Genomic DNA, 72,089 nt, shown 5'->3' on the forward strand with positions numbered 1-72,089 from the left:
TTCTTGCTATATAACCTCCACAGGATACTTCCTCTCCCTAGATTTCAGGTTTCTCCTTTGTAAAATGAAGGTGGGTGGGGCTGGGCAAGATTTGGGTTCTTAACCTTTTTCCTGTCTTGGACTCCTTTGGCAGGCTGGTAAATGCATAAAATAAAATGCACAGAATTACAAAGGAGACTAATTATATTGAAATAATTTATCAAAACATTAAAAAAAGTACATGGGTTCTGGGTTAAGAACTCTTGAACTAGATAGTTTTTAACATTCATTCCAAGTCTGAAATTCTGAGATTTTACCTAGGTTTCACAAAGAGAATGATTGTGGGAGGGGAGTGAAGAGATACAGCAAAACCTCCAACAGTGACTTCTATTTGCCCAGGCCAATGGACCCTTACTCAAAGCCATGAGGTCAACAAAGGTGGGAGGATTCCGGTGCTGGTGAAGCCAGGAGAGCCGAAAAATATCAGTCCTGGGGCTGTAAGAGATAATTATAGAATGTTTTAACTGGAAGGGATCCAAGAAGTTATTTAGCCAAATTTCCTTATTTTGCAGGTGAGTAAACTGAGGACCAGGAAGACAGAGCTGCTAAATATCTGTTAAGTGTCCTTAGGTAAAGATACCTCCAAGGAGGAGGTGGGATGAGTGAGTGAGATTATGTGTGTGTGTGCGTGTGTGTGTTTGTGTGTTAGAGGGTAGAGGGGAAACCAAGCCTTCGGCAGTATCCAGCTGGAGAGTCTTCAAAAGGGAGGAGTGGCCAAGGACACAGCACATGTATCCCAGGTAAGCCAGCAGGAATGCACTAGCAGACGAGCCTGGCGCTGCTGGGCCTCCCAGGTGACTCAGACACTGCCAGGAAGACCAAGATCCGCCCCCCGTTCCCCAGTCTCCAGTCAGGGCAGCCTTCTCTTGCCCGCCAGCTGGGTCCTAGGGCGCCGGGGTCAGGGGCCACGTTTGCCCCGGGCCGCCCATAGCCCCTGCACTGCCTGTTCTCCAGGCGGCATTCCCTTCTTTCCTGCGCCCCGGACTCCTTCCCCCTTTGCGCTCAAGACGCTGGAACCACCCAGGCCACTCCGCTGGGGCGGCATCCCTCCGGGCTGATTAGGAAAGAGCTGCAGGCGGTGACCCAGCTGCCAGAGAAACGGCTGCTGAAGATCTCCAAGCGCCGTAAGTACCTAGGCCCCCTTGGTGATCCTGGGAGGGAGAAACTCAGCGGGGGATGAGCATGAGTCAGGGGCAGTCCCAGGGAGAAATTCCGTGATTCTTGAGCCCAGTCTCGGCTGCCGAGCCTAACTAGAACTCTCAAAGTTAGATTAATGGTGAGTGATCTAGGAGTTTACTCTGGAGTAATTAAGTACGCTCTGAAATCTGGGAGTCTGGGGGAGTAGGCACATGAGGAGCTGAGCTGAAGGAAGCCCAGATTCCACCCCTCCCCCAATCCCCAGTGGGTTAGAGCCTCCAGACGGTCACCCTGTAGTGACAGGACGCCTCCGTCTGCCAACCGACCCAGCAGGAATAGCCTCTTCAGTCCCAGAATGGGGTGTGCCGCCACACACACACACACCCCTCCCAGGAGGTGCAGACTGTCACACTGACCTAGAGTCAGTTCTCAGACTAACCCAGACCTACAGGGCACCGATGCTGCTCTTTGCCACCTCACCAAACACCCTTCTCCCCTCCTCTCCCTCCCCACCCAAGGCTCCCCAGGAGGGGATTGGTCCAGCTCACAATTCCAGATGTTCTTCACCACTGGCTCCTTCTTGAGCTAGATCCCTTCGGTCCTTCTTACCCGGCTGCTATCCTAACCTAGTCTTCTTCTGGCCCCCATCCCCCCACCCCATCCAAGGCCCCTCTTCCACGCCACACCAACCTCGTTTTCAGAAAAGCTCTGCTACGTTTAATCAGACTAAGCTACTGGGTCTCCCTCTGCCTCTCCCCCATCTCCCTCCCTTTTAAAGAAGCCTTCCTTGTTGATTGCTTTGGTGACCGACCAAACTATCAGTGTAGTAGACCTGTCCATCCTTCCCCCCTCCATCTACCCTAGCTCGTACGAGTAAGCAGGAGTTAAGGATCCCAATTTAGAGCTCTTGCAGGGTAAGGGTGGGGGGTGTGTGGTAGGGTATACGTGGGTGGTAAGGTAGTAAGGTAAGGTAAGGTGGTAAGGGAGTAGGGGGTGGGGGGCACACTGAAGAATTCCCTTGTCTCTTGATGAATTTTTGCAGTCCAACTCCATTATTGCCATCGCCCCCCACCGCACTCCAGCCTCTGAGCATCCTTTCTAGGGCTGGAGGGGGATTACAGTGGGGTGTTTCAGGAGACAGTTTTCAAACACTTAAACCTGCAATGTACTAAGTCCTTCAGTCCCACGGTCAAGATCGTCTAGTAGCCTGAATTACCTGGACAAATGTCCCTTAGACAGAAGTCCAAAGTCACTCTTTCTCTTTAGGTGATTTTCCCCACTTCCATTGATTCCCCTCTCCCTTTCCCTTTCTCTCTCCCAACTTTTTCTTTTGCAAACTTTCGTTGAGTGGGGGAAGGGGAAAACGACCCGCCCCCTCCCCCACCCGGGCTCTGCTCCCAGACGCGGTGGTGGACTGGTGTGTGTTGGAGTGGAGGGGGAGAAGGAAGGGGGGCGGAGGCCCCTCTCTCCGCAGCGCGGAGGAAACGGACCTAGTGGAGCTTCCTGTGGGAGCCCGGGGCACCGCCGGGCCGGGGCCGGCCCAGCGCACAGACGTGTCCGGTCCTAGACCCGTGGAGAGGGCGGAGGGAGGGGGTGCGAACCGGGGCCCCGCAGGGAAATCGTCCCAGGAAAGCCAGAAAGGCAAGTAGTGGAAGGGACCATAGACTTAGGAGATGTAAAGGGGGCGGGGGGAGAAGAAAGGAGGGGAGAAAAGAGGGAGAGGGAGGGGTAGGGAGGGAGGGAAGGAGAGAGGAGGGGGGAAGGAGGGGGGGGAAGGCACAAAAAGGAAAGAAGAGAAAGCAAGGAGAAAAGGAGGTGAGAGTAGAAGGGAAAGAAGGAAGAAAAGGGGAAAGAGGGAAGGGAGTGAAAGTGGACCAAAAGAAAGAAGGCTGCCCGAAACCCTGGTTGGAGAGTACAGTTGCTCGCCAATGGCCAAGACGCCCCAAGTCTGACATTGACCCTTTGGGGTGGCCATACGGAGCTTCATGAAGTCTAGTAAATTTGCCATTGACTCCAGGGGAAAGGGAAAGGAGGGAGGAAAGGAGGGCTTATTGCAAGCCGCGTCCCGCCTCCCCCCACCCCCGGGCATGTTGTGACACCCCTCGCTACCCGCCTCCTCCCCCCTCTCCCACCCCAAGTGGCTGGTTGGCTCTGTGGGAGAGGCAGGGGAGAGCGAGAGAAGAGCAGGGGTCGGACGGGACGCCCGCTTTCCCCCGCCCTCTGGTCCATCTCCGTCTTCTGCAGGTCCCGGGCAGATGTCCCAGGTGAACGGCTCGCTCTCCCGACACCACGACGCGCCCCATGGAGACCCCAGACTGGGTCAACCCCCCAGTCCGGTCCTGGATTCAGCCTCAGGTAGGCATAGGAGGGGGATAGCACCAGAGGAGGATGAAGCCGTGGGTGGGGTGGAGGGGAACGGCTCAGGAGACTTGGGGTAGGGGCGAGGTTCCTTGGGGATCAGGGACCAGGGTGTGGAGGACCACAACGGGGCTGAAGGTCTAGGAACCCAGATTTCGGGGCGAGGGGGCGATGTGGAAAAGGACGATTAGAAGCCTGGCTGGACGGCGAGGGCTCCCTCCTGACGGCTTTGCTGGGAAACTGTGAGCTCCTCAAGAGATGGCGGGAATCCGGGGAGGATCCCAGGGAGGGCTGAGGTCCGGCAGCACCAGGTTCTCTCCATCGCTCCCGCGCTCTCCCGCCCCTCCTCCCCCCAAACGCACACACACATCCAAAAGAAAGAAAGGAAGAGATAAAAAAAAAAAAAACCCCAACAAAACTCTCTTTACTGTTTCTGTCTGCCTTCCTGCGTCTCTCTCCCGGTTTGTCCCCCCACGGTGCCTGTCCAGTGTAAACACCTTGGGGTGTGTGTATGTCTGAGTCTTTGGCTCTCTCTTCCCTTCCCCCGCCCCGCTAGAGCCCAGCTATTCCCGAAAACTTTTGTCTGCTCTCGCTGCCTCGCCTCCCCAAGGCGGCCGCCGCCGCAGTTAGCGGCCCCAGGACCCCGCCCCCTCGCCCTCACCCTCACTCTTCGCTTCCCTGAACGCCTGCTGTCTCTCCCCTCTCCCCCCAACCCCGGCCACAACCCACCATTCGCGCACCTCACTTGCACCTCTCCACCTCGGCAAACAACCCCTCCCCACACATTCTCCCTCCTGGAGCCCCTCCTCGAACAGATTCTTTGCAAAGCAGCAATGTTCCTGGTCCCACAGCCCTTGTGACCTGCTGCCCCAGTTCTAAGTGACCTGAGGGAGAGGAGGGCAGGATGCAACTGATTCTCCAGTGGGACTTCTGCAACCTGTGCAACAAAGCAGTTTTTTTTTGGGGGGGGGGGAAGAGATGTCCACCTAATTTTTCCTTTCAAAACTTTTATTCCCACTCCATCACTTCTGTGAAGAAGTCCTCCTCATGCCCTTGCTTCCCCAGCACCAATAGCAAACTCTCTCCTGTCCTTTTTTTTTCAATAAGCTCTAGCTTGTGGCCTGGGTTCTAGGCTTCGCAGTGACAGTTACTCGAGGTGTGACCTTGGGCAAGTCACTTTCTTATATCTGTACCCAGGTTTTATTTGAAATGAGAGGGTTCAGGAGGAAGCTTAGTATAGTGGAAAGAGACCTGGATTTGGCATCATGAGCTCTGAGTTCCAATCCTGCTCAAAATCTGAGCTCAAAACCTGTGTGACTTTGGTTGGCTTCAGTTTCTCCATCTCTAAAAATGAAGGGGATTGAACTATCTACTCTAGAAGGTTCCTTCCAGCTCAAAGTCCTGTGATCTTGTGACTTGATCATTTCTAAGGTCCCTATTTTGTGATTTTCTACCTCTCCCTGAGCCCTCAGACCCTGGAATCAAGTAATCTGGGAGAAAAATATTTGAAGAATTGGACCTCTTCAGTCTGGAGAAGAAAAAGATGAAGAGTATTTTAGTTCTAGGTTCCCAGACTGGGACGAACCCAGAGGACTGGCACTAATTATCCTCCACTCATCTCTTTCTCTCTTCTCTTCATTTTCCTCTTTCTTCCTTTTGGTCCCCTTCTTGCCCTGCATTTTCCTTTCCCCATCACCCCATAGCTTTCCCATTCTCCCTCCTTTCTGCCTTCTCTTCACCTTTCATTCTAATTCCCTCTTCCTCTTCCCCCATGCCTCCTTGTTCTATGATCACCCCCCTCTTCCACCCCCACCCCTGGCCTGAGATGTATTCTCCACTTACTTGGTGGCAGGAAGAAGAGGGAGCTGGCTGGCTAGGAGCCAGGGGACCAGAGTTAACCATCCGAAGAGTTAGGTCTCCAGTTGCAACCTGAAGCACTCAGACCACAGTCCTCCCCTTCACCCCCACCTTCCTCTTCCCCCATAACAAAATATGCCCCCTCCCCAAGCCCCAGATGGACTCAGACAATGCTGCTTTCATAGCACAAGGGCTGGCTTTGCTGATGCCTGCCCAAGCCTTGGGAGAACGAACAAGCTGCCCAGGAAGCCCAAACCGCAGGAGGCCCAGCCAAAACCCCACAGACGCCTGAATCCCGGACCAGAATCCCCCACGCCCAAGAGGGCTGACAAAACATTGGTCCCAACACTTTGGTTCCCCAGGGTTCACTTCAAACCCAACCCTGAACCAGCCAGAGAATCAAAATCCCAGGTCCGCCTTCTCCCTATCCCCACTTGTTTTTTTCCTTACTCTGAAATTAGTTAAGTGCTATAATGATAAATGAGAAGGACCCAGCAATGAAAAATCTCAGTTCTCCATGATTTTTTGGAGGTGTGTGGCAAGTTGCCATTTCTGGGGTGGGTAATCTCCCCCAATTCCCTACCCTCTAGATACCCAGAATCCACCTTCCCGAGATTATAGGCCTGGCTCTCTTCAGTCAGGGTTTGAGTTTCAGGCCCATGGACCATGATTCCAAACAATGTCTTGACTTTCCTTAATTTGAGAAGCAGAATGGTAGTGTGGGGAAAGTATTCGTCTAAGACATGAGTTCAAGTTCAGGTCCCAAAAAGTCACATAGTTCTCCAGACACACTCCATAGTTGAGTGGGACTTAGGAAGGAGAAAGTAAAGAGGATAGATTCACTAGTATCATGAGGAAGTAACAGCCAAGCCACCAGCTTGTGATCCAGAGCACCAGATTTGGTAGGTTGGATGAAAGGTAGACTAATCAGAACTGCATGACACAATGAGGCATCATAGGATAGTAGAAAAAGCAATGAACAAAGACCTGAGCTCTGCCCCTGACTATCTATGACCTTGGGCAAATCATTTGACTTCTCTGAGGTTCTTTTTCTTCATCTATAAAACAAGAACAATAAATAATATCACCTACCTCACAAGATTTTTGTGAAGAAATTTGGGTGAAAATATGATATTATTATTTGTGGTATAGTGGAAAGAGTACTGATTTTGGAGTCAGAGGTCCTGGGTTCAAATCTTGGCCTTGCCATTTACTAGCTATGTAAAGACACTTAATTTGGGGGGGGGAGGCTCAAAATAAAGGTCAAAAGTAAAATTAAGATATTGGACTAGAAGACCCCAAAAGTCCCTTTTATCTCCAGATCTGTGATCCTATTTTTGGCTTCTCAAGGGAGAGATTCACAATCCTGACCTTGGTCCCAAATGAGCTTCTTGGGGTATAGCAAGTTTCAGACCAGACTGGAAGGCCAAGAGCATTCAGAGCTCCTTCTACATGGGATATTCTCCAGTCCCACTGGACTTGAGCTGTAAGTCTAATTGGGCCATAAAACAGAGATCATCTTAAGAATTTTCCTTAAGAATTAGGATGTTCACATGTGATCATTGGGCACCATTGGTACTCCCTATAAGCTCATGTCCAGGGGCACCTGGTTAGAGCTCATCCCAGAGCTCTAATTCTGCCCAGTAGGCACTTGTGGTCCTTATCTTTGATTTGTCCCTTCACTCCTGGGGCTTCCTTAGGGAAATAGAAGATACAATCTCTGCCCAATCTCTGTAGTTGAGGATGTAAGATATGTAGATATATAGTCTACATAAATATGTAACTGACAAGCCAAGGTGGGCTGTACCAAAAAAGTGAAAGATAAGAACTGTGGGTGTTGTAAGGAATCATGTATTTAGAAGTAAAAGGAACCTTAAAGGCCACTGAGTTCTACATGTTACAGATGAGGCCACTGGGACCCAGAGAGGGGAAATAACTTATCCAAGGTCATAAACATAGTAAGTACCAGAGTTGGGATTCAACCCACCCACCCACCCACCCCAGGTCTCTGATTCCTAATGCAATTCTCTAGCTACCATGCCCAGGGGGAAAGACTGAGAAGATGAGTGTTAGTAAGAAATGGATAGATAGGAGGTGCACAGAGGACTCCAGGACAAGGACACAGCTGGATGTGCAAAGGGGGCCGTCCCAGGAGTCTGGGGAGCCTTGCCAAGTTGATCAGAGTGAAAGGAGAGCCAGAAAAATAAGGTTGGAAACATATCTTGGGGATGGATTGTAGAAGGCCATGAATGCCATGTCTAAAGAATTAATCAAAGTCTGGGATCCTCTAGTCATCATAAACCTGTTAATATTATAAAGGGAAGTCAGAGCATTTGGGGTCTTAAAGTCCTTGGCACTTTTTATCAATAATAGTTCTGGCCCCTTTGTGTCAAAGAGGACCTGGTTTTCTCTTCTATGAAATACTTCCCTTGATGATGATCAGCTAAGAGCAGGAAGGGACTTCAGAGGTCACCTCATCTAACTTCTTCATTGTACAAATGAAGAAATTGAGGCACAGAGAAGTCCATGACTTATCAAAGGTTACCAGTGTACAAGTACCAAAGGTAGGATTTGAACCCAAATCCTCTGACTTCAAATCCAGTTCTTTTTCCACTCTAACACAATGTCAATAACATCCTAACCTATGCCAGTAGACCACCTCAGCCCAATTAAACTGTTTAACCTGACCACAACAATGTTATTGCCATTAACAACAACATTATATATAGCACTCAAGCAGCCAAGTAGCACAGTAGATAGAGTGCGGGACCTGCAATCAAGAAAACTCATCTTTTTGAATTCAAATCTGGCCTCAGACACTTACCAGCTATGTGATCCTGGTTGAATCACTTAACTTTTTGCCTCAGTTTTCTCATCTGCAAAATGAGTTGGAGTAGGACATGGCAAATCACTTCAGTATCTCTGCCAAGAAAATCCCAAATGGGGTCACAAAGAGTCAGGCATGACTGAAAACGATTGAACACAATATATAGATATAGATATAGATATAGATATAGATATAGATATAGATATAGATATATACACACATATATGTATATATATGTATGTATAGATAGATATAGTTCTTAGTGCCTTTAATAGCTGTTATCTCATATGGGGTTATCTAATAACCCCAAAAAGCAGGCCTGTACAATCCGTGGTCTGTAAGCTGATTACGAACCCAAAGGATTTCCAGCATCCTTCAGGAAAAATGTAAAGGTTTCTCTACATTCCTCTAAATGTTTTGCTGGAGACTGGAAATCCTTTGGCAGGCCACAGGTTGTATATGTGATGTCAAGTAATCATAGCTGATAGTCATTATAGTGCTTGCAGAGCACTTCATATAAAACATCTCATTTGACAGGTATGGACAGGCATTATTATCCCCATTTTACAGATGAGGAAAGTGAGGTTAAACTGTGGCCCACAGTGAGTAATCACCTGATGCAAGATTTAAACTCCACTCTTCTGACTACAAGCGATTCATTCTTTCCTTCCCAAGATGCTGCATTTTATCATTAGAATACTTCCCCTCACCCATTTCCCCCACCCCTCACTCCATTCATCCCAAATCTTTCCTTTGGAATCAGTTCCTTTCTCAGAACTTCGGGTCCAATGCTACATAAAGAGCTCTTGCCAGCAAATTCTTATCAACCATCAAACACTTTTCTAACTTCTTAGGTGGTTGTTTAGAGTTATTTGAAAGGAGTAATTCTGTCCTCTGTCCTAAAAAATTACTTTTCCTTCCTCTTCTCTTCTGTCCTCCCCTCACCCAGCATTGAAAGATACATTCCTCTGCAATTTTCTTTTTGCCCACTTAACATTTTATTGATATTTTTTCTTTTTACAGCACACTTTTATTTCTTTTTAAAAATTTTAATTCATTTTGAACCTAAATACAAAAAGACAGAACATTTCCATGTATACAACGCAACATAAAAAGAAGATTCGATATAAAACCATGAATTTCCATTTCATATTGTTTCTTTTTTTAAAAAAAACTATGTAACAAATACTAGACATCATTTTCAAAGCTACTCTGCTTTTCTGTTCTTCTAGGTTTTCTTTTGCTCTCTACTGTGTATTGTTTTTCTCCCTCCTTTTCCAGAGAAGGCTACCTATCATTAGACACAAATATGTATATACATGTAAAGCCATATTATACATACTTCTATTGATCAGTTCTTTCTCTGGATGTGGATAGCCTCTTCCTTCATAGGTCTTTTGTAGATGATTTGAGTATTGACAATACTCAAAATGACTTAGTCATTCAAATTTGTTCTTGGAACAACATTGCTGTTACTATGTACAATGTTGCCTTGGTTGTGCTCACCTTAGTTTCCAGATGTAGCTCTTGTCCTTCCCTCTGCTCAGAGAGCTATCCCTTGGGACAAAGAATAGGAAAGGAGGGGGAAAGCAGTTCAGCGAAACTAACCAATAACTCAACTTGGTCTGTTGCGTATGCAGCATTCTATCCCTATAGCTCTCCACCTCCACAAAGAAAGGAGGAGGGTGTCATGCATGACTGTCTGCTGTGACTTTTTTTCTCTACTCACTGTGCTAGTTTAACCTTTTCGAAATAACTTAGAAATAAAACTCTGCCTTTCTCCCTTCCTCCTGACCCTGCGACTTGGTGAGCTCACAAAACCATTGAATCTCTGGTTAGAAGGGATTACAATGGTCACGTAAGCCAACTAAAGTAGAATTCCTCTGTAGCTTATCTCCGAAGTCATTCCATTTCTTAGTTGTTAGCTGAGTCTTGCAGGACTGGCAGTGGAAAACTGACCCTCTGTCAAAACAAAGGTTTTAACAAGGGATGTAATAACCAGAGATAGCATTTTGAGGTCTGCAAAGCACTTTGCAAACATCTCATTTGATCTTCACAGTAATTGTATTATTATCCTCATTTTACAGATGAGGTAACTGAAGCGGAGAGAGATTAAGTGACTTATACAGAACCTCACAACTAGTAAGAATCTGAAGCAGGATTTGAACTCAGGTCTTCTGACTCCAAAGTCCTGGGCTCTATATATTGTACCAACTAGCTACCCCTAGCAGTGTGGATAGAATACCAGGTCTGAAGTCATGAAGACTCATCTTTCTGAGTTCAAATCTGACCTCAAGTACCTACTAGCTGTGTGACCCTGGGTGAGTCACTTAACCCTGTTTCCCTCAGTTTCTTCATCTGTCAAATGACCTGGAAAAGGAAATGGCAAACCATTCCAGTATCTTTACCAAGAAAACCCCAACTGGGGCCACAAAGAATTAGACACAACCAAACAGCAACTCCTGAATGCAAACAAAGTAATTGCAAACAGTAATTGCAGGGAATAGGTCACCCCTCAGCTTGGTCCTGAAACTGGTCCAGGCTTCTTTGGGAACTTCTCAGGTTCAGAGTGGAACCCTCTCAGTTTAGTCAATCAATACGTATTTAATAAAGGTCACCTAAGTGCCAGATGCTGTGCTGGGTGTTCAGAGTTCAGCTACAAAAGTGAAACCAGTCCCTGCTCACAGGGGACCTTTGTTCTAACCAGGGAGGCAACAAGTACACGTACAGGTATAAATGGAATATATGAGAAACAGTATGGTGTAGTGCCTAGAGACCTGGCCCTGGAGCTGAGAAAACCTGAGTTCATATTCTGCCACTGAAACATCTACTGGCTGAGTGACCATTGGCAAGTCACTGAATTTCTGTACTTCTCAGTTTCCTTGTCTGTAAAATGAGGGTGATAATGGCACCTACCTCTTCCAATGGGTTCATCTTGAAGATGGCCATTCTTAATAACTCACATCTACATCTATATCCTACAAACCTCAGGGCCCAGGGAACCTTATTCCCAAGGCTTTCCCCCATCTTCCTGCTTCCATCTTAAAGAAAATAACTTTGGAGAATTGAAAAGTCTCTTTCTCTTCTGCTTTTGGCCCTGTGTACTCTTTTCTGCCCTAGACCAGCTTTGCTTTTCTCTCTCTCTTCTTATAAACTCATAGACTCCAGAATGTCAACACCAGAAGGCACCTTGCAGCTCATACAATCCCTCATTTCATAATGGAGGGCTTACCCGGAGAGTCAGTGACAAAGCCAAGACTCAACCTCAAATTTCTCGATTCCTGTTCCAAGGCTCTTTCTACTTAAATGCTACCATCCTGTATTTAAATATTTACTATACAAAAACCTCCCCTCTAAGACAGGAAAGTCTTTCCAAGTACCTTATCTGGATATAGAGGTGAACTTAGATTCTCCAAGGCCATGCCAAGAGAATACAAGCTCTGGAATATCCTGTCCTTCAAGTCTGGAAAGGCTTTGGGTGTAGGCCCCATGGTGGACTATGTGTCTATTGTCTGAAGTCCAGTCTAGCCAAGTACGGAAAGACATCACCAGGGTTTGACCTGCTGGGTGACTAATTGTTTTGGCCACAGCAACTCATAAAACTGTCCAGCAAGTCACAGAAGGCTTTAGATCTTTGGTAGGAAAGAGAATATCCATGGGAATGAAATCTTGGATCTAGACAGAATCGCCAAATCTCAGAATTGGAAGGGACCCAAGAGGCCATTGAGTTCCAACTGTCCTTGACCTCTCTATGATGTCTCCCAACAAGTGACTATTTAGTCTCTGATTGAAGGTGAGACGCTGCCAAGGCATCCCATTCTACTCTGGGATATTTCTAAATCTTAAGCAGCTCTTCCCGATATCAAGCCTAAATAGACCTGCTTACAGGTCTAGCCATTGCTCCTAGCTCCATCCTCTGGGGCCAAGCAAAACAAGTCTAATCACTTTTCTTTCTTTTTTTTCTTTTTTTTTTCTTTTTAATAATTAAATTTATTTATTTAACTTTTAACATTCATTTTCACAAAATTTTGGGTTACAAATTTTCTCCCCTTTTATCCCCTCCCCCCCCAAACACCAAGCATTCTAATTGCCCCTGTGACCAATCTGCTCTCTCTTCTATCATCCCTCTCTGCCCTTGTCTCTGTCTTTTCTTTTGTCCTGTAGGGCCAGATAGCTTTCTATACCCCTTTACCTGTATTTCTTATTTCCTAGTGGTAAGAACATTACAGTTGATCCTAACACTTTGAGTTCCAACTTCTTTACCTCCCTCCCTCTCCACCCCTTCCCTTTGGAAGACAAGCAATTCAATATAGGCCAAATCTGTGTAGTTTTGCAAATGACTTCCATAATAGTTGTGTTGTATAGGACTAACTATATTTCCCTCCATCCTATCCTGTCCCCCATTACTTCTATTCTCTTTTGCTCCTATCCCTTCCCATGAGTGTCAACCTCGAATTGCACTCTCCTCCCCATGCCCTCCCTTCTATCATCCCCCCCACCCTGCTTGTCCCCTTATCCCCCACTTTCCTGTATTGTGAGATAGGTTTTCCTACCAAAATGAGTGTGCATTTTATTCTTTCCTTTAGCGGAATGTGATGAGAGTAGACTTCATGTTTTTCTCTCACCTCCCCTCTTTATCCCTCCACTAATGAGTCTTTTGCTTGCCTCTTTTATGAGAGATAACTTGCCCTTTCTCCTCCCAATATATTTCTCTCTCACTGCTTGATTTCATTTTTTTTTTAAGATATGATCCCATCCTCTTCAATTCACTCTGTGCACTCTGTCTCTATGTATGTGTGCGTGTGTGCATGTGTGTGTGTGTAATCCCACCCAGTACCCAGATACTGAAATGTTTCAAGAGTTACAAATATTGTCTTTCCATGTAGGAATGTAAACAGTTCAACTTTACTAAGTCCCTTATGACTTCTCTTTGCTGTTCACCTTTTCATGCTTCTCTTCATTCTTGTGTTTGAAAGTCAAATTTTCTTTTCAGCTCTGGTCTTTTCATCAAGAATGCTTGAAAATCTTCTATTTCATTGAAAGACCATTTTTTCCCCTGAAGTATTGTACTCAGTTTTGCTGGGTAGGTGATTCTTGGTTTTAGTCCTAGTTCCTTTAACTTCTGGAGTATCCTATTCCATGCCCTTCGATCCCTTAATGTAGAGGGTGCTAGATCTTGTGTTATCCTGATTGTATTTCCACAATACTTGAATTGTTTCTTTCTAGCTGCTTGCAATATTTTCTCCTTGACCTGGGAACTCTGGAATTTGGCCACAATGTTCCTAGGAGTTTCTCTTTTTGGATCTCTTTCAGGCGGTGTTCTGTGGATTCCTTGAATATTTATTTTTCCCTCTGGTTCTAGAATCTCAGGGCAGTTTTCCTTGATAATTTCATGAAAGATGATGTCTAAGCTCTTCTTTTGATCATGGCTTTCAGGTAGTCCCAAAATTTTTAAATTGTCTCTCCTGAATCTATTTTTCAGGTCAGTTGTTTTTCCAATGAGATATTTCACATTATCTTCCATTTTTCCATTCTTTTGGTTTTGTATTGTGATATCATGCTTTCTCACAAAGTCTTTAGCCTCCATCTGTGGCATTCTAGTTTTGAAAGAACTATTTTCTTCAGTGAGCTTTTGAATCTCCTTTTCCATTTGGCTAATTCTGCTTTTGAAAGCATTCTTCTCCTCATTGGCTTTTTGAACCTCTTTTGCCAATTGAGTTAAGCTAGTTTTCAAGGTCTTAATTTCTTCAACATTTTTTTGGGTCTCCTTTAGCAGGGAGCCGATCTGCTTTTCATGCTTTTCTTTCATCTCTCTCATTTCTCTTCCCAGTTTTTCCTCCACCTCTCTAACTTGATTTTCAAAATTCTTTTTGAGCTCTTCCATGGCCTGAGCCCATTGGGTGGGCTGGGGCACAGAAGCCTTGATTTCTGTGTCTTTGCCTGATGGTAAGCATTGTTCTTCCTCATCAGAAAGGAAGGGAGGAAATGCCTGTTCACCAAGAAAGTAACCTTCTATGGTCTTATTTCTTTTCCCTTTTCTGGGCATTTTCCCAGCCAGTGACTTGACCTCTGAATATTCTCCTCACACCCACCTCGCCTCCTGATCCTCCCAGCCAGCGTTTGGGGTCTGAGATTCAAATGCTGCTTCCAGCCTTAGGGCTTTTGGCGGGGGCAGGGCTGCTATTCAGTATGAGATTGTGTTCAGGTGGTCAGGTCGGGGCAGGGCCGCCTCTCAGGCTCAGTTCCCTCAGGGCGTTTATGCACAGACCTTCCACAATGGATTCAGGCTCCCGCCCGCTTGGGGAGCCCCGGTCTGCAGCTGCCTCTCAGCTTCTACCTCCCGGGGGGGGGGGGGGCCTGAATTATGGGGGCACCGCACTTCCCTCTCAACCCGCCAAAGAGACTCTCTCACCGACCCCCGTCACCTGTGGGTGGAGGGACTTGTGCGGCTGCTGGAGATCCCGTCCCTGAAGCCTGCTCAGATCTGTTTCTATCGGTGAGGTGGCTGCAGCCGCAGCAGGTCTGGGCTGAGCTCCGCGTCTGCAGCGCAATGGACCTTTTGCGAGAGGTTTGCAGGTCCCTCTGTGGCTGGAGGGGCCCGCGTGGCTGCTAGAGATCCCGTCCCTGAAGCCCGCTCAGATCTTTTCCTCTCGCTGCCCCGGCCGCGGCAGGGCTGCACTCAGCTCCCAGTCCCGGCTCCCAGTCCGCAGCGTGAAGGACCCCCCGCGAGAGGTTTGCAGGTCTCTCCGGAACAGAAATCTCCCTCGCTCCAATGTTCCATGGCCTCTGGGTGCAGAATTCGCCATGAGTTACTTCCCTGTAGCCGTTCTATGGTTTGTGGATTCGGAGCTATGTGTATGTGCATCTTTCTACTCCACCATCTTGGCTCCACCCCCCAAGTCTAATCACTTTTTGACATGATATTGCTACCTTGAGGCACCTGTGTACAGTCAAGACTCTTTCAGGAGTCAAGGGTCCTGAGTTCAAATCATTTCTCTAAAGACTACTAACTGTGTGACCTTAGGCATCCTCTCATGTGAGTTGGACTAGCTGATCTCAGAGGTCCCTCTCAGCTTTGAATCTTATAAATATGCTTCTAAGTCTTTTCTGGACTAGGTAAAATTTGTCCCAGTATCTTCAGCTCATGCTTGCTTCTGTGATGGGTTTTGCTCTTTACTCATCATTCTGTTTTCCCTTCTCTGAACATTCTCTAGCTGTATCCTTCTTAAAATGAGGTGCTCAAAACGGAGGACAGTCCTTCAGATGGAATCTAACTAGACTTGCTCTCTTGGCCCCAGAGGCCAAGCTAGGAGCTAGAAACTATGACAAGAAGCTACAAGGGGCTGCTTTAGGCTTGATGTTCGGAATAACTGCCTAACATTTAGAGCCATCCCAAAGTAGAATGGGCCACCTTGGGAAGTAATGAGTCTTCTCTTATTGGTTGTCTTCCAGGTAGAAACTAAATGGTCACTTATTGGGAGATGTATTAAAGAAGATCCTTGATCAGGGATAGATTGAATTCAATGGCCTCTTGGGTCTCTTCCAATTCTGAAATTTGATGATTGTGTCAAAATCCAAGATTCCATTCCCATGGATATTCTCGCACTGAAGATTTAAGTCCTCTATGGCTTAGTCAAGAGGGTTAGTTTTTTTTTTGAATATTTTCCTTTTTCCCAATTGCATGTAAAAACAAATTTTAACATTAGTTTTTTAAAATTTTTGAGTTCCAAGTTCTCTCCCTCCCTCTCTTCCTGAGATGGTAAGCAATTTGATATAGGTTATACATGTGTAGTCATGCAAAACATATTTCCATATTAGTCATGTTGTGAAAGAAACCCAGACCAAGAAAAAACCCATTAAAAATAAGGAAAGTGAAAAACAGAATGCTTCAATCTGTGTTCTGACTTCATCAGTTCTTTCTCTGGATGTGAATAGCATGTTTAGTCATGAGTCCTTTGGAATTGTCTTGGACCACTGTATTGTTGAGAAAAACTAAGTCATTCACAGGTGATCATTGCATAATATCGCTGTTACTGTGTACAGTGTTCTCCTAGTTCTGCTCACATCACTTTGCATCAGTTCATGTAATTCTTTCCATGGTTTTCTGAACGCATCCTGCTCATTTTTTTTTCTTATAGTACAATAATATTCCATTACAATCATAGCTAGAAATTGTTTAGCTGTTCCCCAACTGATGGACATTTCCTCAATTTCCAATTCTTTCTCAACTAAGGGGATTTTAAAAATTAAATTTTATTTTATTTCCAGATCTACATTCTCTTTTTCTACCACCCCTTCCCCTATTTTCCCACTGAGAAAACAAGAAAATCAAAATTCCTGTTACATACATAGCCAATTTAGAAGTATCACCTGTACTCCACATATTTAAAGATGGAATTTCTAATTCAATTTTAGGCTGAACATTTTAACTATATAAGGAGAGCTGACTGGACTCCTAGTCAGTCCAGGTTATGTGGTGATTAATAGAAGAAGGGTCTTCTCAATGCTTGAAACTTATTTTAGGATCACACAGTCATAGATTAAGCCTGCAAGGATCCTGAAAGGTTTATTTCAGATCCCTCATTTTACAAATGAGGATTTACAAATCACATAGAGATTAAATGACTTGTCTAGTGTCACAGAGCTAGGACATGTCAGAGATGAAATTTGAACCCAGGCCTCTGACTTCAAATCCAGAGCTTTAGATACCAAATCCAGAACTTCAGTCTGATCCTACCAGATCCAGAACTTTACCTGCCAAGTCCAGAACCTTAGTTGGTGAATCCAGAACTTTGCCTGCCAAATCCAGAGCTTTCCTGCCCAATCCAGAACTTTAGCTACTGCTTCTCAACAAGATTATATTAGATAAACCATTTATTAAATGCTTACTACGTCAGGCATTGTGTTAAGCATTGGTAATAGAAATATGTCAGAAAAAAAGAAAAAGACAGTCCCTTCCCTGAAGGAGCTTACATTCTTAAAAAAATTTTTTTAAATTAAGTTCTATTTTATTTTTAGATCTACATTCTCTCCCACTTGTTTCCCATCCTCCCTGTTGAGAAAATGAGGAAACCCAAACTCCTGTTAACAAATATGCATAATCAAGCGAAACATATTCCCATACTGGCTATGTCCCAAAAATATACATCTCAATCTGCACTCTGAGTCCTTGATCTGTCAGTCAGAAGATGGGCAACATGTTTCATCACGAGTCCTCAAGAATTGTGGTTGATCTTGTGTTGATCAAAGTTCTTCAGTCTTTCAAAGTTGCTTGTCTTTGTAATATTGAAGGGGCATACCTTCTAATGCAGAAAGACAACACATAAAAGGGAGTAGGAATGGGGTGGAGAATGAGGTGGGAGGGTCAGGTGGAAAAATAATCAGGTTAAAAGTGGATGTGGTCCTCAACTAGAGGGTCTAAGAAGAACTCACCAATCAGAGCAGGAGGTCACAGGAATGAAGGTGGAAAAGTAATAGAAAGCTGAGCCAGGTTAGAAGTGGGCAAAACACTGAGGTATAGAGTATTGCATTTGGAGTCAAGGGACTTGGGTTCAGATCCCGGCTTTGCTATTTTATTACTTGCCAAACCTTGGGCAAGCTGGACCTCAGTTTCCCCATTTAAGATAGAACTAGATAATCTCCAAGGGTCCTTCAGCTCTAGTCCTTTCCTGGAACATAGTCTCTTGGAGCAGGGAGTGTAGTCCTTCATAATTCTGTACTCCTTGGCACCTTGTTCCCTGCCTACCCCTCCCTTTGGAAAGCTGACATTACAATCCACTCAAATATCAAAGCATAAAGGTAATTTTTATATTGAAATTTTTTTCCCTGCCTTAGCCAGGACAGTTGGACAACTTGAAATGTGAGGGGCATCATAGGGCACTTCTCTCTTCTCTATTTTTATGTCTTTTGGACAGGGGAGAGAAAAATGTAGACATTTGAAAATGTCTCTCTTTTCTGGTTGTTGTTGTTTTTTTTTAATTTTTTATTCCTTCCCAGGCAGATTGACCTTTGTCTATCTGGAATCATGGTAACATTTTCTGGCAGTGTTCTTGTTTGCTTGTCAGTTCTTGCTGGAGGTTTCCCCTTCTACTTCCTCTGTCTCAGAGGTCTTAGGGACAATGCCCCTTCTGCTCTTTCTATTGCTTCCTCAAGGATCAGCCAGCTATCCTTTGCCATTTCTTCTGGAGACCTTTCTCCCCTGGGCACTTCTGAAGCCTGTTTTCCATTGTTTTCTATCCTAAGGCTTCCTTTGCTAGCCTCCTTCTGCTCCTTGGCTGACGCCTTCCTGTGAGCAGCAAAAGACTCCAGACTAGGTAAGAGGTTTCAGATATAAACCTCCAGATTAGTTGTTGGAGGAAAAGTAATGGCTTAGCACAGTGTCTAGAATATAGTAGGCTCTTGATAAATACTCATTAAGTGAATGAATGATTCATTTTGGAGTCAGAACATCTTGGATCTTCCACGTATGTGATCTCAAGTAAGTCTGTTCAGTTCCTTGGACCTTGGCTTCCTGCTCTGTAAAATGAAGGGGCTTGGATGGTTTATTAAAGTCCCTTCCTCTGAATTCCCCATTCTGTGATTCTTGGATCTCTGAGTTCATGCCCAAGCCTCTGAATCCAATGTTTATCATCCTGGATCGAGAAGGATGCTGAAGACATCTTGGGTGAAAGGTCAAAGAATCAGAGATTTTGAGTCTCAAAGTACATTAGAAGCTAGTTAGTCTTATACTGAGGTCTCCAGAGAAGTTAAATAATTTGTTCAATCTCTCAGATGGTAAGCAGAAGGCTGGGCTTTGAATGTACCTCTTCTGGCCCCAGAGTCGCTCTTTCCTCTACATTGCACCTCCTCTCCTCAGACTTTTGTTCCTGCTTTATCTCTCTTTGCCATAACAACAAAAGCCTTCCTTTCATCCAGATTTGTCAGGTAGGAACACAATAAGCATTTATTAATCACTTATTGTGTGCCAGATCTCATGCTAAGAACTGGGGGTATAAATATAAGCAAATAGAAGGACAGTGCCTGTCCTCAAGGAGTTTATATTCTAATGGGGGAAGATGACACAAGCAAGGCAGTCTGTATTGGGTTCTCAAGTTGGAATGGGATCTGGAACAGCTGCAGATCCATGTCCCACTCTGAAGATGATTCTAGGGTCAAGGAGGCCCCCATCCTTTCTGAAAAATCTGACAATCCAAGTAGGACTCACCAGCTGACCCTGTTCTGCTGGTTTGGTCTTTGCAATTAAAAGAACTTTACTGGCGTGGTACAGGCCTCAGCTTGGTTGAGAGAGTCTTCTTTCACCAGACTGTGTCATTACTTCTTAGTTGGCTTCCCACCTCCCTCTCACATTCCTAGCTCTTTAATGCTTTCTGAAATTTGGGGCTTTGAGGATAGCTAGATGGCTTTAGGGAAGTCATTTAACTTCTCTAGGACTATTTCTCATACTTCCTCCCTCTGTGTATGGGGGGGGGGGGGAGGAGGAGCTGGAGCAGATCCAGGCTCTATCTTACCCAGTGGGGTTCCTGTTCTTTGCTCTACTTTGCTCCTCAGCTCTGGTGCCTTTTTTGACCCTTAGCTTGCTAAAGGATGGTCTCTGGGGGACCTTCTCTGGGAGGATCTGTGGTTACCAAACTCAACAGCTAAGCTACAGTGTGTGCATCCAACACACCAAGGCTGCTACCATCTCTGGGGATCTGATACCCCCGAATCTTTATAGGAGGCATTAGCAAAACTAAAGCCTTTGGAACTGGATCTGCTCATTCCTCTCCTTGCTTCCTTTCTATTTGCCTCCTCCTTCTCTTGGTCCATTCTCTATCTGCCTTTCCTTCTTTTTGACCTCTGCTTCCAGCCTTCTCTTGTAGACTTAGAGTCAAAAGACCCAAGTCCACCTACTGGCTGTGTGACCTTGGACAAATCACTTAAACTCTCTGAGCCTTGGTTGCCTCATCTGTGTAATGGGAGTGATCATTTTTGCCCTCCCTACCTCTCAGTGCTGCTTGTAAAATGTCAGTGGACACTATCATTTCTAAGCATCTCTTGCAGCTCTATCATTCTATGATTATTTTTTCCCTCTTTTATTTTCCCTTCTTTTATTCTTTTATGCTCTACCTCCCTCCCTTTCCCTGCTTCCCCATCACTGGTCTTATATCCTTTTTTACTCTTTCTTATACTTCTTTACCTTCCCTTTCTTCCTCCCTTCTCAATCTTTCACTTCCCCGTTCTGCTTCTCCCCATTCACCCTGCCTTTCTCCCATCCTTCCTCTCTCCCTTTCTTTCCTTTCCTCTCCTTTACCCCCTTTCTCCTTCTTCCTCCCATGTTCTTTTCTCCTTGCCTCTCTCCTTTCATTCTCTCCCTTTTTCTTCTTTCATCTTCTTTTCTCCTTGCCTCTCCCCTTTTACTCTCCCCTTTAACCTTCCTCCTTCCATTTTTTTCTCCTTGCCTCTCTCACTTCACTCTTCTTTCTTTCTCCTTCTCCTTCCCTTCCTTCCCTTCCCCCTCTCCCTCTCTCCCCCTGCTTCCCTCTTCAGTCTCCCTCAGCTCATCTTCTCTGACCCTGTAGCTCTCATGCATTAATTTCAGACTAAATGTAAATAAATCCATTGGATGTCATCCAATCTAGTCCAGTTTCCAGCTCCAGCTGCCCTCCCTCTGCCCTGTGGCCAGGTCTCACCCCACACCTGGCTTTACCATTGCCTTGGCTTTGGGAGAAACCATGGCCTTGGAATCATAGGGCAGTATCATAAGCATGTATGCTGGAAGGGTTTGCTTTATAAGACAGAATGGAAAAAAGGCACCTCCACCTTGACCCCAACCACTGGATTTGGTGGTGGCACTGGTACACCTCTCACACTTTTCTTTCCTTCCTATCTAGCATTCATAGGATCACAGAACTAAAGCTAGAAGTCCATCTAGTTCAATACTGTCATTTTTACAGATGAGGTCTGGGAAGTTAATGACATCCATAATTACACATGTAGTGGGCTTTAGAGGTGGGGTTTGAACCCAGAGCCAGTGCCTTTTCCACTGTTCCACAAAGAATTTCTTGTCCCTTCTTTCCTGATTCTCTTGCTTATTACCACTTCTGGAGTTTTCCTCCTCCCCTCCTCCATACTACCCGCCTCTTCTCCTTCCTCTTTCTATTACAAGAAAGTCCTTAAACAAGTCTTGAGGGACTGAAGGAATGACTGGAGAAATTCTTCTCCTCTCCCTAGAGACCAGATCTCACACTTTAGAGATAGCACATGCAAAGATGAAAGGAACAAGAGCTCTTCTCCTCACCCCACCCCCTTGCCCTTGTCCCCCCTTCCTACAGCCAAGGAGAAGAGAATTAAGCTCCAACAGCAAGGCTCAGATTCAGTGGGCTCACTCTCAGCCCAGAGGGACCTGGCCATCTCAGAGGTCCCACCCTACTTCTTGAGCCTGGCTGTCAAATCTCAGAGCAAGACTGTCATTTGCCTTGGGCAGGTATGAGCATGTCAAGCCAGTACTGCCTTGCTGTAAGCTCTAAACACTACCTACCCCTCCATTGGCCATTGGAACATTTATTCAGGCCAGGGACACCCCAGGGATCAGAAAAATCAGGGGCCCCACAGGAGCCCTTCAGACCACATAGGAACTGCTCCCAGGTAAGGAACACTAAGCCTCAGTGAAACTTGTTCTCTCTTGCTGGGGCAGATTTTTATTTCCAGGATCTGGTGGCCTGATCCCATCTCCCTCCTCCATTTCTCTAGTTGCCTGTTTTTCTCTGCACTTGGAGGCTAGTCAGAGGTAGGTAGGCACAGTATGTGAGCCCCACTGGCCTGCTCTGATTTAGTTTCTATCCCTGACTCAACGTCTGCCTGTCTTGGTCTGTCTTCTAATCCTAGAGCCTTTGTGTCTCATCTGTCTCCCATGAGTTGTCCTATGGGTCTGTCTGAACCTGTGCTTTGGCGCGTCTTTCCCTTCTGCCATGACAGAAATGGAGAGAGGAATTCCAGAGCTCCCTTTGGGAGTCCTTGTTTTCGGAGGCTGTGATTTGCTTTGGTGGGACCCAGGCTGCTCTATTCCATCCTTGCTGCTTGTGGTGACCCTTTGTCCCACAGACTTTTCTGGGCGTCCCATCCCTCTTCTTCTGGTCCCCACTCAGAAGCCTTTCTCATGCCTGGGGGTGGGGAATCATTCCCTTTTTCTCCCCAGCGTTCCAGGCTGGTTTCACTCCAAGGATCTCTGCCCCAGCCACTGTAATTGTGGGATTGGGGGTAGCTCTGTTTCTCCCACTTCCTCCCACTGTACAGAGGGTCATTCTCTATAATTATAGATGGCAGCTCTGAAAGCCCTCTCGCTCTTTGTCTCTCTCTTTTGTCTCACTCCCTTTCTCCTCTGACTTTTGCTATCTCTATCTCTCTGATTTTTTCTTCCATTGTGTCTCCTGCTCTTTTTTTTCCTTTCTGCACTCTATCTTTATCTCTCTATCTCGTTGCTGTTTGTCCTTCCTTCTGGAAGAGGATCAGTGACATCATGAGGGTGATGCCTTGACTTGTGAGTGAATTGGATTTAAGTGAGGCAGAGCTGTGCAGTCTTCAGCCTCACTTTCTCCTCTGGAGTCCCTGGAGTCCAGTGGCAAGACACAGGTTAGGATGACATGTGATGGTCTCAGTTACAATGGGAGACCTTGGCCCTTTTTAAGCTAAGGTCTTTCTCAGGTCTCAGTTTGTCTGAATACCCCATTCAGTGATCCATCTTAAAGAAAGAACCACAAGGTCATAGACCTAGTGCTGCAACAGACCCTAGAGACCATTTAGTCCTAAACCTCTCTTTAAAAATAAATGATGAGACTGAGACCCAGGGAAATTAAGTGAACTGACAAAGGTCACACAGGTAGTATCTGTCTCTCATCCTCTGTCTCTCTGACATTCTCAAAAGAGATAATGTTTGTACATCACTGGGCACAGTGCCTGACACAGAAAATGTTTAATAAATGATTATTCCTTTCTCTCCCTGCCTTCTCTCTCTACACCTCCCTGTCTATTTCTTTTTTATTGTGTCTGTTATTCTCTTTCTTTGTCTATCTATGTCCTTTCTTCTTTTTAGTTTTTCTCTCTTCCTCCCTCCTTTCTTTATAACTGTTTCTATCTCAGACAGACTCAGAGCAAGAAACAAACCCTAGAGATCTTCTTGGTCAGGGGCACTCAGCCCCTTACTTGGGTCTTGGACCCTTTTGGCAGGCTGGTGAAACCTAGGGGATTCCTCAGAATAGTTTTTTAAATGCATACAACAAAATACATAGGTGTACAAAAGAGAACAATCATGGTGAGATAGTTACCAAAATATATATATTTTAAAAGTCAAATTAATGGACCCCAGGTTAAGAACTGCTATGTGTCTGTCTTAGAGGCTCTCTGTATCTCACTGTCTCTTCTGAATTGTTGGGTCTGTCTGATCCTCTATTTCATTTTGCAGATGAGGAAACAGAGACTTTGGGAGGTCATATACCTAGTAAGCAGGAGAATTAGAATTAGAACCTGGTTCTCCTTCCTCTCTGGCCAGGGCTCATGCTGTCCTCATTGGGGTCTCTCCTTTCACTCTGTTTTTGCTTCTTCATTCTGGAACTATCTTCTGTCTTTGTGCTGTGTAACTGCAGCCCCTCCTCTAGGCCACAGTCCTCACCCCCTCCACATAACACACACAATGTGGTTTGGGAACATTCTATTTTGAGGCTGGTGCTGCTGGTGGGCAGGGCAGGGTTGGGTGGAGAACAGTGGGAAGGACAGTAGCATGAGGACCCTAAGGCAACCATGGGCAAGGGGGCCTCAAGGGAGTTGCAAATATGCACTGCCTCCTGGGAGCCGCTGGAAAATGTTTCTGAGTTATCTGTTCTCTCCTCAGCCCAAGACAAATCCTCATCTCCGCCTCTCCTGCCCGAACTGGAGGTAGCACCATCCCCCCACTTTTCAGAGGCAGCACTGGAAGAGACCCTCCTAAAGGAAGAGGCTCCTCCTATGCCCCAGGGTAATGGGCCAGGGCCCCCCCAGGCCCCGGAAAGCACTGAAACTGCCATCCCTCCAGAAGCTGTGACATGTGAGTCTAGAGGGAGGGAGGGATGCAAAGCAATTTAACAGACTTTTATGGGATGCCTCTACTGTGTATAACACAGTGCTAGTCACAGTGGGGGGATATTCAAGAAACAGAAAACAGTATATGCCTTCAAAGAGCTAAAAAGACTATCTGGGGAGATCACCCCTCCCCAACACACGTACACAAATATTTCACAGAAATGTGTGAGCATGCATGCTTACATAGTTAGAGCTTGCATGGCCCTGGGCATGTTGCTTAGCTTCTCAGTGCCTGAGACATTGCCTGAGACACAGTTTTCTAAAACTATAAATTGCAGAGCAGGTGGTAATCTTTCTGGTACAGAGAAGCATTCTCTATATGAATGAAATCACAGGTCTATTCTAAAACTGTATTTACAGCTCTATTTATACATCAGTGCATACATTCACATATACATAAATAGATATAACTATGTACTAAGACCTTTCCCTTTGTAAGTGAACTAGGGGATAAAGGAGCAGTGAAACCCTGCCCTTCTATTTTGAGGGGTCATAAGGACGGATAAGAGAAAGGGGAGAGGGGGAGAAAAGGGAACGTTCCTATCCCTCCAAGATTCTGAACCTAGCCCATGCACCTGATAGGCAAAGGTTGGAGACAACACTTTACCTGGGACTGAGGGTGGGAGAGGGTAGAGGGCTTGGTCAGGACATCCAAGGCTATGTTTTGCATTCTGGGAATCAGGGGATTTTATCTCCCTCTCTCTCTGCTCCCTTCCAAATGTGAACCATGGACATAAGGGAGAAAGAGGTCAACTTTCTGGGCCTATGGGGAGGGTAGCATGGGGTCAGAATTAGACAGATGCCCCTTATGTCTAGTGGCTTATGGTGTTTGCTTTGTGACTCAACTCTGTGTCCCCCATCCCCACCTCCAAAAGCATAGGCAGCCTCTGTGTCTACTTCCCACAGCCTTACCTCCTCTCGCCCAAGCCCTGGCCACATACACATTTGGTTCTAAGAAGAAGATTTGTGGTGTGGGAGGCAGGGTAGGGGAGATGGGAGAACCCTCAAGAACTATGGGCAGTAACTGTTCCCACCATGGTGGATGATAGAAGGACGAGGGTCCTGAACAGGGCTGAGAACTCCTGATGTAGAAACCCCCCAATTTATATGTCTGTATGTATATACATATATGTATATACATATATATATACAAATATATGTGTATATATGTATATATATATATAATCTGAGGCAGCCCCTAAAAGAATACCCAACATGAAGCCCGTCTGTATAAAGTACCTTTTTCCTCCAGTGTCTGCCAGCCCTTTGGCTTCTAGCTTCATCCCCCTCAATTTCTGTTATCTCTGTTTTGGGGTTCTCATCTCTATCATTCTTCTGTTTTCCAGGCTCCTTTCTTTTCCTCTTCCCCTCCCCCAAGGCCTCAAGCCTCTTCTGTCTTCCCATCTATCTGTTATCCCTTCAGAGTTTCCTATGGGCAGTTCTCAGTCTTCTGTCCCCTAGTGTCTGGTCTATAGTACCCATATTAGCAGTCCTTAGCCCCCTTTCCCTTATTCTCTGCCTCATCTCTTAATGTCTTGGCCCACCACTGCTACCTCTCAGTCTCCTACATTGGAATGTAGCTCCCAGGACCCCTCCCCTTGGTCCCCACCTCTCCTTTTTTGCCCCAACTCCAAGTTACAAAGAACACAGGCTTCAACAAAGAGTTCTAGAACAGGGGGTGTTGGGGAGCTAGCTAAGCAGCAAGCACCTGGTCTTCAGGCAGGACAACTTTCCAGGTTCCTAAGTTCCTAAGTGACTAGAGGGAAGGGGGTTGTTGCCCTGGGAGAAGGAAACCTTTGCAAGCAGAGATCTGGGAGCTCTGAGCAGGCTCCAGCCCCTAACCACAACGTCAGTGGTTCCCTTACCTCAAGGGAAGTGGAGGTCTCGGGAGGGTAGGGTGGGGATGGTAGAGGGACAAGGAACAGGCTGGAGGGTGGGTTAGTGGTTCAGCGCACCTCCAGAGCTGAACCAGGTGCTGCACCATGGACAGTGAATGTAGTCCCTCCATCTGAAAGTTCACCAAATAGTTCTTAAGTTCAGTGGGCTCCTTTCCTCTGTTTCCTTCTCAGCTCCCTTCCATCAAAAGTGCTGTGGCTGAAGGGCTCTGGTCTTGGGCGAAGGAGAGAGAGGGAGGGAGAGGGAGGGAGAGAGAGAGAGAGAGACAGAGACAGAGACAGAGACAGAGACAGAGACAGACAGAGAGAGACAGAGAGAGAGAGAGAGAGACAGAGACAGAGAGAGAGAGAGAGAGAGAGAGAGAGAGAGAGAGAGAGAGAGAGAGAGAGAGAGAGAGAGAAAGAGAGAGAGAATGGAGGCCCTCCTAGGTCATGGATGAGGAACTTGCAACTTTGAGTCCACATGTGGCCTTCTAGGTCCTCGGGGTAAAGGCTTTTGACGGAGTCCAAGTTTTGCAAAACAAATCCTTTTATTAAGGAGATTTATTCTATGAAAATTGGAATCAAAGGGCCACCCTTGAGGACCTAGAGGGTCACTTCTGGCCTCGAGGCTGCAGGTTCCCCACCCCTGTCCTAGGTTCTAGGGACGGGCTGGAGAACAGGAGGTGGGAAGGGCATTCCTCTCCAAACAGATGTTTCCAATAACTTCCCCCCCACCGCCAATCACGTGAAGGGCAGAAATGACTGGGGCTTGGGGGGCTGGGAGGAGCTGCCAGTTAACTGCTTCCTTGCCTATTCCTCCCCACTGTCCTCTGAGAACCGAGAACTTTTCCCTAGCTCTCTGAACAGGACAGGGAAGCTATGGTCCAGAGAAATGAGCGAGAATCTCTGGGAGGCAGTCTGGGAGGGTCAGTGTACTATCCAAATACACAATACTTAAAGTTACTGGGGTGGATTATCTTATCTCCTCCCTCCCAAATAGCCCTGGTCCTGCTGGGGAATGATGCAGTTTGGCATAGTTCAAAGAGCGCTAGAGGAGAGTCAAGAGACCTGGGTCATAGTTCAGACTCTGTGATTTGGGGTCAGTCACTTTCCCTCTGTGAGCTTCATGTTTCTCCTCTATAAAACGAGCCATTGAGACTACTAATGTTCTCTGTTTAAACATTCTTTATGTTTAAGGGTCCCTCCAATCTCAGACATTCTGTGTTTTGTGTTCTAAGTTCCCTTTCCAAGCTAACTTTTTGTGTTTAAACATTCTGTGTTCTAAGGTTCTTCACAGTTATAATATTCTATTTAAACATTCTCTATCCTAAGGTCCATCTAAGTTCTCACATGCTGTGTTTTGGGTTCTAACAGTCTGTGATCTAAGGTCCCTTCCCATTCTAACATTCTGTGTTTAAACATTCTATATTCTAAGGTCTTTCTCGTTCTGCTATTCTGCATTTGAGCATTCTCTATCCTAAGGTCTGACATTCTGTGTTCCAAGGTCCCTTTCAACTCTGACATTGTGTTCCTTTTAAACATTCTATGTTCCAAGGTTCTGTTTGAACATTCTATATGCAAAGATCCACCCAAGCTCTGATATTCCAGGCATCTATGATACTATGAATCTATGACCTAAGAAGACCTTCCTAGGGACTAACTTGGCATCCTGGGCCCATGGGGGCTCCTGGAGGCTCCCTAGCCCCTTCTCTTTTTCCTTCTCTTCCCAGGTCAGCCTCAGGGGCTTCCCTCCCCAAGGGGACTTCCTGGGCCTTCCAGCTTTACCCCGCTATTGCCCAATGGTGCTGGCCATTCCCTGGAAGCAGGAGGCCCCAAGAGGTCAGGGAATGGCACACTGGGTGGTTCCAAAGCCCACCGGAAGCTGCAGCCACACTCATCATTCGCCAGCCAGGGCAGCAAGAAGAGCAAAGGTAGCACAAAGTCATCGGCTTCCCAGATCCCCATTGAGGCTCAGGAAGGTAAAAAAAAAAAATCTTACTCCAAAATACTTTCAGAAAAGGTAAAGCTTTATATCCAGTTGCCTGAAACTGGGTGCTAGGGAAGGGTGCCCATCCCCCCACTTCCCCTACTGTCATTATAGTATAACAGGGCCACCAGGAATAGGTAAAGATGCAGTAAAGCATCAGGAAAAGAGCAGTGAATTTGTAGATCTGGTTTGATTTTGGTCTTTACTGTGTGACCCTGCACAAGTCATGTTCCCTCTCTGATCTTTAGTAGCATCCTCTGTAAACATGGGAGGGAGAGGTTTTACTCAATATTATCTAAAGCTCTTTTCAGCTTTACATATTATACACCATAATGAGAGTTGGATTTGGAATCATAGTAAAGTTTTGTCATTGTTCAGTTGTTTTCAGTCATGTTTTTAGTCATGACCCTGTTTGAGGTTTTCTTGGCAAAGATACTGGAGTGGTTTGCCATGTCCTTCTCCAGTTCATTTTACAGATGATGAAAGTGAGGCAAACAGGGTTATGGGACTTGATCAGGGCCACACAGCTAGTAAGTGTCTGAGGCTGAATTTGAACTCAGGGAAAATGAATCTTTCTGATGTCAGTCCTGGCACTTTATCTCTGCCCCTTGTAGTAAGCATTTGAGTTCAAATATAGCTTTGTTATTTACCACCCCTATGACCTTGGGAAAGTCTCTTAACCTCCTTGGGTTTCAGTTTCCATATATATATATATATATATATATATATATATATATATATATATACATGTAAAATGAGGGAGTTGGACAATAATCTCTGAGGTTCCTTCTGGCTTAATATCTCTGACCGTATGATCCTGTCACTTTCTTCTTATCGGTATACACCACTTAAAGCCAATTGGAAATATGGAATCAGTAAACCAACATTTAATTTTGTGCCCAGTCCTGTGAAGGTTCTGGGAAAAATGGAAGATTTGCTTCCCTGCCCTTGAGGCAGCTGGTGTCTCAGTGGATAGAACAATGAGCCTGGAGTCAGGAAGATCCAAGTTCAAATTTGACCTTAGATACTAACTCTGTGACCCTGAGCAAGTCACTTAACCTCTGCCTGTCTGTTTTCTCATCTGTAAAATGGGGTTAATAATAACACCTCTAACCTCCCAGGGTTATTGTGAGGATCAAATGAAATGATAATTGTCAAGTACTTAGCATGCTACCTGATACATATGAAGTGCTATATAAATTTTCTTCTTCTTATTTTTACTACTACTACTACTACTAGCTATGCGACCCTGGACAGGTCATTTCACCTCTGCCTCTATCAGTTTCTTCAAATGTAAAATGGAATAGTAACAGCACTCAGTCTTGCAGGGTTGTTAATAGAGTCAAATGAGATAATAGTTGTAAAGTGCTTAACACAATAACTGCACATAATAGATGCTGTATAAATGCTTATCTCCACCCCCCAATTAAGTCACACAAATTGGGAAAGAAGATTAATAGGAGAAAAATAATAATACAAAGAAGTAAGGAATCAAGTGTTAAATGTGTGACCCCATAGCAGAATGAAAGTGCAGCTGAACTTCAGAGAAATCAGAAAAAAATCGGTCATTTGCTTTATAGGAGTATTCTTTGTTGGACTCCTTTGAATAGTCAGTTCTCTCAAGTGAAGAAATCTAGCAGCTATCCTGATAAAGATTTAGCCCAATGTAGTGAAAAAGAGCATTGAGCCAGGAGTCAGATGCTAAGCTGGAACTAGGGTGAGGTGACTGGGGCTTTCTACTAGGGCACCAAAATTTAAAGGGCCCTGATAGCACTTTCAACTAACTTTCATCTACCTGTGTCACCAAATTAGTAAGAACAACAAATTAAAATAGGAAGTCAATACGTAATAATCCCTCCCCAAGTGTCCTGCTTAAAACCAAAGTGAGCTCAGAATCAGCCCTAGCTTACTCCCCTCACTCTGGAAGAAGCCTCCTCTACAGAGCTTCTAGACTTTCTCCTTCCCTAGTCAACTTAGTTTTTAACAGTTGATTCAAGGACATGTTTTGTGCTGTTTACTCCAGCTGTGTTGTTTGAAACTTTATTCTGCTTCCCAAAATTACTAGCTATTGCTCTGCCAAGGAAGCTTGAGTTTTCTGCTCCTGGCTTTACTAACTGACCCACTGTGTGGCTTTATGCAAACCACCTCCCCTCTCTGGGCATCAGCTTGCTGTAAAATGAAAGTTAGACTAGCTGGCTCCTGAGGTCCCTTCCAACTCTAATGATCTCTGAGTCTAGAATTGGGAAGCAGAATGATACAGGGAGAAAGAGAGTTGGATTTTGAGCCAGAGGTTGTTGTTGTTTGGTTGTGTCTGACTTTTCCAGACCCCATTTGGGGTCTTCTAGGCAGAGATATTGGAATGGTTTGCCATTTCCTTCTCTAGCTCATTTTATAGATAAGAAAATGAGGCAAACAGGCTTAAGTGACTTGACCAGGCTCACACAGCTAGTAAGTGTCTGAGGCCAGATTTAAACTCAGGAAGATGATTCTTCCTGACTCCAGGCCCAGCATCCTATCCACCCTATCACCTTGCTCATCCTTGAGTCAGAGGATCTGGGTTTAAATCTCAGCCCTGCCATGTGCTATGTGTGTGACTTTGGGTAAATGACCTTGTTTCTCTGGGCCTCAGTTTTCTCATCTGTAGAATGGGGGGGTTAGATTAGATAAGCTAGAAGGTCTCTGAAACTATGTCCCCAGCATCTTGATTTTCCCCTTCCTTCCTCTATTTCCATTTCCTTCTCACTCTTTTGTTTCCTGACCTCACCAGACTGCTGTGTACACTGCATCCTCTCCTGCCTGTTCTGCGAGTTCTTAACGCTGTGCAACATTGTTTTGGACTGTGCCACCTGCGGCTCATGCTCTGAGGACTCCTGCATCTGCTGCTGCTGCTGCGGAGGGTCAGGGGAATGTGCCGACTGTGACCTGCCCTGTGACATGGACTGCGGGATCATTGACGCCTGCTGCGAGTCGGCTGACTGCCTGGAGATCTGCATGGAGTGCTGCGGGCTTTGCTTCTCCTCTTAGCCCCTGGCCCCAGGAGATGCGCTGGGCAGAGGGGAGACTGGGGGAGGGGTGGCTTCCAGCCCAAACTGCCACTCCCCTCCACTCTCCCCGCTACAGATCAAGCTGCCTCCTTGTCAAGAATTCAATTTGGGGCTGTTCTGAACTCCGGATTGGCATGGTGAGCAGAGATAACACCAGTTTAGAGCCAGTGGATGAAAGAGATACAAGGTGGCACCATATTCATTCCCTTCTGCTCACCCCTTCCTCCTCAACCCCCAGCACCCTGGACTAAGTATGGAAATCTGATATGGGAGAATCCCATGTGGTGACAGACTTAGAGACCGAGAGGTCCCAGATAATTAGTGAATCAATCAATAAGTATTTATTAGTCTAAAGTCTTAAGGTCCCGACCTCTGCCCCTGCACCAACATAACTGAGGAGAAATTTTAGAAAGGACTGTACCTTGGAGGTAGGGCAAGACCCAGCTTCCTGTGTTGGAGTCCTCAGGACCAGGCTTCAGTACACTGTGAAAGTCAAGGGAGAGGAGCCTTGGGACCCTGCCAGCTACCAGTAATCTTGGGCTTAAGGAACTGGGGGGTTGGGTGGGGCTCCCTCGAATGTGAGCTGGATCTACCTGGATTGAAGATGGTGGAGAAGAAAAAAGGGACAAAGAGAAAGAGTCCTGAATTTCTCTACCTCTCACCACTCCTAGCCTCAGACTCTCTCTGACTCTATCCCAGCTTCTGGGGCAGCTAAATGTGAAGAAAAAAAAAGACACTTCAATTGGGGTACTCATGCCCATCCCCTCTTCCCCTTTTTTCTCTTTCCCCTTTCCTGGACTTTCCTAGGATGCTAACCTGAATAATGACCTAGGGAGAGTAAGGCAATGCCTAGAGATTGGGTATGTGTAGAGAGAATACAATGGAAAAAGGGGAAGGGAGTGGGGAACCACATGGAAGAGACTGGAATGGGTGGTGGGAGGGAAATGGTAGGGAGGGGAAGGCCTATTAGTTGCTGTAAATAAATATCTTTGCTGTTTCGCATTTCCCCAGTGTATCATTCTAGAGCCAGATCTGTGGAGCTAGAAGGGGCATGAGACATCGTGAAACCCAAATCCTTATTTTACAGATGAGGAAACTAAGTCTTGCCCAGTATCACAGAGCTAGAACCCAGTCTAGGTTTTCTGACTCCAAGAGCAGGAGTCTTTATTTGCAAAACAGATGAGATGGCCTATTTCTTAGAGCCCCTAACAATGCAATCCAATTCTATATCATTCTTGCAGGGACGGCTATGGGAGACCAGAGGGCTGGATGTCCATAGTTCCTTTCCCTTCTCTCACAAAAAGTAATAGTTCTGAATGGGCGTGGCTGCAGAAGACATTCAGGGGCGTGGGAGGAAGGAGTTAACCCCTGGCATGGAAATTAATTAACAACAGATGTGTTGGGTTTCAATTAATTAATCTCCTGCTGACTCCAACTTTTCAGAGCCCATTTCCTAGGATGCCTTCTTCCAAGGCAAGAAGCAATTCCAGACCAGCAGGGGAATTGTGCCTAGGGACGTGGCTGACCCCTACCTTGGCACCCTCTCTAAGACCCTCGGCTGGCAACCTAACCAGCCCGTATCCCTGACTGGGGTTGGGATCTGGGAGGAAGAGGGCTGGGTAGAATGGCATATTTGGGAGTGGAAATTCTGAAAAATTTCCCCCCTCTGCCCTTTTAGAAGATCACCTCCAAGTGCTGGGGAGGGGATCTTTTTTACTGATGGAGACAGGTCCACCCTGGACAGAGTCCCTCACCCAAACCCAGAAGGGCCTGCCTCTTGAGTGATAATCAGGGCCTGGTAGGTGAGTTGGCTCTGACAAACGTAAAAAGAAAAGGAATTGTTCACCCTGGAAAAGAGAAAGCTGAGAAAGGAAGACCAATTTCCCAAAAGCAACCATCACTGACTCTCTGTTTAACACTGTTAGGCCCTGTGGAGAGAGCAGGGGAGAGGAGAGTGGGAGAAGGGATTCAGAGATGCAAAAATATGGACTCCCTCAAGTAGCTTATAATGTAACTCAGGAGACAAGAGTAACATAAGAAATAATTAGAGATAACATAAACCTTAAAATGATTCTGGCGATGGGGAAGCTCAGGTAAGGTAGGAATCAGTATGAACAAGGATAAACAGAGAAGGCTTCACACTTTGAGTTAGGATTGAACCAAGCCTTACTCTTCTGATTTCTCTCAACTTCCACTGACCACTTCAGTCCAGTCCCTTTTTCAACTCAATTAAAATGAAAAAACTTTTGTAAGTTCTGATCATGTGCAAAGCACTAAGGTAGACCCTGGGGTACCAAAAGAAACCAGACTTCAAAGAGTTTACATTCATCTCTTCTTACCTAGACTAGCCTGGCTTAAGGGTGGATGGCTGTGCAGTGGTTAGAGTACTTGACTTGGAATAAGGAAGCCCTGAGTTCAAATCCAGTCTCAGACACTTCCTAGCTGGATGATCATAGAAAAGTCACTTAATCTCTATCTGCCTCAGTTTCCTCAACTGTAAAATGGGGATAATAACAGCATCTATCTCCCAGGGTTGTTGTGAGGATCAAATATGATAACATTTGTAAGAAGTACTTAGCACAGTGCTTGGAACAACATAGACCCCGTATAAATGCATATTCCTTTCTCTTCTTCCCTCACCAATCAGGGTTTCCAAACTGGTCTACCCTTCCAAATCCATCCCTCACGTTGCTGCCACCACCACAAACATTGGGAAGATGGAACAGTTCTGATCACATCATTCCTTTACTCAAAACCTGGCAGTGGCTTCATGTGCCTACTGAATAAAGTAATGATTCTTATTCTTGGCATTCAAGGCCCCCCATAATCTGATGCACTACTTTCCTTCATGTGTTCTGTGCTGTTTTCCATTTTCTCATTCTACTGTCTCTGATCCCTCTTCGCTGAAGCCAACTCTCATATGGGATTAGACATCTTATCTCTATCAGAATCTTTCCTTTTCCAGTCACAAAGCCTTTCCTGATTACTCTCCCTGTCCTATCTGCCAAACTTGCCCCAAGTGATCTCTCCTTCCGTTTGTCAATAACACTTTGCCAGCTATAAAAGTGTAAGATCATTCTCAGTTGGTGAGTAAACATTAAGCACTTACTATATGCCAATCATGCTGTAAATTCTGGGAATACAAAGGTAAAAGACAGCACCTGTCCTCACAGACCTCACAGTCTTTTGGAACCTCCATTGAGAGCTGGAAGATATCTTAGAGGCTAGCTAGTTCCTCATTTTACAGATGAGGAAACTGAGATTAAGTGAGTTGCCCAATGTCGCACAGGTAGTATCAGACATGGGATTTGTATCAAGTTCTTCTGATGGGTTCAGAACCCCCACTATTCCATGCTGCCTCCCTTTATCTAAGTTTCCCTTGGATCATAGATATTTGCACATATCTTTCCCTCCTTATTGGATTGTACGCACCTTGAGAGCAGGGCCTGTGCCAAATCCATGGATGTGTCCTCTATGCTAGCACAGTGCTTTGTACAATGAAGACTTCATGCATTTTTATTGACTGAATGAGTGAATAGGTATTTAGATACTTGGGGCGGGGGGGGGTCTATTCAATCTGTAAAGAGACATCATGCAGGGGAGACATGGGAGGGATGAGAATAAAACTGAGAGGGGATATAATGTTAGAGAAGAGAATATCCAGTCTTCTCAAATCTCACAGAAAACATTTTCAGCCTCCAGAGCCAAACACAGAATCCTAGAATCCTAGAGCCAGAATGAGCCTCTAGACCTGGGACACTTAACCCTTTTTTTGTGTCCTTTGGCAACCTGATGAAGTCTAAAGACCCCTTCTCAGAAAGGTTTTCAGTGCTAAAAATAAAATACAAATGAAATCAATTATATCATCATATTGTTATCAATATTTTACAAATCAAGAGCATAGACCACATGTTTAGAACCCTTAATCTAGTCTAATGGCCTGGTTTTATAGATGAGAGGGAAAGCTAGGTGGTGCAGTGGATAGAGTGCTGGGCCTGGAGTCAGGAGGACCTGAGTTCAAATCCAGTCTTAGACACTTAACAGCTTTATGACCCTGGGCAAATCACTTCACCCAGTTTGCCTCAGTTTCCTCATCTGTAAAATGAGCTGGAGAAGGAAATAGCAAACCACTCCAGAATCTTTGCCAAGAAAACCTCATTTGGGGTCAGGGAGAGTTGGATTTGACTGAGACGACCAAACAACAAAATACACATGAGGTCATTGAGGTCTAGACAGGACTCACTGTGGTCATGTAGCCAGTTCCTGACAGAATGAGGACCTGAAGCCACATCTCCTAACTCCCGCCCAAATATTCATTCAACTTCACCACATACTGTGACTTGCCCATTCCCACAGTTAGTAAGGAACTGTGTTCAGACTTGATTTCAGATCTTCCTGATTTCAGACACCTCATTCTATCACTGTACCACCTAGGTGCCTGTAAGAGGCAGTGGTATCAAAGGGACTCTGAGGTTCAACTCCCCCTCCCACTTTCCTTGCTGACCTCACAGCTAAAACTGTGGTTCCCCCATCTTTGGGAGCCTGATGGGCATAGGGACTGCAGGGTCTGTTCTTCAAGCAGATTCGTGATCTTCAGGTCCACTTGGGGGTCATCAAGGAGGTCACTGGGACCCCAGCCCCAGGCCTAAGGCTCAGAGAGGAATTATGAGATGGGGGCAGGCCTTTGCTTAGAACTCAGCCTCAGGAAGAGGCACCTCGGAGGCCTAAATAGTGATTTCCTGCTGCAGACTCAGAGTTGTTTTCTTTAGGATGATGGCTGAAACCAGAGAGGCCAGGAAGGGGAGGGGAGAGAGACTGGCTGGGACTAGGGGGACTCACTGGGGGATAAGACCCAGTCAGTGCGCACCCACCCACTCCCTCCCTCCCCCCCCCACAATCATACATACACTTGCACAAAGAAAAACTTGGAAACAAGACTGAGTCACAGAAAACTCTTGGAGAGTAGAAAAAGGACTGAGAAATTCCAAAGGAGTATACTCGTTCCCACAAACACCGGAAAGACACTCGTGCACAAAGATGCTCCTTAGAGCCATAGAACGTCTGTCTGGAAGGAACCTTGGAACACAGGGCACAGAATATGAGAGCTGGAAGGGATCTTAGACCATGAAACACTGGAACACAAAGCATAGACTGTCAGGGCTGGAAGGGACCTTACGAGACCATCTAATGCAACTGCTTCATTTTACAGATGTCAAAGCTGAGATTCAGAGACATGAAACGATTCTCTGAAAGTTCAGCCTAGCAATAAGGAGGCTCAGGCCCTCTGACTCCAAATCCACAAGCTCACATAGACACTGTCATTCCTATAAATATACTCCAACACACAGAAACTCATACTAACTTCAACATCATCACAACTCACATTTACCTTGTGCTTTCCTCACAAGGGATCTATGAGGTATGTTGTCAAAGTATGACTGCTCCCATTTTACAGATAAGGTAACTGAGGTTCAGAGAAGTTGACCTGCTCAGGGTCATGTAACTAGCTGTTGTTGCTGAGTCTTTTTTTTAGTAGTGTCTGACTCTTTGTGACCCTGTTTGGAGTTTTCTTGGCAAAAATACTGGAATGGTTTGCCATTTCCTTCTCCATATCAATTTACAGATGAGGAAATTGAGGCAAATAGCAGTAAGTGACTTGTCTAGGGTCACACAGCTAGTAGATGACTGAGGCTTAAAACTTAAGAAGATAAGTGTTCCTAACCCCAGGCCCTGCCCTCTATCCATTGTGCCATAACTAGCTGGGATTTGGCAAATGTTCACATGGACATTCACAAATACATAGGTCCTTGAGTGAGCAGTAGTGTAATTCAAGAGCTCACATACATTCATACCCAAATACTAATTACATTGCAGAGATACAACATGCATGCATAGAGCCTCAACCTCACCAGGGCCCACCCACTGGGCTGTACAGTATGCATTAGCAATCCCAGCACCAATCTGCAACACACATTTTTAAGTAACCCATCCAACTCTGGCCAGGACTGGGCAATAAAATCCAGAGGAACTAACAAGGAAAACGCACACACACGCGTACACGCATGCACGCACACATGTACATGCACGCACATACACACATACATACATGTACATGCATGCGCGCACACACACACACACACACACCAGAAGTCAAGTAGAGTAATGACTATTCCCTGGGTCCTATAACTCTGCCAGATCTTTTGGGAATATTCAGGGGAAGACAGAGCTTTAGACCTTGCCTCCAGTCTAATTTGGAAGACATAATCTCTGTCTTTAGGGTATTTCATGTCTGATGGGAAGGTACAGTGTTAGCCCTGGGGGAGCTTTCAGTCCAATGGGGGAGCAACTTATTAAAACCGTAAAGGAAGCAGGGAGGGATCTCATCAAAGAAGGCTTCTTGGAAGAGATGAGTTTAGAGCAGATTTTGGAAGCAAGGAAAGGAATTTGGACTAGCTAGGTGGTGTAGTGGATAGAGCACTGGGTTTGGAACCAGAAAGACTCATTTTCCTGAATTCAAATCTGGTCTCAGACACTGACTAGCTGTGTGACCCTGGGAAAGTCACTTCACCCTGTTTGCCTCAGTTTCCTTTTCTGTAAAATGAGCTGGAGAAGGAAACAGAAAATCATTCCAGTAATTTGCCAAGAAAACCCCAAATGGGGTCATGAAGAGTCAGGTACAACTGAAACGACTCAAGAACAAAAGAGGCATATGGCTGAACCATAGAAGACACCCAGGGATAGCTAAGTATTTCTCACATTCCCAAGGAACAACACCCTCCCCCAACGCCAAAAGATCAAGCTTTGCCAGTTCAGCTGTGTTTTTCCCTTTGAGTTTACAAAGTGGGTGTGGTAAGGTAAAGTGAGTTGCATCTCGAAGGGAGGGTGAGGAGTTAATGCAAGGTGATGGCAGGGAAGCTAATGGCATCTTTCACATGCAGAGTGATGTTACTGAAGGTCCTTGTTTGTGTGGGGATGACGTTAGAAAGACAGATGCACCATCCTTTCTGTGCTTACAAAATGATCTTTGGAATACATGCCCTGCCTCACCCCTGTCTCATCCACAGAGTATGCTTTGGGCAAACCGGTGAACAAAGAAACTTGTCTTTGGCCCCTCATCTTTCAGAGACATCTTTTTCCTCTAGGTTCTCAGTGGCCAAATCCTGTCTCCCTTCTCAGAACTTCTGAGTTGCCCCTCCTTGCACTTAGGCAGCCACCCATGTTTTAGACCAGAAATCCCTGATCTTTTGGGGTCATGAACCCCCTTTGCCAGTGTGGTGGAGTCTCTGAACCCCTTCTCAAAATAATGTTTTTAAATATATAGATGAAAATACATGATATTACAAAGGAAAAGGATCATTTTAAAATGGAGTTCTCAAAGTACATTAAAAAAAGACCTGCTAGTTAAGAATCCCTGTTTCTAGATCTTCCCTTCTCCATCCATCCTCCAACCTCTGCTCAAGCCTTTGTCTTTTGCTTTATGAGGTGACAACCAGCACACCTCTCACACCTTGGCTGTGTGCTCTTGGATAAGTCACTTCCACTTTCCTTACCTGTAACAGGAGGAGGTTAGACTTAGCTCCCTTCCTGCTCCCATTTGTCTTTTTGAGAATGCTTCCACATCTGTACCAGGAGGCAGATGGACCAGATAATCTCCAAATTCCTTTGAGCTCTGGCATTTGATGATTCTATGGTCTTTGTAGTCTCAGTCTTTGTATAATTCCTTCCCCACTGCCTCCTTTCTGACAAAGAAGGTAATGTAGTGTAGTGGGGAGAATACTGGCCACAGAGTCAGGAAATTTGGGTTTTAATCCTGGCTCTTCCATTAACTCTACTAGGGCAAATGAATTCTCCTTTCTTCATCTTGGTTTCCTCATCTGTAAAATGGGGAGAGTCAGAGGATTAGACTAGATAAAATCTAAGATTTTTCCTAGCTGTAACATTCTATGACTACTTAACCTACTTAACCTAATTTCTGTCAATGTGTTCATGGGAGAGAAATAACTTCCCTGGGTCCCTTTTACTTCTGAGGGTCTTTTCACCGGGGCCTTCTGGAGATATTGTTCCTATTTCTGTGGCTGAATACCAAAGAGTGATTTGAAGGGGAGAAATTTGGGCCTAGGTAGGAGGATAAGGGCACAGTGGATAGAATGCTGGACCCAGAGTCAGGAAGACTCACCTTCTTGAATTCAAATCAGGCCCCAGACACTTATTAGTTGTTTGATCGTGGGCAAGTCACTCAACATTGTTTGCCTCAGTTTCCTCATCTACAAAATGAGCTGGAGAAGGAAATGCAAACCACTCTAGTATCTCCGCCAAGAAAACCTCAAGTAGAGTCAGGAAGAGTCAGACGTGACTGAAATGATTGAACAACAACAGGACGGTAGGGTGGCATTGAGAGAAACAAGTTGGAGAGATGCTTTGGGGAAACTCTTTCAGGGTAAACTCTGCCCATATGTAAGGTCATTTCTGAGCCATGATAGGCCAGGGGAGAGAACTGTTCTTGGACTTAGATGACAAAGTAATTGAAAAAGGGACTGCAAGGCCTGTGGGCTGCCTAGAAGAAGTAGAAAAACATGGCTGCCTCCATTTCTACATGGTCCGGGAATCTGGAGACTTAACAAGCTAAAGGCTGCTGTTCACCCCCATCTCCAAATACCTTCCCCTCTCCACCAAGGTCAGGAAGGGGGAAATCAGATTTTCTTGCTTGATTGCTGAAATGCCTTCAAATCTGAGGCTCGTAGACTTACAAGTATGTAAGAGTCAATAGAGACCTTAGAGGTCATCTGCTTTACAGTGAGGAACTGAGGCTCAAAAGGGTAGGTATTTTGCCCAAGAATGCTCAATTGGTAGAGGGTAGAACCTAAATCTGAAGTTTTCAAGGCCAGAGGTCTTGGAACTTTGACATGCCTCTGTCTCTCCTCAGTTTAGGGTGGAGTGCAGGGTATAGAGGGAGTTGGGCCTTCCCTGCTACATGCCTCTCCAAGAATGCTTGCCAGGGTCTGGCTATTTGCCTGCCTTTGCTGTGAGAAGAAAGGAACTGACCCTCATTCTTGACTGATGCCTCATAGTTAAGAACATAAGCCTATCAAAACTCCAGCCTAGGTCAGCTCCTGGTTCCTACAACCCAAAGTCCCATCTCCCCCAGGGGTAAGAGATGGGAGGATGCAGGTGTCCTCTCTGACACAAGCCTCACAGATGAGGGATGGGCCCTAAATACCACTAGCTTCTTTAGTAACACAAGGCAGATCTGTCATCTTGGAATCTGTTTAAACTTTAGGATAGGAGTTAGTGAGATTTTTCAGCTTGCATCATGTCGTAAGATGAGATGTTCATAAATTTACTTAATGTTGGATGTAGAGTATTTCACAGATGGAATGTACAGCTGGAAAGGTAAGGGGAATCTTTGGGGACCCAGAGAAGTGAAGTAATTTGCTCAAAATCACACATTAAGTGTAGTAAAACTAGCCTCCTGATAGCTAATCAATCAATAAACATTTGTCAATAACATTATCCACAAACATTATCTATAAACAATAAGGATTTATTATGTGCTAAGTGCTGAGGATAGAAAAAGAGGCAAAAACCTGGCCCCCAAGGAGCTTACAGTCTAATGGAAGAGACAACGTGCAACAAATACAATAATGCTAGCTATATGCAGGATAAATAGGAGGCGATTAATAGAGGAAGGCACCAGAATTAAGAGGGGTTAGGAAAGACTTCCTGTAGGAGGTGAGACTTTAGTTGGGACTTGAAGGAAGTGGGGGGGGGGGGCAGTCAGTAGTCAGAAATGAGAAGGAAGAATATGCATATTCAGGCATGAGAGACACCCAGAAAAAATACCTGGAGCCAAGAGATGAAGTGTCTGGTTCATGGAACAGCCGGGATGTCAGGGCCACCAGATCAAAGTGTACATGGGGAGTAAGGCGTAAGAAAACTGGAAAGGTAGGAAGGGGCTTTGAATGCCAAGTAGAGAATCTTGTATTTGCTCCTGGAGACAATAGGGAGCCACTGGAGTTTATTCAGTAGGGTGGATGACATGATCAGGCCTTTGTTTGAGGAAAATCACTTTATGATTAAATGGAGGATGGATTGGAGTGGGGAGAGATTAGAGGCAGGCTGACCCGCCAACAGGCTTTTGCAGTAATCAGTGTTTTGGCCAGAATCCCTGAGGATCTTCCCCTCCCAGATCTACTTTTTTTTTTTTTTTAAGAGGCCATTCTTTGCCTTACTTTTTATTAAGCCTTAATCACTGAATGGGTGCTGCCTCAGTCAAAATGAGATCTGTTAAAGACCTTAGCTTGAAAAGGCAGAGATCCCCCATTGAATCCTGGGCCATCTCCAGCTGTCCTGATCTATATCTGGCCACTGGATCCAGATAGCTCTGGAGAAGAAAGTGAGGCTGGTGACTTTGCACAGCCTTCCCTCACTTAAATCTTAATTCACTTGTATGTCATGGCATCACCTTCCTGATGTTAGGGTCCTCTTTGAGAATGAAGGACAAACAGCAGTATTGTAATATACAAGGCATGAGATGGTGAAGGTTTGCACTAGCTTATCCAGTCCTCTGTCCATCAGACCACAGATGTCTTTTGTTTGTCCTAAATTCATCCTTTTCAAGATCCAAGAGAGAGTCTTCTCCCTTTCCCCTCAGTAGTTTTAGCATTACAGGTTTTGGTGACCAAGCCCACCTCATCACACCAACTCTTCCTTAAAAGAATGAGCTTATCTCATTCCTTACCCTTCCTACTGTTCCCACCCCTTCCATTTCACACTCTGAGATTGTAGAAAATGCCTCCTAACTAGTTTCCATGACTAGCCAACTTCTTTCCTGACTCTCACCACTTCAATTTATCTTGAGCAATAGTGACTGAGAAAGTCCACTAAACTACTATAAGAAATTTTGTTGGCTGAAAGTCAGGGTTTAGATGTAATATTCAAGGACAGCATAGTCATAGAATATCAGAGCTAGAAGAATCTTTAGAACTTAGAAGATCAGAGCTAGAAGAGACTTTAGAATTTAGAATGTTAGAATATAGAAGGGACCTTAGAACATAGAATGTTAGAACATAGACAGGCAGAGACTTTAGAACATGGCGTGAGAATATAGAACATACAATGTAAAAATTAGGAGAATTCTAAGTAAGTTAGTATGTAACTTAGTAAGAACATAGAACACGAGAATATAGGCCATAGGTTGTCAACTAGGTGGACCTTAGAATATAGAATTTGAGGATGTAGAACATAGAATGTCAGAGTTGGAAGGGATCTTAAAACATAGAATTTCAGAACTAAAAGGGACCTCAGAACACTTCCATCTTGCACTCACTGGGACCTTCTTCCCTTTGTAAAACATAGCATCCTTTACCCTCCTTTCCAGTACTAATTGCATCTTCTCTCATATTCCCTGACTCACTGGTCCTAGAGGTAGAGTTGAAATACATCTTGGGCCCCACTGTCACTTTCACACTCTCCCTTTACTGCCATCACTCAGCAACCTCTCCTCCTTTGAGGTTCAATCTAGCCATATTTGTCATCCAATCCAGATGCTAGTAACTGATATCTGCTGATGCCCCTCCCCCATCCAAAACATTCTCTTTCTTTTCTGAGTTCAGTTCCTAATTCAAAATCTCCCTTTGTTACCCCATCTCCTGTCCTCATAATACCTCAATATACCTGTTGATACAACCTCAAAAATTCTAACCTCCCAGTCTTTCAATCTTTTACTCCACACAATCTTTCAACTACACATAGGGATGGCTGGTATACCCTTGACCATATCATCACCCACAAATGTTACACTTTCATCATGAAAACCTCTGAGATTTTTTATCTGATTAAAAACTACTTTCATTCCTTTGCTTCCTAGGCTTCATTCCTCCTAAACCAATTCTTTGTCTTCATTATGACCGCCAATTTCTCTATCCCTCGGTATTTTGACAAGTATTTTGCATTATCTTGCTCTGGTTATACTCTCCTCCTTTAGTGAACCAGTTCAACTTTACTCTCCAATCTCTTGTTCCTGTGTCCTGTTGCCACCTTTGCATTGACCAACCCTAACCCTAGATTAGTTCCACCATCTGACTCGAAAGGTTCTGCTGGACTGAGGTAGAGGACCGAAACTATTACAAATTTATTTTATCTAATTTCAAGGTCCTCCTTTCACACACCCCTAACTGATTCTTTATCCTGCTCTCCACAAAGCAGTTCCAACTTTCTTCTCTTCTGTTCTCAAGTCTTTCATGGCACCTCCGTCTCCTACTCTCCCAATTGAAACCCTCACACTTTACTGAAAGAATCAAAGCCATTGTCTTTGAGTTCCCTCTTTCCTCCTCCCTTTCATTTCACAACCCCTAGTTAACATGAGCGGTGTAATGACTATACTATATATCAGAACTTCCCTCCTTCCCAGGAGAGCAGGACAATGGTGTTACACAACAACTAGCCAATTCAAAGACTTTCTGAGGCTCAGAGCTGCTCAACATGCCAGTGATCCTTTGCTAGTGAACTCTAGCTGGATTTGGAGATGACTGTAGCTGCCAGAAACCACAGAACCAGCCTGATCAGCTCAAGGGCAACCTTGAGTACAAGCCGCAGACTCAAGGCCTTGTTTGGGAGTTTTTTCTAAACATCCTGCTGCCTGGTTTATTGTGTCTACAGATGTTCTCTCCCTTAGCCCCTGTTCCCCTCCTAGAAGCCTCTGGAAACCATAGTATTTCAACATTTTCTCACTTGCTTTTGGGCATTTGAGAACTCTCTCTCCCTCCCTGCTTCCTTATAGGATATTCTGTCCCCTCGAAGTCATGTTCTCAGGCAATAAATGTTTTTACTTGGTGATAGGGCTCTGCTTCATTTCAGGACCCTTTACAGGCCTGGGGGGTCTTTTGTTGACTCCCTTTGTATCATTCCTCATTATTTCCTCATGGAATAACCAGTTTCTGATGAAGAAATATCCTTTCTCCTCTCAAAGACCAATTCTTCTATGTATGGCTTTGATCCTATCTCCTTCCATTTTCCCTCATCTTCAATCTCTTCTTATCTACTGACTCCTTCCTTGATGCCTACAAACACATCCAATCTCTCTCATACTTAAAAAAAATTCCCTCAATAGATCCTACCATCCCTGATCATAGGCTGTGACCGAGTAATTTTCCCTTTTCTCTCCTCCTCTCAGCCAAACTCCTTTAAAAAATCATCTGTATTCACTGCCTCCACTTCCTCTTCTTTCAATCTCTTCCAAATCTTTTACAATTTGGCTTCTAACCTCATCACTCAATTGAAACTCCTCTCTCCAGAGTTACCAATGATATTTCTATTCCCATACTTGGTGGTCTTTTCTCAATTTTCATTCATTTATATATGCACATTTATACACATACATAATATTATGGTATGTTATATAATAAAATATAATATAATCATATAATAATACAATATAATTCAATACTATACTACAATATAATAAAACACAATATAATGTAATATTATGTTTTGTTATATTATATTATACTATACTATACTAATATACTATAATGTATTATACTGTAATGTAATGTAATATAGCATAATATAATATAATATATGATATGATATGATATAATATAATATAAATATTTGGATGAGAATTGAGAAAAGACCAACAAGGTCTATGTATAAATATAGATTTAGATGTGTAGATATACATACACACATGTATGTATGCATGCATGAGTGTTCCAGTCTGACAATGTTGTTATTCAGCTGTTCTGTTGTGTCGGACTCTTTGTGACTTCATGGACCCGAGGGCTTTCTATCCTCCGCTATTTCCCAAAGTCTGTCCAAGCTCATGTTTGCTGCTTCCATGACATTACCAATCTATCTCATTCTCTGCCTTTCCCTTCTCCTTTTGCCTTCAATCTATCCCAACATCAGGGTCTTTTCTAACGAGTCCCATCTTCTCATTATGTGGTCAAAGTGTTTAAGCTTCAGCTTCAGTATTTGACCTTCCAATGAATAGTTATAGTTAATTTCTTTAAGTATTGACCAATTTGATCTCCTTGTTGTCTGAAGAACTCTCAAAACTCTGATATCATAAACTGATATTGACCATTTCAAACTGGATGTTCTATTGGTATCTCAAACTCAATACATCCAAGATAAAAATCATTATCTTTCCCCTATAACCTATTTTTCTTTTGAACTCCTGTATTACTGTTAAGGGCACCACCATCCAAATCATGCTGGATTGTGACTTCAGTGTCATTCTTAACTCCTCATCCTCCCTCATTCTACATATCTAATTGGTTACCGCATCTATTTCTGTCTCCGTATCTTTTGCATACACCTTGTCTCTGCTCACAGAGCTACCACCCTACTTCAAGCCCTAATGACCTGTAGCCTAGAAAATTTCAATAGCCTCCTGTTTGGACTCTAACTCAACCATCTTCTGACTCCAATTGAACCTCCACTCTGCTGCTTCCCAGCTGCCACCCCCCTATCCCAGTATCATGTCTAGAATGTAGCTCCTCTTCACCCCTGAGTCTTAGAATGAGTCCCTGGTTTCATGAAAGATTTAGCTCGACTCACCTTCTACATGAAGTCTTTCTGATCAATTGAGCTGCTACTGCATCCCTCTCCCCCAGCTGTTGCCGTTCAGTCATTTGTAGTTGTGTCCAACTCTTTGTGAACCCATTTAGGATTTTCTTGGCAAAGACACTGAAATGATTTGCGAGTTCCTCCTCCAGCTCATTTCTCATATGAGGAAACTGAAGCAAATAGGGTTAAGTGGTTTGCCCAGAATCACACAGCTAATATCTGAGGCTGCATTTGAACCTGGGTCCTCCTGATTCTAGGCCAGCACTCTATCCATTGGTCAGCCAAGCTCTCCCAACTACCTTATATCCATTACATATATATTAAGTGTATATTTATATAATGCACATATTGTATCTTCTGTTAAAATGTAGTCTTCTTAAGGGTAGGGCTGTTTCATTTTTGTATTTGTTTCTCCAGGGTTTAGCACATTGCCTGACAAATGATAGGCATTTAATGAAGTGATTGATTGATAGACTATTAGAGCTAGAGTGAATCTTAGAACATATACTGTTAAAACATAGATATCAGAGGTAGAAGGGACCTTTAAGACATTGAATGTTAGAATGTAGACTCTCAGAAGTAGAAGAGTCTCTAGGAAGCAATGTTAGAATATAGAACATAGACTGTCAGAGCAGGATGAATGAATGAATGAATGAATGATGATTGAATGAAGCATTTAAGTGCTTGCTATCTACAAAGCACTGTTCTAAACACTAGAGATCCAAATAGAAAAGAGAGTATGCCCTCAAGGAATTCACATTCTAGTGGGAGAAATAACACACATGGAAAGTGAGATGGAAAGAGCCCATAGTCCTTGGGTTATGGTAGCCAAGCAGATGTTAATGTCAATTCTGCTGATAGTTTCTGAGGGTTGACTACTTGACAGTGCCAAGGACTTTGATGGAGAGAAGTTTCTTTCCTAAGTCTTCAGTAGCTGGGGCTGTAGCTTCAATAGGAGCAGTGGCCAGGCTGTATCTACAGCAGATGTTTCCTAAGGGCAGTGCTAAGGGCACTGGGATGGAAGCACTGCTCTTCCCAAGGCCCTTGGGCTCAGGGTCTTGGGCTGATACCATTAGCATCTGAGGGCAGGTGGGGTCAAGATGGTAGTAGTGGTGGTGTCTTGCCTAGAACATACTGCCTCCTCTCTCTTACCCAAAGTGCCTTGCTGCTTCAAGTAGTCTGCCTTGCCAACCCTGCATATGGCAGTTGGTTGTCAATTGATGGAGATGGTTAGCTCTTTCTCCACGTAGGTTGCTTTCCCAGATGAGGGCTATGAGGACAGGGTTGAAAGTAGGACTGGGGGCCTGGGAAATGCTGATGCTTCCAGAGCTCCTATGTCAGTCAATCCTCCTATTTGTGGCAGTTGGCCAATAAGGGAGTGATCTTAGAGATCTTATAGTCAGAGCTCCTCATTTTACAGAGGAAGAAACTGAGGGGAAGAGAGGGAAAGTCATTTGCCAATCTACCCCTACTCACCACCCCTCTATCTGGAAGTTGTAGACCAGGCATTACTATCCACCTAGTGGCAAGTTGCATCTCCAGACAATGGTTGATTCTAAGAGCTAAAAGACAAACTGTCACTGCAAATAAAGGTCCTTTTCCTTCTCATATGTTCTCAGGATATAGTCGTAGAACTCCAGAGCTAGAAATCCTTCTAGCAGAGTCTCTCTCTTTTTACAGAAGTGGAAACCGAGGTTTTCACAAGACAGTGGTAGAGTATTGATTCAAACCCAGGCAAGTCTCCTGATACATAATTCATTTCATTGTCCACTCTATCAAAGTACTAAGCAGGGACTAGAGATGCTTCTGTGGCGCTGACCTTTACAAGCACAAATCTACAGCCGTCAAGTTGAGACTATCAGGGATGGGGTGGGATGGGAAAGGGGGGGTGTCTTTACAGAAGAGGAAACTGAGGCCCAGAAAAGGGAATTGATTTGCCTAGAGCCATTACATAAAGTGGAATCAAATACACCTCAGCTATCATATTTCTCATTAAGGCAAGTAGGCCCGGCAGAAGGATGGCATGGTATGGTTTCATGATATAATGCAGGTGGATCTTAACCTTTTTTGGGTTATGAACCCCATTGGCAGTCTGGTGAAACCTAGGGATCCCTTCTCAGAATGATGTTTCAAAAAATTGCAGGAAATGCTCATTTTCAATTAGAGGTTATTAGTGAAAATAAAGGTATAATTTTTTCCCATCCATATTCATGAACCCCCTGAAATTTGTCCTTAAACCCCAGGTTGAGAACCCCTGGACTAAAAGTTTCTAAAGTTTCTCCTGACTCTAACATTCTATAACTCTCTATATATTGAATATCAAGTATGCACCAAGATCTATGGCACAGAAAGGGACATATTCAAGTTTTTTGAGGGCAAGGAGTAATTTCTATTACTGCTCCAGATGCCCTACAGCTCCCAGAATCACTCTTCTTACACATAAGAGGTGTTTAATAAATTCTTCCTGGTTTGATTTCATTAGATAGGGCTCTTACCTCATGGAGCTTATAATCTAGTAGAAGAGGCAGGAAAAGGTAACTAATAACACCAGGCAATGTATTATCCTAAACACTCAGTGAGTAGTAGTATCAGGAGCTCAGAGTAGAGAGGAATTGAGTTCTGTGAACTGGGGCTCCAGCTGAGAAAGCTTACAAATGAATACCATGCCTAGAATACCTTTATTAACCAAGTCAGGGCCAAGGATAAAGAAAATAGGCCTGTAGAGCCAGGCCTGGACAACATTCTGGTACACTTTGAAATGTCTTGTTTTAATGAGTCAGCTCTAATGGCACTCAGAAATTCATCAGAAGTTTTGTTGCGTTTGGCTTTAAATTCACATGCTCCCCAGAACCTGTTGATTTCTAGCCACTTCTCTCCCCCACCCGCAGCTCTTCTCTGTTTCCCAGGTGTGTTTGTTCAGTTTACCATTACTGAATGACAACAGGGTGTTCCCAAACATGATGAGTGTCCTGCATAACAGGTCATGTAAAAAGGGTGTGTCCTCCACAGGCGGACCATCAATCACATCACTGAATTTTCCTTTGCAGTCTGTTTGAGATTACTTAATCATTGCCTCTGTCCTCATCTTACTTTGAAGTCCTTCTGCTGGATCCAACTGTTGTTTTATTAAAGTAGACTTCAGTGTCAAAGTTGAGCAAAACAGTTTATTTAAACTGGGGAAAATGGAAAATAAGTTTAAAAAAATCATCAGGGATGTATTAAAGTATGGTAAGTATGTATATGTAAGTCAGTATATGATAAGTATGATCTTACATGTATGTACATACATGTATACATTTACATATATAGGTGTATATATTTCAGACATGTATATGTGTGTGTATGTGTGTGTATATATATATATATATACATATATATGTATATGTATACACACACACATATTTGAGTTTAATTGTAGCCTTCTTTAGGGCTGAGGTGGAGGAGGGGAATAAGAGAAAATAAAGTACACAGCCAAGAACAAAAGAAAACCTAGAAGACAGCACAGTAAGTAGCTTTAAAAACAATGTGTAGTATTTATTATGTAGGTTTTCTTGAAAAGGAAATTTATTGCTTTTTATTGAATCCCTTTTTATGTTCTGCTGTATACATGGAAATATTCTTTTTTCATTTTGTGTTTAAGTTTATTTTTTTTTTGTTTTCACATGACAGTATCTATTTATTTTATTTTATTTAACTTTTAACATTCATTTTCACAAAATTTTGGGTTCCAAATTTTCTCCCCATTTGTCCCCTACCCCTACCCCAAAACACCGAGCATTCTAATTGCCCCTATCACCAATCTGCCCTCTCTTCTATCATCCCTCTCTGCCCTTGTCTCCATCTTCTCTTTTGCCCTGTAAGGCCAAATAACTTTCTATACCCCTTTAACTATATTTCTTGTTTCCTAGTAGCAAGAACAGTACTCGACAGTTGTTCCTAAAACTTTGAGTTCCAACTTCTCTTCCTCCCTCCCTACGCCTTCCCTTTGGAAGGCAAGCAATTCAATATAGGCCATATCTGTGTAGTTTTGCAAATGACTTTCATGATAGTTGTGCTGTGTAAGACTAACTATATTTCCCTCCATCCTATCCTGTCCCCCATTACTTCTATTCTCTCTTTTGATCCGGTCCCTCCCCATGAGTGTTGACCTCAAATTGCTCCCTCCTCCCCATGCTCTCCCTTCCATCATCCCCCCCACCCTGCTTATCCCCTTATCCCCCACTTTCCTGTATTGTAAGATAGGTTTTCATACCAAAATGAGTGTTCATTTTATTCCTTCCTTTAGTGGAATGTGATGAGAGTAAACTTCATGTTTTTCTCTCACCTCCCCTCTTTTTCCCTCCACTAAAAAGTCTTTTGCTTGCCTCTTTTATGAGAGATAATTTACCCCATTCCATTTCTCCCTTTCTCCTCCCAATATATTTCTCTCTCACTGCTTGATTTCATTTTTTTAAGATATGATCCCATCCTCTTCAATTCACTCTGTGCATTCTGTCTCTGTATGTGTGTGCATGTGCGTGTGCGTGTGTGTGTAATCCCACCCAGTACCCAGATACTGAAAAGTTTCAAGAGTTACAAATATTTTCTTTCCATGTAGGAATGTAAACAGTTCAACTTTAGTAAGTCCCTTATGACTTCTCTTTGCTATTTACCTTTTCATGCTTCTCTTCATTCTTGTGTTTGAAAGTCAAATTTTCTTTTCAGCTCTGTTCTTTTCATCAAGAATGCTTGAAAGTCCTCTATTTCATTGAAAGACCAATTTTTCCCCTGAAGTATTATATTCAGTTTTGCTGGGTAGGTGATTCTTGGTTTTAGTGCTAGTTCCTTTGACTTCTGGAATATCCTATTCCATGCCCTTCGATCCCTTAATGTAGAAGCTGCTAGATCTTGTGTTATCCTGATTGTATTTCCACAATACTTGAATTGTTTCTTTCTAGCTGCTTGCAATATTTTCTCCTTGATGTGGGAACTCTGGCATTTGGCCACAATGTTCCTAGGAGTTTCTCTTTTTGGATCTCTTTCAGGCGGTGATCTGTGGATTCCTTGAATACTTATTTTGCCCTCTGGTTCTAGAATCTCAGGGCAGTTTTCCATGATAATTTCATGAAAGATGATGTATAGGCTCTTTTTTTGATCATGGCTTTCAGATAGTGCCATAATTTTTAAATTGTCTCTCCTGGATCTATTTTCCAGGTCAGTTGTTTTTCCAATGAGATATTTCACATTATCTTCCATTTTTTCATTCTTTTGGTTTTGTTTTGTGATTTCTTGGTTTCTCATAAAGTCATTGGCCTCCATCTGTTCCATTCTAATTTTTAAAGAACTACTTTCTTCAGTGAGCTTTTGAACCTCCTTTTCCATTTGGCTAATTCTGCTTTTGAAAGCATTCTTCTCCTCATTGGCTTTTTGAACCTCTTTTGCCAATTGAGTTAGGCTAGTTTTCAAGGTGTTAATTTCTTCAGCATTTTTTGGGGTCTCCTTTAGCAGGGTGTTGACCTGCTTTTCATGGTTTACTTGCATCTCTCTCATTTCTCTTCCCAGTTTTTCCTCCACCTCTCTAACTTGATTTTCAAAATCCTTTTTGAGCTCTTCCATGGCCTGAGCCCATTGGTTGGCTGGGATACAGAAGCCTTGACTTTGTGTCTTTCCGTGATGGTAAGCATTGTTCTTCCTCATCAGAAAGGAAGGGAGGAAATACCTGTTCACCAAGAAAGTAACCTTCTATAGTCTTATTTTTTTTCCCTTTTCTGGGCATTTTCCCAGCCAATGACTTGACTTCTGACTGTCCTCTTCACACCCACCACCCTCCATATCTGCCCAGCCAGTGCTTGGGGTCTGAGATTCAAATGCTGCTTCCCAGCCTCAGGGCTTTTGGCGGGGGCAGGGCTGCTATTCAGTGTGAGATGAAGTTCAGGTGCTCAGGTGGGGGCAGGACCGCCTCACGGAGCTCAGTTCCCTCAGGGGGGTTATGCAGAGACCTTCAACAATGGATCTAGGCTCCTGCCTACTTGGGGAGCCCTTGTCTCCTCCTGCCTCCACTGCTGCCTCCTGAGGGGGACTGAGTTATGGGGGCACCCCACTCCCCTCTTGGCAAGCCAAGAAGACCCTCTCACCAACCTTTGGGGCCCGTAGGTGGAGGGACCCGCGTGGCCACTGGAGATTCCGTCCCTGAAGCCCACTTGTATCTGCTCCTCTCGGTGCCTCGCGGCCAAGGCAGGGCTGTGTTCGGCTCCAGGTCCGGGCTGTGATGGACCTTTTGCGAGAGGTTTTCAGGGCTCTCTGGAACAGAAATCTTGTCTGCTCCGTTGTTCTGTGGCTTCTGCTGCTCCAGAATTTGTTGGGAGTTCTTTTTTACAGATATTTTATGGGCTGTGGGTTCGGAGCTAGCATATGTGTGTCTTTCTACTCTGCCATCTTGGCTCCACCCCCCACCAACAGTATCTATTTTTTGTAGAGAAAGATATATTTATTTATTTTTAAATTTTGACATTCATTTCCACAAAATTTTGAGTTCCAATTTTTCTCCCCATCACTCCCCTCCCTCCACCCCATAACACCTTGCATGCTGATTACCCCTTCCCTCAATGTGCCCTCCCTTCTATCAAAGTCCACCCTTCTCTTATCCTCATCTTCTCTCTTTTCTTATAGGGCAAGATAAATTTCTAACCCCATTATCTGTATTTCTTATTTCCCAGTTATATGCAATAACATTCTCAACATTCATTTCTAATACTTTGAATTCCAAATTCTCTCTCTCTCCCTCCCTCCCCACCCATCCCCACTGAGAAGGCAAGTAATTCAATACAGGCTATATATACGTCATTTTGCAAGACACTTCCATAATAGTCATGTTGTGTAAGATTAACTATATTGCCCTCCTTCCTACCGTGTCCCCCTTTTTTTCTATTCTCTCATTTGAACTTGTCCCTTCCCAAAAGTGTTTACTTCTAGTTACTCCCTTCTCCCATTTGGTCTCCCTTCTGTCATCCCCCTCACTGCACTTGTCCCCTTCTCCCCTACTTTCCTGTAGTATAAGATGGATTTTCATACCAAATTTAGTGAGCATGTTATTCCCTCCTTAAGCCACATGTGAAGAGAATAAGTTTCACTTTTCTCACCTCCTCCCTTTTCTCCTCCATTGAACAAGATTTTTCTTATCTCTTTTATGAATGATAGTCTGCCCCATTCAATTTCTCCCTTTCTCCTCCCAATATGTTCCTCTCTCACCCCTTAATTTAATTTTATTTTTTTATGGATATAATCTCTTCTGATTCAACTCAACCTGTACTCTGTGTGTGTGTGTGTGTGTGTGTGTGTGTATGTGTGTGTGATCCCTCCACCTACCCAAATACTGAGAAAACTCTCAAGAGTTACAAATATTATCTTTCTATGTAGGAATGTAAGCAGTTCAGCTTTAAAAAGTCTTTTATGATTTCTCTTTCCTGTTTACCTTTTCATGCTTCTCTTGATTCTTGTGTTTGAAAGTCAAATATTCTCTTCAGTTCTGGTCTTTTCGTAATGAATGCTTGAAAATCCTCTGTATCATTGAATGACTGTTTTTTCCCTTGAAGTATTATACTCAGTTTTGTTGGATAAGTGAGTCTTGGTTTTAATCCCCATTCCTTAGACTTCTGGAATATTCTATTCCAAGCCCTTCAATCCATTAATGTAGAAGTTGCCAGATCCTGTCTTATCTTGATTGTATATCCACAATACTCAAATTATTTCTTTCTAGCTGCTTGCAATATTTTCTCCTTGACCTGGAAACTCTGAAATTTGGCAGCAACATTCCTAGGAGTTTCTCTTTTTGGGTCTCTTTCAGGAGGTGATCAGTGGATTCTTTCAATATTTATTTTGCCCTCTGGTTCCAGAATATCAGGGCAGTTTTCCTTGATAATTTCATGAAAGATAATGTCTAGGCTCTTTTTCTGATCATAGCTTTCAGGTAGTCCCATAATTTTTAAATTGTCTTTCCTGGATCTATTTTCCAGGTCAGTTGTTTTTCCAATGAGATGTTTCACATTGTCTTCTATTTTTTTTCAATCTTTTAGTTTTGTTTTGTAACTTCTTGGTTTATTGTATAGTCATTAGCTTCCCTGAACTTCACTCTCATTTTTAAAGAACTATTTTGTTCAGTGAGCTTTTGAACCTTCTTTTCCATTAGGCTAATTCTGCTTTCTAAAGCCTTCTTCTCCTCATTGTCTTTTTGGCCCTCTTTTTCCAATTGAGTTAGCCTATTTTTAAAGATGCTCCACCTCTTTCATGCTGTACAGGGTAAAACGTGGCAGTTATAAAGTTAGAAGACCCGAGTTCAAATTCTTTTGAGTTTGCTACACATCTTAAGAGATAGCAAAATTCATTTCCTAACCACCTTTCCCTGAGGTTTTATCTTGCTCTCCTGTGATGACCAGTATGACTCTGGGCCTTTCTCACTCCCTAGCAAGAATGATCTGTCTCTTAGGCTCTTTAGCAAGAACTCTCTGCTCTAAGAATACCACATTGCATTAAGAAAAGGCAGTGGGGTGTCATGGGAAGTGCACTGGATTAGGAATTTTAGAAATCTGAGAAAGGGTAGAAGGCTCAGAGGTGGACAAAAAGGGGAGAAGTCATTAACAAGCTGTGGTCCTTGTCAGAGGTACCTGGCTGTGTGATGAGAGAACAGGTCTTTGGAAGCAGATTTGAGGGTTGGTCTTAGCAGATGCAGGCTACTGGCAGGTTGCCTTGAGGCCTGACCATGATGGGGATGGGATCTGAACCCATAAAAGAAAAAACTATGTCTTTGGGACCTGGACCCCAAAGCCCCTGAACCCAGATCTCTGGCCTTCTCCTGAGGCATTGACCATCTCAGTCAATAATCCTTTTAACTGCCCTTTCATTGTGGCCCCCTCATTGTCTGTACCTGGCCCATTCCAGGCTTCTTAATCCCATGTAGACCACTTTCTCTGTTACCTCTGGTCCACCCCAGGCTGCTTGCCACCTCTAGATCCCATCCAGATCTCCCCATAGTCTTTCTGTATAAGTGTCCATCTTGCCTCCATTAAATGACTCAGATTCTTAAAATCTGACCCTCTTGTATTAGCGACACAATGCCTCTGATTGAAAGAAGGCTTGAGTGGTCAAATTCTTTCAAGGCAGTCCCATGCCCTTTGCCTTGTCATTTTGGAATTCTTAGCACTCCTAGGCTGCAACAGTGTGATGTTTCCAGAGCATTCTCAAGGTGATATGGCTTCCCATCACCCGATCAAAAGGGTTTCTGTGATTGTCAGTCATTACCAGTGCTCTCCAAGCCTATTCGACTGATCCTGGAGAGAAAGAAACTCAAGAGGCAGATGGCACACAGATGCTGTGATTTTACACTGACTATATCCTTCCACTATTGTGGGAAAGTAGAGAGACTGAAATGAGAATTTAAGTATCAGTTCCCCTAGATTCATGAGAGATGGCAACCATTTTGTTTATAGGGGCAAGGAACATTTCCTGCCTGAGTCATTTCCTTATTATTCACCTTCTCATTCTGCCTTAATTAAATGTCTTCTATTTTATGATCCACATTGTTTGCAGTTTTTTTAAATTCAGATCATAATAAAAAACTTAAATTTTTATAAAAGGTACTCTTTACATTCTTTCTGTACAGCTGTGTGTGGACTCCATTAGCATCTAGGAAAAGGTGAGCTTTCAAATTTGAGTAGATTACTTTGCACCTTGCTTTTAATAGCTCATTTGCATATAAAAACCAGGAAAGCATCTGAACTCCAACAGAGACAATAAATTTGCCCCAGGCCATTGACTGCTTCAGCTTTCTCTCATCTACTCATTTCCATGGACCAATAAAAGTAACTAAAAATTAAAAAAAAAAGCTGGGAACTCTGAACCTCAGAGATGTTTGATGATTACTGGGCAAATAACCAGTATTCTGATAATGGTTTAGCCTGCAAAGATGGAAGATAGAAATGTACTAAATGGTTGTTTAAGTAGGATGAGTTCACGTCACAAGTATTTATCAGTACCTACAATGTGTCATATACTGGCTAAATGATGAGGATACAAAAAATCTCCACAAAAGATGGTTTCTGCTTTCCCAGTCTAAATAAGAATACACCATGAAAATAGCTATATATAAACAAGATTTAGACAGAGAAAACTGAAGATAATCAACTGAGAGAAAGTGGTAACCAAATAAGTCTTCTTGCAGAAACTGGGGTTTTAGCTGAGACCTGAGGTAGAGAAGGGAAGGGAAAGATTTTGGACATGGGGGTCACAATTCTGTGCGAATGGAGTCCAAAGATGGAGTGTTGTGTGAAAAACACTACCCCAGAATAAAGGGTAAGGTGTAAGGAGACTACAAAGATAGGAACAGGGCAGGCCTAATTGAGGACTATATTTGAACCTGGAGGCTATTGGGAGACACTGGAATTTATTGAGTAGGGGAGAGATTTAGATCAATGTTTTAGGAAACTTTTTTATTGTTTGTCCTTTAATCTCAAAGAGGACCTTGGCATAAGGAAGGTTATGCATGACTTGGAAGTGGATTGGATTTAAGTGAGGGGGGACTGTGCCAAGTCACCAGCCTCACTTTCTTCTCCAAAGCCAAGATATAGTGGCAAGATATAGATCAGGATGACTGGAGATGAACTTTAGTAGCTGAATGGAGGCTAGCCTGGAGTGTGGAGAAACTTGAGGTAGGGAGAGCAACCAGAAGGCTAGTGCAATAGTACAAGCATGAGGTGAAGGGAACTTGGACCAGAGTGGAAGCTGCCAGATGGCATAAAGATGCATATATGAGAGATACTGAGGAAGTGGAATTGATATGATTTGCAGCATGTTGCATATATGGAGTAACGTGCCAGTAAAGAGATGAGAATTACAGAAAGACTGAAAAACTGAGTGACTGGGAGGATAGTGGTGTCCTAAGTAGTAAAAGGGCAGCTAAGTGGAGCCATAGTGCACAGAGCGCTAGGCCTGAGTTTAAATCTGACCTCAGACACTTAGTAGTTGTATGACCCTGGACAAGTCACTTAACCCTGTTTGCCTCAGTTTCCTCCTCTGTAATATGAGCTGGAGAAGGAAGTAGAAAACCACTCCAGTATCTTTGCCAAGATAGCCCCAAGGGGTGTCATGAAGAGTCGAATACTACCAAAATGACTAAATAGCAGCAACAATCATCTGGGACAGAGAATGCCAGCCTCCGTAGGACCTGAGTTCAAATCTGACCACAGATACTTACTAGCTGTGTTCTAAGGTCCTTTCTGACTCTAGAACTATGATTCCTTATTTGATCCTTAGAGACTCCATGTGATGGGAAATTCCTATGATTTCACAGGTCCAGGGGAAGAAAGGAAATGAAGGCCTCATGAAAGACAAGTTAAAAAGAATGCATATTGGCCTGCCCATTTATCAGTCATTCAACACTGAAAAGCTAGAAGGTCAGTCTGCAAGCAGCTTTTCCTTCTACCTTATCTCTTGTCATATCAGATATATTCTATATTCAAGCTTCTTACCCTTCTGATACTGGAGTTTCCCAGATCTTTGACCACCTCAACTCCCATGATCCTCTCTCACTCTACCTTAGCTACTGATTAGGATATGGGGTTTGGATAAAATGGGAAATGGGGAGAGGATGGGAGATTGTGGAAGAGAAAAACTACTTTTCCTTTTATTTAGGACCAGGGCAAAGACACCAAGGAACTCTGACTCCTCACCAGGATGTGTGGGGTCTCTGCCCCTCATTCACAGAGAGTGTATTCTTCCCAAGGACCTCTCTTCTATAATTACTCCATCCCAAGACCTCAGATCCAGCAGCTATTTGGGTCCCAATGAGATAGGCATCTGTTTCTGGGATGAGCTCAGAATTGTAAATAGGATTTGTTTTCTTACTTAGGGCAAAAACAAAACAAAGCAAAGCAAAAACTAGGGTTGCATTCCACTCTGTTGTGGTTCAGAGGATAGTAAAATCATGGGTTCAGTCACACCAAAAGAGCTGAGATATCCCCATCTCTTACTCCTACTGAGATCAGGGAAGGAAGTAGACTCTAGGAGAGAGGTACCATGGTGACTCTTGGGAAGGCAGACCTTGGGGTTACCATACTACACAGTGGCTAGTTGGCAGAAAATCTCAGATTGAGTAACAGAGGCAATTGCAATCATAGAGAAGATACATACCCCTCTAGGTATCAGTACTATTCACCTCATGCTAAGTTACAGCCCTGGCTTCTTCTATTAGGCCACAGACACGCAGGAGTAGGAAGTGTCTTCAGAAAGCCTTGGGAAAGGAGATATAGAGTACTCTAGGCTGATCAGAACTTAGAACTCACCTTATTTTTAAAAATCAGATGAGTGGATAGTGCACTGGGCCTGGAGTCAGGTAGACCTGTGTTCAAATCTCACCTCAGACATTTACTACGAGAGCAAGTCACTTAACCTCTATTTGCTTTAATCCACTGGAGAAGGAAATGGCAAATCAAAAGATACTCCAGTATCTTTGCCAAGAAAACTCTATGCACAGTACTGACATGCTATGGTCCATAGAATCACAAATGACAGAGTCAGACATGACTGAATAATTCAACAACAATAACAGACCAGATACCTCTGTCTAGGTCCCCTCTCTACCTCTCTTACAGCTGAGATATGATCTGTCATTGGCCTGTGTCCTTCTCCTAGAACTCCTTAAAGAAATCCATATGATCCTTCTTTGGTCCAATCTCTATAAGTCCTCTCCCAACCTTTGATCCAATATAATATATTTTCTACCTACTCTGAAGTGTCTCTCTCCTGTTTCCCAACAACTAAATAACTTCTCTTTCTCTGACTTCTGCCTCTTGCCCTATACCAAGGGTTCTTTGATCTATAAGACTCTAGGACTCAGAACAATGTCTTTGGGGAGCTAGAGGAGCAATTCTCAAGTCACTCCAACACAATTCACTTCATGTGGAGACACAGAAGGCACAGGCCCCAGCAATGTAAAATTCATAGAATGTTAGAGCTAAAATGTTCCCAGCTTCCCTTATATGGAAAGTATGCCAGGAAAACGGAAAGAAAACAGAGACAGTAGTGAAAGACATATACTCCCCCCTCCCAAATCTATAGTATTCTCTGAAAATGCTAGGTAGTTGAGGTTTTGTCAATACTTTTTCATCAATGTAGAGCCCTAAAAGTTTCCACAGAAGGAAACAGAATTCATGAATTTCTGACAAGTGAGATGGTCCTAGTCCCCTCTAGAACAGATTGGTGACTAGGAAGCTTGGCGACCCGGGAGCAAAAAGCTATGTGGTAAGATAGAAAGAAAGGAACACAATCTGACAATCTGGATGCTAGAATATAGTTTTGACTTTCTCACTTTCTTCTATAGTCCTCAAGATTCTCATTTATGGATTGTCCTGTGGGTAATGGGACTTGGGTGACTGCTCATTGCCACTACTGTTAAAACCCAAGTCTATTAGCCAGTAAGCAAGACTGCCAAAGATCATCAGTGCAAAGGAGAACTTGATTCTGGAGGATGAATATAGGATCTATGACACAAAATGATCCCAAGTACTGAAAATGGCAGTTCTTTTGACTTGTGCTGGATGGAAGGGAAGACAGATTTCCCTCAACGCTCTTTCCTCTGCTTTTTCTGGTTATAGTCCATGATTCAAAGACAAAGTCCTGGACACACAAACACATTGTTCTTACTTTATTCCTTTCCCTGGCCTGGGATACAGGTGGTTAGGTAATTTCCACCTTCCACCCTGAGGAACTGAGAAGACAGTCGTGAAGAGGTTTAGGAGATGGCTGGAAGTAGATAGCACCATATGAGGGTGCATCACCTATTCCTTTTGATTGTCACAATGGTCAATAAACTGTTGTCCCAATTCATTAAGTATCTGAGTCCTGTGGAAGTGAGGGGATGACCTGATGAGGGAAAGCCCAATCAGATGGGTTCTAGGACTGTGTAGACACTGTGTATTTCATTTTTTAATATTTTGAGTAATATTACATTTCAATCCCCAAACATAATTTTAGACCCCAAAAAACTGATGCTGAAAGCCACAGGCTCAGGAGTAGGAAGACTAGTCTACACATCTCCAAGTTGAGCAACTTCTTTTTTTAAAAAATTTACTATTATTAGTTAGTTTTTTAAAATTCTCTAAAATTACCTCCATAAGTCTGAGATTTTCTCCCCCTCCCTGAGATGGCATGAAATCTTATATGGGTTCTACACATACATTCCTGTTAAACACATTTTCACATTGGTCATGTTGCATAGAAGAATTAAAATGAATAGGAGAAACCATGAGAAAAACCTCAACAAAACATAACACAAGAGAAAATATTCTGCTTCATTCTGTGATTCATTCCATAGTTCTTTCTCTGGATGTGGATGGCATTTTGCCTCAAGAGTCCATTGGGAATGTTTTAGGTCCTTGCATTGCTGTGAAGAGCTAAGTCTACTAGAAAAATTCCTTGCACACTGTGGTTGTTTCTGTGTATAATGTTCTCCTGGTTCTGCTCCTTTCACTCAGCATCAGTTCATGTAAGACCTTCCAGTCCTCTCTGAAGTCTTCCTATTCATCATTTCCTATAGCACAATAGTATTCCATTACATTCATGTGCCACAACTTGTTCAGCCCTTTCCCAATTGATGGGCATCCCTTTGATTTCCTATTCTTGGCCACCACAAAGAGTGCTGCTATAAATATTTTTGTACATGTGGAACTCTTTCCCATTTTTATGATCTCTTTGGAATATAATCCTAGATGTGATAATGCTGGATCAAAGGGTATGCACATTTTTGTAGCCCTTTGGGCATAGTTCCAAATTGCTCTCCAGAATGATTGGATCAGCTCACAGCTCCACCAACAATGAATTAGTGTTCCAACTCTCTCACATCTTCTCAAACATTTATCATCTTCCTGTTTTGTCATGTTGGCTAATCTGATAGGTGTGATATGGTACCTCAGAATTGTTTTGATTTGCATCTCTCTAATCAATAGTGATTTAGAGCATTTTTTCATATGTCTATAGATAGCTTTAATTTCTTCCTCTGAAAAGTGCTTATTCATATCCTTTGACCATTTATCAGTTGGAGAATGACTTGTATTCTTGTACATTTGACTCAGTTCTCTATATACTTTAGAAATGAGGCCTTTATCACAGATGCCAGTTGCAAAAATTCTTTCCTAGTATTCTGCTTCCTACCTAATCTTGGTTGCATTGGGTTTGTTTGTGCAAAAGCTTTTTGATTTAATGTAATCAAAATTATCTGCTTTGTATTTCATAATGTTCTCTCTCTCTCTCGTTTGTTCAAAAATTTCTCCATTCTTCATAAATCTGACAAATACACTATTCCTTGTTCCCCTAATTTGTTTATAGTATCAGTCTTTATACCTAAATCATGTATCCATTTGGACTTTATTCTTGTGTACGGTGTCAGGCATTGGCCTATGCCCAGTTTCCACCACAATGTTATCCAGTTTTCCCAGTAGTTTTTGTCAAGCAGTGAGTTTTTATACCTGAAGCTGGGATCCTTGGATTTATCAAACAGTAGATTGCTATATTCATTGACTATTGTATCTTGAGTACCTAACCTGTTCCACTGTTCTATCCCTCTATTTCTTAACCAGTACCAAGGGGTTTTGATGATTGCTGCTTTGTAATACAACTTGAGATCTGGTAGGGCTAGGCCACCTTCCCTAGCATTTCTTTTCATTAGTTCCCTTTATATTCTGGACCTTTTGTTCTTCCAGATGAATTTTGATATTATTTTTTTCTAACTCTAAAAAATAATTATCTAGTAGTTTGACTGGTATGGCACTGAATAAGTAAATTAATTTAGGTAGAATTGTCATTTTCATGATATTTTTCCACTTACTTAGATCTGACTTTATTTGTGTGAAAAGTGTTTTGTAATTTTACTCATATACTGCCTGGGTTTGTTTTGGCAGATAGACCCCTAGATATTTTATAGTGTCTATCTTAGCTATAAATGGGATTTCTCTTTCTATCTCTTGCAGTTGGGCTTTGTTAGTAATATATAGAAATGCAGATGATTTATGTGGGTTTATTTTGTAACCTGCAACTTTGCAAAAGTTGTTTGTTATTTCAAGTAGTTTTTTGCTTGATTCTCTAAGTATATCATCGTATCATCTGCAAAGAGTGATAACTTAGTTTCTTCTTTGCCTATTCTAATTCCTTCAATTTCTTTTTCTCCTCTTATTGCTAGAGCTAACATGTCTAGTACCATATTGAATAACAGTGATGATAGTGAACATCCTTGTTTCACCCCTGATCTTATTGGAAATGAATCTAGCTTATCCCTATTACATATAATGCTTGCTCATGGTTTTAGTTAGATACTACTTATTATTTTATGGAAGCCTTCATTTATTTTTATGCTCTTCAGTGTTTTCAATAAGAACAGGTATTGTATTTTGTCAAAAGCTTTTTCTGCATCTATTGAGATAATCATATGATTTCTGTTAGTTTTGTTGTTGATATGATCAATAATGTTGATAGTTTTCCTAATATTGGACCAGCCCTGCATTCCTGGTAAAAATCTTACCTGATCATAATATATTATTCTCATCATAAGTTGCTGTATTCTTTTTGATAATATCTTATTCAGTATTTTTTGCATCTATGTTCATTAGAGAAATTGGTCTATAATTTTCTTTCTCTGTTTTGGCTCTTCCTGGTTTCTATATCAGTAACATATTTGTATCATAAAAAGAATTTGATAGGACTTCTTCTTTACCAAATTTCCCCAAATAATCTATATATTATTGGGATGAACTATTCTTTAAGTGTTTCATAGAATTCACTTGTAAATCTATCTGACCCTGGAGATTTTTTCCTAGGGAATTCATTGATGGCTTGTTGAATTTCTTTCTCTGAGATGGGGTTATTCAAGTATTCAACTTCCTCTTCTGTTAATCTGGACAATTTATATTTTTAAAAAATATTCATCCATCTCATTTAGATTGTCAAACTTATCGACATACAGTTGGGCAAAGTAATTTCTAATTCCTGTTGGAGGTGAGTTCACCCTTTTCATTTTTGGTACTAGTAATTTGGTTTTCTTCTTTCTTTTTTTTAAATCAAATTGACCAAAGATTTATCAATTTTATTGGGTTTTTTTCATAAAATCGCCTTCTACTTTTATTTAATAGTTCAATAGTTTTCTTAATTTCAATTTTATTAATCTCTCCTTTGGTTTCCAGTATTTCTAACTTGGTATTTGCTTGGGGATTTTCAATTTGTTTTTTTCCTAGCTTTTTCAGCTGCATGTCCAATTCATTGATTTCCTCTTTATTTTATTCACATAGGTGTTCAATGATATGAAACTTCCCCTAAGAACTGCTTTTGCAGCATCCCATAGCAATCCCATAGGTTGTCCCATTATTGTAATTCTCTTGAATGAAGTTGTTGATTGTTTCTATTATTTGTTGTTTAACCCACTCATTCTTTAGGATTAGATTATCTAGTTTCCAATTAATTTTTGATCTATCTTTCCATGGCCTTTTATTACATATAATTTTTATTGCATTATGATCTGAGAAGGATGCATTACAGTCTTTGTCTTTCTGCACTGGATTGTGAGGTTTTCATGCCCTAGTACCTGGTCAGTTTTTGTATATATGCCATGTACTGCTGGGAAAAAGGTATATTCCTTTCTATCTCCATTCAGTTTTCTCCAGAGATCTATCATGTCTACCTTATCCAGAGTTCCATTCACCTCCTTAACTTCTTTCTTGTTTACTTTGAGGTTAGCTTTATCAAGTTCAGAAAGGAGAAAGGTTGAAGTCCTCCACTAGTATAGTTTTGCTATCTATTTCTCCCTGTAACTCCCTTAATTTCTCTAAGAATTTGGATATTATACCACTTGATGCATGTATGTTTACTAGTGATATTGCTTCATTGTCTATGGTGCTTTTTAGCAGGATATAGTTTCCTTCCTTATCTCTTTTGATTAGATCTATTTCTGCTTTTGTTTTGTTTGAGATTAGGATTGCTACCCCTGCTTTTGTTTACATCAGCTGAAGCACAATATATTCTGCTCCAACCTTTTACCTTTACCCTGTGTGTATCCCCCTGTTTCACATGTGTTTCTTGTAAAAAATATATTGTTCAATTATAGTTTTTAATTCTTTCTCCTATCCATCCCATTCACATTCACATATGATTACTGTCTGTGTCTTTAACTCCATCCTATTTGCTCTACAAAATACAGTTTTAATTTTTGACCTCCACCTCCCTCGGTCTTCCCTCCCTTCTATCAGCTCCCCTGACTTTTATTCCCCTTTTCCCTTAATACTTCTTTCCTCTCTTTTAGCCTCCCATCCTTTTTCTTTCCCCTTTCCCCTCCAACTGCCTATAAAGCTAGTTAGATTTCTATACCTATCTGAGTTTGTTGTTTCCCCCTTGAACCAAATCAAAAGAGGGTAAATCTCAAACAGTGCTCATCTCCTTCCCCTCTTTCCCTCTACTGTACTATGTTTTTGTACCTCTTTCTATGACATAATTTACCTTTTCTGCCTCCTCCTTTTCACATCTCGCATTACAATCCCTTTGCACCCTTAAATCACATTTTTTATCACCACATCATTTAATTTATACCCACTCCCTCTATCTATGTATATCCCTTTGAAATATCATAATAAATATACAATTCTCAAGATTAACAAGTATTATCTTCTCTTCTAGGGATGTAAACAGTTTGCCCATATGGGATAATAAGTTGTTTTTTCTTTCCTTGTTTACCTTTCTATGTCTCTCTTGAGACTTGTATTTGAAGACCAAATTTTCCATTGAGCTCTGCCCTTTTCATCAGGAAGATCTGGAACCACCTTATTTCATTGAATGACCATTTCCTTGCCTAAAATATTATGCTCAATTTTGCTGGATAACTGATCTTTGGTTGTAGTCCAAGCTCCTTTGTCTTATGAAATATCACATTCCAGTCCCTCCAGTCTTTTAGTGTAGAAGTTGCAAGGTCCTGTGTGATCCTGATTGTAGTTCCACTATATTTGAATTGTCTCTTTCTAGTTGCTTGCAGTATTTTCTCCTTTACTTGATAGTTTTGGAATTTGGTGACAATGTTCCTTGATGTTCTCAGTTTGAGATCTCTTTCAGGAGGTGATCTGTGGATTTTTTCCATGACTATTTTGCCCTCTGAGTCTAGGATGTTGGGGAAGTTTTCCTTGATGATTTCTTGGATGATATTGTCCAGTCTCTTTTTTTCATTGTGGCTTTCCACTAGACCAATAATTCTTAGATTTTTCTCTTCTAGATCTATTTTCTAAGTCAGTTGTTTTTCCAGTGAGATGTTTTACATTTTTTTCTGTTTCTTCATTTTTTAGATTCTATTTGATGTTTGGTGTCTCATTAGTTTCCACTTGCCAAATTCTAATTTTTAATAGATTGTTTTCTTCAGTTAATTTTTCCATCTCCTTTTGCATTTCCCCAATTTTCCTTTCAAATTCTTCAGTGATTTCTTTTTTCATATTTTTAAAATCATTAGTCAATTTTTCTTGTATCTCTCTATTTTGGCTTTTAAAATCCTTCTTGAGCTCTTCCAAGTATGCTCTTTGGATGTGAGACCAGTTCATATTCCCTTCTGAGGTTTCAGATGGGAGTACAGTCTCAATGCTGACTTCTTTAGTCTTTGGGTTTTGGTCTTTGTCCCCATAGTAAGATTCTATGATCTTTTCTGATTTGCTTCCTGCTCATGATAATTGCCTTTTTCCTAGCTTTTAAAGTGAATTTCTGATTTGGGGGCACAGGGGGTTCTGTCCCATGGTTCTTGTGCTTGGAACTTGAGGCTCTGTGTATTGTGGCTCTGGTTCTTTCAGCTAAAATGCTGCAACTCATCTGGTGCTGAGCTACCTGGTGTGCCAAAGCAGAGACCAGATGAAGTCTTTCTGAGTTTTCCCAGAGTTACCCTGAATTTTGCTACATGAGGTGTGGGGAAGAGGTAGTCTGACCACAGGAGGTCTCCTCTCCTGAGCTAGAGTACAGTCAGGCTCAGCAGTTGGTGAACCCCCATCTGAGCTAGTGTCTTCCAGGTTCCCCTGGCTGTGCTGAGGTACACCTGGGATCCTTGTGTTAGTGCTTATGGGCTCCACTACCCTGAGGCTCAGAATCTCCTCCAGGTTTGCTGAGGTGGGGCTGTCTGGGACAACTCCAGTCCTGCACTGGTTCCCTTCAGGTACAGAAAGAGGGACCCCTCCTTTGTGATTTTACTAGCCTCACAGGCTAAGAGACTGTTTACCCCTTGGTTGATTCCACTATTTCAGTATTTTTTCTGGGAAAATATTCTCTGGGTTTTTCAAGGTCAACCAGGAGAGGGAGAGAGCACATACAAATCACTCTGCCATCTTATCTCCCAGAAGTTCAAGTAGGTGACTTCAAGTTGAGCAACTTCTAATGACCAGTAAGGAAACGAAAAAATTTAGGATTGTCCTGTATGCATGCTAGAGGAACTCTGATGAAATCCCTAGTCTGGTGGTTCAAGTAGAATGCCATCTAGTGAGCAATTCATGTATTTTGTTTGGAGAATAAAAGGTGTTTGAGAAACTCAGAAATTAGTAGATGACTGATAGAAAGATAACTCATACAAAGTTATTGAGAGACTGGGCAATTTGCTTGTTTACAAAATATCATTAGAGAATGTGAAGGGCCCTTTAATGACTATTCACTGCAACCATCTATTACCCATAGGAGAGTTAGTTGGATACTTGCCTCAGTAAAGGCAGGAAAAAGAGACATATAGCAGTTATACAACCATTTTCTGACCCAAGTATATGTGCTGAAAAAAGATGCATTAAGTGAAGGAGCCCGTATGTCTTATTACAGGGCAGGAAAATTGAACCCAAATGCATTTTCTCAACTCTGCCTACTGATTTCTTTTATGTCTCAACTAATATTCTGTCTTTTACAAGAAGTCTTTCCTGACCTCTCTTAATTCTAATGCCTTCCTCTACTAATGATTTTCTATTTATCCTGTGTATAACATGATTTGTATATATTTGTGTGCATGTTGTCTCCCCCATTAGATTATAAGCTCCTTGAGGGCATGGACTGTCTCCATTGCTTAGCACAGTGCCTGGCACGTAGTGGGTACTTAGTAAATGTTTATTGATTGATTGATCGATCTCCTTTTCCTGTCTAGAACTACTACAGGGACTCTTATGGTACAGAGTCAACCCACAGATCATGAACATATGTATACCCAACCTGCTTCTGCTGCCAGTCCTGGTGTAAACCAATAGATCTATAGTGATCCTGATGGTCAGCCCAATTACTAATCCAGGAATAGAAATGGAGAGATCAGTCAGTAGCAAGAGAAATAGATCCATTGGAGCTGTTATTAGGTTAAGCTATAATGTTAGAAGTAAATCTGATGAAATAGTCCTACACTTATCTAGGTGACAACGCTAGAGACTGCCCAGGTAAAATGTGCTTTATATGTAATTACATATGTTTATTGCTCCACCTGTAAATTACTGAATGTTTGTGTATCCTTATTTTTTATTTTGCTTTTCTGTTCATTTGACTCTTTTGTATCATATTCATGCTATAACAATGTCTGTTGGTTTGCATATAGGCTGTATTTTTAATATAAGCTTATTAATAATGTTATTATCATAGCTTTGTTTTGTTGCCATACTTTGTTGTTTGTGAATGATTGTACTGTACTATGAAAATGCATGTATTTTTGAGAGTTGCATGTATTATGTCCTGGATATAATTAGGAATGTTGCCACTGTAGTAACCTCTCAGATGATGCTCTCCATACTGCCATGTCTACTGCATGTACTGTTAATGCATATTTCAAAAAATTTTGTTTTTAGTGGTAATATCTGTTGGTTTCCTGGGGCACCATGAAAATCATCCTTGTTTTAAAGTACTGTTTGTGTTTATGCTGTATAGTAAAGGTCTCAAACCTGACCCACTTAATTTTGCAAGAGACTGAAAAAGTTTCAGCCCAGAAGAGGAATGTAACCTGGGACTCGAACCTATTTGCCTAAGACTCTTCTCTGTGGAGAATGATTACTCAATGCTCTCTGTTTGTGTGAAGGACAGAATTGGCTAGAGCTTGGGAGAGGAGAGATCTGAGATCTGACTTCCAACCTCAAAAGAAGATATCCATGGTTCTAGGCCCTCCCCAGGGAGGGAAAGACTCCTGAAAGAAGGCAATGTATAGGGGAGCCAGGAACTTAGGAACTTCATTGTTCCTAGCTCTAGAGACTTTAGGGACTTTCTCCTTGGGCGGTATTGGAGAGTCTCCCTTGGTTAGGCTGAGATTTCTTGTTCCCAATGGGGCAGCAGTATATTATCTGGTATATTCTCATCTGTATAACTTCTCTCGTTACTATATGTTATTGGCTTAGATACATGGATTTATTTGCAAGAGTAATACATAAAAGTCTTTGTGCAATTGGTATTCAGTGGGGAATTAAGCATTTGGATATAACTTGGGGTACACCTTCTCTCTTAAAGGATCAGAAAAATAATTTAAATCTAAAACTTATTTTCCCTAGCCTAACAGTATTGGGAGGGGGGGAATAATATAATTCTAATCCTACATCCCCTCTCTAAATTGAGAAGAGCTAGCCTTATGGTTCCAATCTTCTGCTTTCCCTCCTGGCAGGAATCAAAGTCACTATTGGAGAAGGGTGGATAGAAGAGACTCTAGAGAGATTTATTCATGCCTCCTTAGGAGTCACAAACATGTAGACAAACCCATGTGGACAAACAAATACACTAGAAAATTAATATGGTGATACATTCTTTCTTTCCTTCTCTCAACTTAAAGGTAGTAACATCTGAAGTACATGATGCAAGAGCATTGGAGAAAAGGCTCTATGTATCATAAGTGTCATAGGGTTCAAGGCTTTTGGATATGCTGCTGATTCCAAGAATAATTTATAATGTTGATCCTTTGAAATCCCGTTCTTGAACTCAACCTCCACCGTAGGACCTACTTCTCTCCAGAACCACACTCACCATTGGTGCCCTTCCTCATTGCCTTCAGATTCATCACAAACAATTCTGAGCCCTCAAATAACCTTAGGAGATGGGGTAGAAAGGTTACACTTACATAATTTTATTGGATTCTGAGCTGAAGTCTAGAAAGTACTGTACAACTTGGGACATCTTTTCTCTCACTCCTTTCTGGCATATTCACCTTATGAACACTGTCAATCAATAATCATGAAACAGTGCAGTGAAAAGAAAAGACTGTTGAGCTGGAAGTTAGGATACCTGGATTTCAGTCCCAGCTCTGCCACTGACTCAGTCAATTAACCTGAGCAAGTCAGGTCCCCTCTATAGGACTCATTTCCTTCACCTTTATAAGGAGAGGGTTGTACTATATCTTGAAACTTTCTCTGAGTTTTAACAGCTCTATGATCCAGTAATTATAGTCCAGGTACACTGATATATTTTCTTTATTGGTTGATGCTAGAAGAATGAAGTCTAACCAGTATCCCTAGACTCAAGCAGAGAGAAGAGGGTTGGTTCCCAGCAGAAACACAAGGGCAGGCTGCTGTTCCCTTTTCCTCCTTGCTGTGCTATTGACTACCCCCAAGGCTTACCATGTCTTTGAATATCATATTCCCAATGGGAATAATCTGGGGGAGTTCAAAGAGCACTGAATTTGGAGTCAGAGGATCTGTGTTGGAATCTATCTCTCTTAATGCACTTGTTATTATTGTAGTTCATTTTGAAGAGGACCAATGACACCACAGGGTGATGCCTTGACTTGTGCATGAATTGAAGTGAAGCAGGTTGCATAAATTCTTCAGCCTCATTCTCTTTTGCAGACTTAGTGAAGTCAGTGGTGACACAAAAATCAGGACATCAAGTGATGACCGAGGATGAAGTGGATGAACTTGGCATCTTCTGTGGATGACCAAGCTCTAAGTGCTCCACAGAGCCTGTTTCAGCTGCCTTTGTCACTTTGGGCAAATCATTTAAACTCTCTGAACTCTCTGTAAAATGAAATGACCTCTAGAGATCCTTATGGCTTTAAATTATATGATCCTTTGATTTCCTTCCATTTGTTACAAATGGGTGGGAAGGAAGGGAATAAACTTTTATTAATCATCTACTATGTGCCAGCCACTGTGTTGAATGTTTTATCTCATTTGATCTTCACCATGGCTCTGGAAGGTAGATGTTATTATTATACCCATTTTATAGTGGAATAAATGGAGACAAACAGAAATTAAAGGGTTCCTCATCTCTAAATTGGAAATTATAATACACAATATAATAATTACGTTGCAAGATTATTGCAAAGATCAAATGGAGGAGGGAACACAGAATTACCAGACTTTAAACTACATTATTAAAAAATAATTGCCAAACCATTTGGTACTGGCTAAAACAAAATAGAAAAATAAATCAGTAGAACAGACTAGATAAATAAGTATGAGAAGCAATGGAAAACAGTACAATGTACCAGGGAGGAAAGGGGAGGATGACCTATTAGTCAAAAACTACTGAGAAAACTAGAACACCACTTGGAAGGAAGTTTAGACCAGAGAGAGAACAAATAACCAAAATCTTAAAGAGGAGGAATTAATAATGAATGGAAGGAAAAAAAATTAGAAACTGTGCAAATATGCCAATAAAACTAAAAACCTAAATGAAATGGATGACTTTTTAAACAAAACATAAAAATTAACAAAACAGGAAATAGAGGACCTAAATAACTCATCTCAGAAAGGGAAACTGAGCAATCCATAAATAAACATAACATAACATGACATAACAACTTAACACAAATGGAAAGAAGTTCTAGGATCAGACAGATTTATATGAAATGCTAGCAAACACTGAAAGAACAAAAAATCTCTGTGTTAAATTATTCTCCAAAAAGAGGGGGAAAAGGTAATTTACCAAAGTCCTGTATAAAGTTACAGTCCTGCTACCTAAAGGGTAAGATAATTCAGAGAAAGGGAACTGTAGACCAATATTACTAATGAATATTGTTGCTAAAATACTAAATAAAATAATGGGAAGAGATTACAACAATATCTCTGAAACATTATTCATTATAACGAGAGTGCATTTATACCAGGAATGCAAAAATGGTAAACCATTGTTTAAAACATTTGGAAAGCTAGTTTCATAATAAGTTACATTAGTAGCAGAAACAACAAAAACCATATATCAATGGTGTGGAAAAAATATTTGATATGTTCAGATTGCACAATGTCTTGGAGAGGGAGAAGGGAGGGAGGTGGAGAAAATGTAAAACTTATAGAAGTGAATGTTGAAAACTAAAAATTAATTGATTGATTAATAAAAAGAAAATAAAAAGTATTTGATAAAACAGCAATAATTTATGTTAGAGACATCAGAAAGCATAGAAATAGAAGGAAGTATTTTAATATGACTGGTAATTTTAAATTAAGACCAAGAGTTAGCACTGTTTGTAATAGTGAGACTAGAAATTTTCCCAGAAAGATCAGAAATGAATCAAAGATATGGATTCTCACAATTATTAGTTGAACAAGTAGAAGAAAAGATAGCTGTAATAATTTTTCTTCGATACTCCAGTGGTCTATGATTTGGTCAGTGTAGGTATTTTCTCCACAGCTGCAGATAACATGGTCTCTATGACTTATTTAAAGAAGGTTATTGGAAGTTGCTTTCCTGAAAAATTCATCCCTCTGTGGCCAACCTGGCAATGAGTATATTTATTCAGGCCATAAATGACACAATACAGTATGTCACTGGGCAATAAGACAGTAAAATAGAATGAGGAAAAAGTATTAGCAGAAAGGAACCAACTTTTTACTTATAGATGACATGATGGTTTGCTTAGAAAACCCAAGGGAATAAGCAAAAAAAAAAAAAACCATGCTAAAAAAAAAATCTTAGCAAAATAGTCGTGGAGTATAAAATAGATTCGCAAAATTCAGCATTTCTGTATATTGGCAAACACCAGGAAGAGTGGATGAAAAATAACATTTAAAATAATAGTGCATTGAATCCTTGGGAGTTACCCTACCAACATCATCCATATAAATACTACTAGAAAATGATTTGTTCAGAAATGAAGAAATACCCAAATAAGTATAAAGGTATTAGATATTTGTGCCTATACTATGCTATTATTATAAAGACAATAATGCTATTAAATTAATCTGCAGATTAAATATTGTACAATCAAAAATGCCAACGGGAAAATTTACAGTAGAGAAAAGAATGGTAATTCATATATTTCACACAACGAAATTCATGCAAAATTATCAATGAAATCTCTTTTAAAAAGTCAGGGAACGAGGTCTTTAGCATTACTAAATCTAAAA

At 42.6% G+C, this 72,089-nt stretch overlaps 1 protein-coding gene across 2 annotated transcripts; it reads left to right on the forward strand.

Annotated features, from left to right (window-relative positions):
* The first annotated feature begins 887 nt into the window (after nucleotides 1–887).
* On the forward strand, nucleotides 888–32,217 carry MDFI (MyoD family inhibitor). 2 transcript variants are annotated; one of them, XM_072642058.1, is made up of 5 exons: nucleotides 888–1,163; nucleotides 3,421–3,531; nucleotides 24,081–24,272; nucleotides 27,915–28,163; nucleotides 30,939–32,217. In XM_072642058.1, the coding sequence occupies exons 2-5, from the start codon at nucleotides 3,432–3,434 to the stop codon at nucleotides 31,193–31,195; spliced, it is 798 nt and encodes a 265-aa protein (XP_072498159.1). In that variant the 5' UTR covers nucleotides 888–1,163; nucleotides 3,421–3,431; the 3' UTR covers nucleotides 31,196–32,217. The 2 variants fall into 2 exon arrangements, with proteins under 2 accessions (XP_072498159.1, XP_072498160.1); XM_072642059.1 differs by lacking the exon at nucleotides 888–1,163 and adding an exon at nucleotides 2,640–2,817.
* Nucleotides 32,218–72,089: the final 39,872 nt, after the last annotated feature.

Source organism: Notamacropus eugenii, chromosome 2, assembly GCF_028372415.1.
Source record: "Notamacropus eugenii isolate mMacEug1 chromosome 2, mMacEug1.pri_v2, whole genome shotgun sequence".
NCBI lineage: Eukaryota > Metazoa > Chordata > Mammalia > Diprotodontia > Macropodidae > Notamacropus > Notamacropus eugenii.

Bases quoted from the DNA above. Each gene is read 5' to 3' on its own strand.
- MDFI (XM_072642058.1), top strand. From the start codon at position 3,432: ATGTCCCAGGTGAACGGCTCGCTCTCCCGACACCACGACGCGCCCCAT. The intron at 3,532-24,080 runs GTAGGCATAGGA...TTCTCTCCTCAG, and splicing joins GGTCCTGGATTCAGCCTCAG to CCCAAGACAAATCCTCATCT. The intron at 24,273-27,914 runs GTGAGTCTAGAG...TTCTCTTCCCAG, and splicing joins CCCTCCAGAAGCTGTGACAT to GTCAGCCTCAGGGGCTTCCC.